At 46.3% G+C, this 72,089-nt stretch overlaps 2 protein-coding genes and 1 pseudogene across 4 annotated transcripts; 2 read left to right on the top strand and 1 right to left on the bottom strand.

Annotated features, from left to right (window-relative positions):
- Window positions 1-20,992: 20,992 nt before the first annotated feature.
- LOC101027207 (inositol polyphosphate 5-phosphatase - Squamosa promoter-binding pseudogene) lies at window positions 20,993-25,326 on the top strand (annotated as a pseudogene). 2 transcript variants are annotated; one of them, NR_159651.1, is made up of 5 exons: window positions 21,101-21,420; window positions 23,819-24,182; window positions 24,266-24,676; window positions 24,755-24,897; window positions 24,997-25,326. The product of NR_159651.1 is annotated as an inositol polyphosphate 5-phosphatase - Squamosa promoter-binding pseudogene, transcript variant 1 (transcript). The 2 variants fall into 2 exon arrangements; NR_159652.1 differs by lacking the exons at window positions 23,819-24,182; window positions 24,755-24,897; window positions 24,997-25,326 and having other exon boundaries at window positions 20,993-21,420; window positions 24,266-24,552.
- A 28,304-nt stretch (window positions 25,327-53,630) lies between these two features.
- LOC100384841 (uncharacterized) lies at window positions 53,631-59,850 on the bottom strand. Its single transcript, NM_001362559.1, has 10 exons — window positions 59,609-59,850; window positions 58,557-59,507; window positions 57,932-58,406; window positions 57,790-57,843; window positions 57,373-57,633; window positions 57,212-57,264; window positions 55,671-55,794; window positions 55,327-55,581; window positions 54,790-55,196; window positions 53,631-54,652 (listed from the first exon to the last, which is right to left on the bottom strand). The coding sequence occupies exons 2-10, from the start codon at window positions 58,599-58,601 to the stop codon at window positions 54,017-54,019; spliced, it is 2,310 nt and encodes a 769-aa protein (NP_001349488.1). The 5' UTR covers window positions 58,602-59,507; window positions 59,609-59,850; the 3' UTR covers window positions 53,631-54,016.
- Window positions 59,851-60,209: 359 nt separating this feature from the next.
- Window positions 60,210-63,173, top strand: LOC103629969 (zinc finger MYM-type protein 1). The gene is made up of 2 exons (XM_020540188.3): window positions 60,210-60,544; window positions 60,681-63,173. The coding sequence occupies exon 2, from the start codon at window positions 60,689-60,691 to the stop codon at window positions 63,023-63,025; it is 2,337 nt and encodes a 778-aa protein (XP_020395777.1). The 5' UTR covers window positions 60,210-60,544; window positions 60,681-60,688; the 3' UTR covers window positions 63,026-63,173.
- Window positions 63,174-72,089: the final 8,916 nt, after the last annotated feature.

Here is a 72,089-nt window from a genome sequence, read left to right as displayed (position 1 = left end):
AAGACAAACGACTTGGCGCGCCGCGCCAACCGCCGAGCTTCGGCTCGGTCGAGGGGTTGCTCTCCTAGGTGGAGATATTGCAGGTACAGGGTCTGCCAGTTTCGATTAGGCGTGACCCCGCTTCGCTCCTCCTCGATGCGTAGTGCCTCGCCCTCGAGGGCCGAGGGTACCTCGGGCCGAACTGAGGGTGTCTCGGACCGAGCCGAGGGTACCTCGGACTGAGCCGAGGGTACCTCAGGTTGGGCCGAGGGTGCCTCGGGCCGAGCCGAGGGTACCTCGGACTGAGCCGAGGGTGCCTCAGGCTCGGCCGAGGCCTTCTCGGGCTCGGGCGTGTCGTCGGTCTTGACGGAGGGTTGATGCAGGTCTCGGGAGAAGACGTCCGGGGGAACCATTGTTCGCCCCGAGGCTATTTTAGCCAGCTTGTCCGAAGTCTCGTTGTAGCGTCGGGCGATGTGGTTGTGCTTGAGCCCGTAGAACTTGTCTTCCAGGCGCCGAACCTCATCGCAGTAGGCTTCCATCTTCGGGTCGCGGCAGTGGGAGTTCTTCATGACTTGGTCGATGACGAGCTGCGAGTCGCCGCGAGCGTCGAGGCGTCGGACCCCTAGCTCGATGGCGATGCGCAACCCGTTGACCAGAGCCTCGTACTCAGCCACATTGTTGGACGCCGGGAAATGGAGGCGTAGCACGTAGCGTAGGTGCTTTCCGAGGGGCGAGATGAAGAGCAGGCCTGCGCCTGCTCCTGTCTTCATCAGTGACCCATCGAAGAACATGGTCCAGAGTTCCGGTTGGATCGGAGCTGTTGGGAGCTGGGTGTCAACCCATTCAGCCACGAAGTCCGCCAAGACCTGGGACTTGATGGCCTTCCGAGGGGCGAACGAGATCGCTTCGCCCATGATTTCCACCGCCCACTTTGCAATTCTACCCGAGGCCTCTCGGTACCAGATGATCTCCCCCAGGGGGAAGGATGACACCACAGTTACCGGATGAGACTCGAAGTAGTGCCGCAACTTCCGCCGCGTCAGGATCACCGCGTATAGCAGCTTATGAATTTGTGGGTAGCGGATCTTGGTCTCGGACAGTACCTCGCTGATGAAGTAGACTGGCCTCTGGACGGGCAATGCATACCCCTCTTCTCGTCTCTCAACCACAATCGCGGCGCTAACCACCTGAGTGGTCGCGGCGACGTAGATCAAGAGGGCTTCTCCGGCAGCGGGGGGCACCAAGACGGGCGCGTTTGTAAGGAGCGCCTTTAGGTTCCCGAGGGCTTCCTCGGCCTCAGGGGTCCAAGTGAAGCACTCGGCCTTCCTTAAGAGGCGGTACAGAGGCAGGCCTCTTTCGCCGAGGCGCGAGATGAAGCGGCTCAGAGCCACAAGGCATCCCATGACTCTCTGTACGCCTTTCAAGTCCTTGATGGGCCCCATGCTGGTGATGGCCGCGATCTTCTCCGGGTTGGCTTCGATGCCCCGCTCGGAGACGATGAACCCCAAGAGCATGCCTCGGGGAACCCCGAAGACACACTTCTTGGGATTGAGCTTCACGCCTTTCGCCTTGAGACATCGGAATGTCACTTCAAGGTCGGAAAGGAGGTCGGAGGCTTTCCTCGTCTTGACTACGATATCATCGACGTAGGCCTCGACCGTCCGGCCAATGTGTTCGCCGAACACATGGTTCATGCACCGTTGGTACGTCGCACCCGCATTCCTCAAGCCGAACGGCATGGTGACATAACAGTACATGCCGAAGGGTGTGATGAAAGAAGTCGCGAGCTGGTCGGACTCTTTCATCCTGATTTGGTGGTACCCTGAGTAGGCATCAAGGAAAGACAGGGTTTCGCACCCAGCAGTGGAATCCACGATTTGGTCGATGCGAGGCAGAGGGTAGGGAACCTTCGGACATGCTTTGTTTAGACCAGTGTAGTCTACACACATCCGCCATTTCCCTCCTTTCTTTCTCACAAGCACAAGGTTGGCAAGCCATTCGGGATGGACTACCTCTTTGATGAACCCTGCCGCCATTAGCTTGTGGATCTCCTCGCCTATGGCTCTGCGCTTTTCTTCGTCGAATCGGCGCAGAGGCTGCTTCACGGGTCGGGCTCTAGCTCAGATATCCAGCGAGTGCTCGGCGACATCCCTCGGTATGCCGGGCATGTCCGAGGGACTCCACGCGAAAACGTCGGCGTTCGCGCGGAGAAAGTCGACGAGCACTGCTTCCTATTTGGGATCGAGCTCGGAGCCGATCCAGATCTGCTTGGAGGCATCGCTGCTGGGGTCGAGGGGGACGGACTTAACCATCTCCGCTGGCTCGAAGTTGCCGGCGTGGCGCTTCACGTCTGGCACCTCCTTAGAGAGGCTCTCTAGGTCGGCGATGAGGGCCTCGGATTCGGCGAGGGCCTCGGCGTACTCCACGCACTCCACGTCACATTCGAACGCGTGTCGGTACGTGGGGCCGACGGTGATGACCCCGTTGGGGCCCGACATCTTGAGCTTGAGGTAGGTGTAGTTGGGGACGGCCATGAACTTCGCTTAGCATGGCCTCCCCAGTACTGCGTGGTAGGTTCCTCGGAACCCGACCACCTCGAACGTGAGGGTCTCCCTTCGGAAGTTGGAGGGCGTCCCAAAGCAGACGGGAAGATCGAGTTGTCCGAGGGGCTGGACGCGCTTCCCGGGGATGATCCCGTGGAAAGGCGCAGCGCCTGCCCGGACCGAGGACAGATCCACACGCAGGAGCCCGAGGGTCTCGGCGTAAATGATGTTGAGGCTGCTGCCTCCATCCATGAGGACCTTGGTGAGCCTGACGTCGCCGATGACGGGGTCGACAACGAGCGGATATTTCCCCGAGCTCGGCATACGGTCGGGATGGTCGGCTTGGTCGAAGGTGATGGGCTTGTCGGACCAGTCTAGGTAGACTGGCACCGCCACCTTTACCGAGCAGACCTCCCGACGCTCTTGCTTGCGGTGCCGAGCCGAGGTGTTCGCCGCTTGCCCACCGTAGATCATGAAGCAGTCGCGGACCTCGGGGAACTCTCCTGCCTGGTGATCTTCCTTCTTGTCGTCGTCGCGAGCCCTGCCACCCTCCGCGGGTGGCCCGACCCTATGGAAGTGGCGCCGAAGCATGGAACACTCCTCAAGGGTGTGCTTGATGGGCCCCTGATGATAGGGGCACGACTCCTTGAGCATCTTGTCGAAGAGGTTGGCACCTCCGGGGGGTTTCCGAGGGTTCTTGTACTCGGCGGCGGCGACAAGGTCCGCGTCGGCGGCGTCGCGTTTCGCTTGCGACTTCTTCTTGCCTTTCTTCTTGGCGCCACGCTGAGTTGATGCCTCGGGGGCATATTCCGGTGGGCGGCCCTGGGGCTGCTTGTCCTTCCGGAAGATAGCCTCAACCGCCTCCTGGCCAGAGGCGAACTTGGTGGCGATGTCCATCAGCTCGCTCGCCCTGGTGGGGGTCTTGCGACCCAGCTTGCTCACCAGGTCGCGGCAGGTGGTGCCGACAAGGAACGCGCCGATGACATTTGAATCGGTGATGTTGGGCAGCTCGGTGCGCTGCTTCGAGAATCGCCGGATGTAGTCCCGGAGAGACTCTCCCGGCTGCTGTCGGCAGCTTCGGAGATCCCAGGAGTTTCCAGGGCGCACGTACGTGCCCTGGAAATTGCCGACAAAGGCTTGGACCAGGTCGTCCCAGTTGGAGATTTGCCCCGGAGGCAGGTGCTCCAACCAGGCGCGAGCGGTGTCGGAGAGGAACAGGGGGAGGTTGCGGATGATGAGGTTGTCATCGTCCGTTCCACCCAGTTGGCAGGCCAGCCGGTAGTCCGCGAGCCATAGTTCCGGTCTCGTCTCCCCCGAGTACTTTGTGATAGTAGTCGGGGTTTGGAACCGGGTCGGGAACGGCGCCCGTCGTATGGCGCGGCTGAAAGCCTGCAGACCGGGTGGTTCGGGCGAGGGACTCCGATCCTCCCCACTGTCGTAGCGTCCCCCATGCCTGGGGTGGTAGCCTCGGCGCACCCTCTCGTCGAGGTGGGCCCGACGGTTGCGGTGATGGTGCTCGTTGCCGAGGCGACCCGGGGCCGCAGGCGCTGTGTTGCGCGTGCGCCCGGTGTGGACCGAGGCTTCCCGTATGAATCGGGAAGTCGCGGCGCGATGTTCCGAGGGGTACCCCTGCCTTCAGGAGGCGGAGCTTTCGGCCCGTCGGACCGCGGCGCCCTCCAGGAGATTCTTGAGCTCTCCTTGAATTCGTCGCCCCTCGGTGGTTGATGGCTCCGGCATCACGCGGAGGAGCATTGCCGGTGCAGCCAGGTTCTGGCCGACTCCACTGGAAGCGGGTGGCGGCCTTGCCCTGACATCGTCGGCGATGCGGTGCTGGAAACCCTGGGGTAGATGACGCACTTCCTCGGCCGGAGGTTGGCCCGCCCATTCCTGCCCGACGTCCCGGCGGATCGGCTCAAGTGTTCCTGCTCCCTCGTCGAGCCTGGCCTGCACCCCGCGGATTTGCTCGAGCTGTGGGTCATGACCCCCCGTCGGAACGGGGACCACAGCTAGCTCCCGTAGGATGTCAACGCGAGGCACAGGCCTAGGGAGATCACCGTTCTCCGGCATACCAAGATGGTTGCCTTCGGAGGGACCCCCTAGATCGACGTGGAAACATTCACGACTTGGGCCGCAGTCCTCGTCGCCGAGGCTGTGGCTACCATCAGAACAGTCGGAAAGGCAGTAGTCGCATGCGGTCATGAAGTCCCGCATGGCACTGGGGTTACCAAGTCCGGAGAAATCCCAACAGAAGTCGGGCTCATCATCTTCCTCGGACCCCGAGGGCCCGTAGGTCAAGACGTCCGTCATCCGGTCTCAGGGCGACCGCATACGATACCCCAGAGGGTTTGGACTCGCCTCTACGAGAGCGCCCACCAAAGCGAAGTCGCTCGGCGGGTCGAGGCTGAATCCAAAAGGTGTGAAATGGGAATCGGTTGGTACCTCTTGGTCGACGGGCGGTGACGAAGTCGCGTCAGGGACTGACTGCACCATCGTCTCAGGTACGAGGGTGACGCCCAGCAAGTCCTTCACGAGCGTGCTGGCGTCGTCCGTTTGCTTGGGATTGGCGCGTTGCGGGGATACGGCGCTCGTCTTCGTCTCAGACGCGAGGTCGATGCTCGACGTGCCCCCCGTTGGGGCACCGACGCCGTCGACTCGCTCGACAGCCGACGAGGTGCCGCCTCCTGCTTGGCCTTGGTTGCCCCGCCTCCTCCTCCGTCGGCGGGGGAGGGGACGGGGTGAGCTCGAATGTTGTTCTTCCACCACGCGGGGAAGACGTCGTCGATTCCGCCGCCGGCGGGCGGGCTGTCGGCTGCCATTGTCGCTGTCGCACGGCGAGGGAAGGAGTATCATGTCGTAGCTGCCGTCGAGGGACATGAACTCAAGACTCCCGAAACGGAGCACCGTCCCGGGCTGGAAAGGTTGCTGGAGACTGCCCATCTGGAGCTTGACGGGAAGCTGTTCGTCAACACGCAGCAGGCCCCTACCTGGCGCGCCAACTATCGGCGTTTCGAGACCGGGGGGTCCTGGCCCGACGAGTGAATTGTCGTCGCGTGCCCCAGCCTAGATGGGTCGGCACGAGACGGAGAGCGAAGGGGGGAAGGCAGCCGGAGGGAGACGGGCGTGAGAGGTGGAAATCCCGCGGCCTTCGTGCTTGTCCCACGCCCAGGTCGGGTGCGCTTGCAGTAGGGGGTTACAAGCGTCCACGCGGGAGGGAGCGAGCGGCCTCACGCGAGCGCCTGTCCCGTCCTTTCCCCGCGCGGCCAACCCTCTGTAAGAGGGCCCTGGTCCTTCCTTTTATAGGCGTAAGGAGAGGATCCAGGTGTACAATGGGGGGTGTAGTAGTGTGCTAACGTGTCTAGCGGAGGAGAGCTAGCGCCCTAAGTACATGCCATCGAGGCAGCCGGAGAGGTTTTGGCACCCAGTTCGTGTGGTGTCGTGGCCGTCGGAGGAGCGCTGGAGCCTGGCGGAAGGACAGCTGTCGGGGCTATCGAGTCTTTGCTGATGTCCTCTTGCTTCCGTAAGGGGACTGAGAGCCGCCGTCGTCATAGAGCGTGCGGGGCGCCATCATTACTTGTCTGGCGGAGCGAGCCAGATGGGACGCCAGTCTTGTTCCCCGTAGCATGAGTCAGCTTGGGGTAGGGTAATGATGGCGCCTCCTGTTGACGTGGTCGGTCCGTGCCCTAGGTTGGCGATGTGGAGGCTCCTCCGAGGTCGGGGTCGAGTCTGTCTTCCGAGGCCGAGGTCGAGTCCGAGCCCCTGGGTCGAGCGAGGCGGAGACCGTCGGCTGAGGCCAGAGCTGAGTCCGAGCCATGGGGTCGGGCGAAGCGGAGTTCGTCGTCTTCCGGGGCTGAGCCCGAGTCCGAGCCCTGGGTCGGGCGGAGCGGAGTTCGTCGTCTTCCGGGGCTGAGCCCGAGTCCGAGCCCTGGGGTCGGGCGGAGCGGAGTTCGTCGTCTTCCGGGGCTGAGCCCGAGTCCGAGCCCTGGGGTCAGGCGGAGCAGAGTTCGTCGTCTTCAGGGGCTGAGCCCGAGTCCGAGCCCTAGGTCGGGCGGAGCGGAGTTCGTCGTCTTCCGGGGCTGAGCCCGAGTACGAGCCCTAGGGTCGGGCGGAGCGGAGTTTCCTATGGCGCCTGAGGCCGGGCCTGGCTGCTTGTCAGCCTCACTCTGTGGAGTGGCACATCAATCGGAGCGGCGCAGGCGGCGCTGTCCTCTTGTCAGACCGCTCAGTGGAGCGGCGAAGTGACTGCGGTCACTTTGGCTCTGTCGACCGGAGGGCGCGTGTCAGGATAAAGGTGTCAGGCCACCTTTGCATTAAATGCTCCTGCGATTTGGTTGGTTGGCGTGGCGATTTGGCCTAGGTTGATTCTTGGCGAAGACTGGGCCTCAGGCGAGCCGAAGGTGTGTCCGTTGCTGGAGGGGGCCTCGGGCGAGACGTAGATCCTCCGGGGTCAGCTGCCCTTGCCCGAGGCTGGGCTCGGGCGAGGCATGATCGGGTCCCTCGAATGGACCGATCCTTGACTTAGTCGCACCCATCAGGCCTTTGCAGCTTTGTGTTGATGGGGGTTACCAGCTAAGAATTAGGAGTCTTGTTCCCCGTAGCATGAGTCAGCTTGGGGTAGGGTAATGATGGCGCCTCCTGTTGACGTGGTCGGTCCGTGCCCTAGGTTGGGCGATGTGGAGGCTCCTCCGAGGTCGGGGTCGAGTCTGTCTTCCGAGGCCGAGGTCGAGTCCGAGCCCCTGGGTCGAGCGAGGCGGAGACCGTCGGCTGAGGCCAGAGCTGAGTTCGAGCCCTGGGGTCGGGCGAAGCGGAGTTCGTCGTCTTCCGGGGCTGAGCCCGAGTCCGAGCCCTAGGTCGGGCGGAGCGGAGTTCGTCGTCTTTTGGGGCTGAGCCCGAGTCCGAGCCCTGGGGTCGGGCGGAGAGGAGTTCATCGTCTTCCGGGGCTGAGCCCGAGTCCAAGCCCTGGGTTCAGGCGGAGCGGAGTTCGTCGTCTTCAGGGGCTGAGCCCGAGTTCGAGCCCTGGGTCGGGCGGAGCGGAGTTCGTCGTCTTCCGGGGCTGAGCCCGAGTCCGAGCCCTGGGGTCGGGCGGAGCGGAGTTTCCTATGGCGCCTAAGGCCGGGCCTGGCTGCTTGTCAGCCTCACTCTGTGGAGTGGCACATCAATCGGAGCGGCGCAGGCGGCGCTGTCCTCTTGTCAGACCGGTTAGTGGAGCGGCGAAGTGGCTGCGGTCACTTCGGCTCTGTCGACCGGAGGGCGCGTGTCAGGATAAAGGTGTCAGGCCACCTTTGCATTAAATGCTCATGCGATTTGGTTGGTTGGCGTGGCGATTTGGCCTAGGTTTCTCCTTCGCGAAGACTGGGCCTCAGGCGAGCCGAAGGTGTGTCCGTTGCTGGAGGGGGCCTCGGGCGAGACGTAGATCCTCCGGGGTCGGCTGCCCTTGCCCGAGGCTGGGCTCGGGCGAGGCGTGATCGGGTCCCTCGAATGGACCGATCCTTGACTTAGTCGCACCCATCAGGCCTTTGCAGCTTTGTGCTGATGGGGGTTACCAGCTGAGAATTAGGAGTCTTGAGGGTACCACTAATTATGGTCCCCGACACTTTTCTTACCATTGCCATCAATAGGATCCAACAAGTGTAGTAGGCACGTGTGGCCTAAAAATTTGTAAACTCAAAAACTATTGCAGACATAAAAATATGTGCATTTGAAAAAATATGTCTATTTTATCAGCCTTTCATCATGCATGTAGGAAACGGTGATGCCTAAGAGAGGGGTGAATTAGGACTTCTAAAAACTTTCTCTAAACTAAGCCACAATTAAATCTCTAGAACAAAACCGATGCAAATAAACAATTTAGAATGTGTAAACTAGGTTTAGTATATGTGTTACTATCTCTACCACGAAACCTAAGTTTCAATCATAAATATTATAACTAGAGAAAATAGATTGAAACTTAAGTACTTAATGTAAATGCAGAAGGTAAAGAGCAATGGTAGAGATGCAAACTCTCGTGGACGCTGCCGGTATTTTAACCGACGTATCCGGAACCATGCAAGGTCCCGACTAATCCTCGTTGGTGACCCTATGCAAAGGGTAGCCCACGTGAGAGTCAAGCACCTCGGTTGAGTAACTCCGTAGAGAGTCGCGAGCCTTCTCCATGCGTAAGTGGTGCTTCGCTTCCGGCTCCTCTCGGATGCTCCCTGCCGTCTCCACTATCGAGCTTCCGGCCGAAACACCGCGGGCCTCGTTCCCTTTGGTACACGGTGGCGGTCGTGACACAAACTCGGTTGTCACGGTCTCGCAAGACTCTCGCCCCACTCGGTACAATTACAATGACTCGCGCAAGAGCCGAGGGGTTGTGTGGTTTTTCTAAACTCACTCAACTAACTAGGATTCACCTAGAGCAAGCGCATAAGCGGTCTAACTAACCTATGCACTTTGTAAAGCACCTACGCTAATCACCTGGTGATTCTATTAAGCACTTGGGTGTATGAGCACTTGAAATTGTCTACAATATGTCGTGGTATGTTCCTTGAGCTCCCACACCTTCAAATGGTCGGTTGGTGGGGTATTTATAATTTCCCCCACAATTCTAGACGTTGGACAGAAAGCTGAGTGCTCTGTCGTCGGGCGCACCAGACATGTCCGGTGCCCTAGCCACGTCAGCTGATCATTAAGGTCTGTAGCAGTCGACCATTGGATCCAACTGTTACCCAGGTTGTCTGGTGCACACCGGACAGACCGGTGCTACAGCCCCGAGAGCACCTGGTTGCGGGCTCTCTGCGCAGACTGTCCGATCACACATTGGACAGTCCGGTGCACACCAGACATGTATTGTTCACTGTCCGGTGTGCCACAAGAGTGTTGGCTGACTGTCCACTTCTTGGATTTCTTTGTTGTTTCCTTGGGTTTTTTCAATCTTGAGTCTTGGACTTCTATGGAACTTTTAGGTCTTCTTTTGAGGTGTTGTATCCTCAGAGTCTCAGTCCAATCCTCTTCGCATCCTGTGAACTACAAATACAAAAACTAGAAAACACATTAGTCCACAAGATTATGTTGATCATCAAACACCAAAATCCTTTAGACAAATGGGTCGGGTCCATTTTCCTTACAATCTTCCCCTTTTGGTGATTGATGACAACACAACCAAAGCACGCAAATATAACAAACATTTTGATGAAAATATACAATCTACTTGCTAGGATGCATGAATGTCCCACAAGGTGAGATTCTGGACTTAATCCTCCCACTAACTCCATAATCCACATGCTTCCTATTTTAGACCAAAGATACTTGAAGAACCAAAAGCACTTGTAAGATCAAGATTTTAAATTTTGAAATTGTGTGGTGTTTGATATATTTTGAGTTGCTTTGGTTCTCCCCCTTTAGAATCAAACACCGAAAAGGAAGACATTAAAAGCATACATGAAGCAAAAAGACTTGCCCTCTAAAGGATTTACTACTTGTAGCTCTAAAATCTTACTCCCCTAAACGAGTGTTCTCCCCTTTTGAAAGAATATTCTCCCCCTTTGTCATAGACGAAGATATACTCCCCCTGTCGGAGATCCTCTACTTAGGAAAAGCACATGAGAAAAGATAGGGACAAGACATGATTGATTAGACTAACTCCCCCTATGCATAGGTAAAAGATATATTTTGACAACATATGCATTTATAGCAATACGGGAAGCATAAGATTTGTAATATAGTATAATCAAATTCTAGAGAAGACATGTAAATGATACCAATTGTGGAATGAAACCACTTGTGGAGTCAATTGAAAATTCTTGTAGATTTGCAGTGGAGAGCTTATTGTCTTTCTCCGAGGACTCTATTTTCCTTCAATGAGACTACTACACATAATAGACTTGAAAACAAGTATTAGTCTCAAAGACTTAGATTATAGATTAACATCCCCCTGAAAGTGTGCATACAAGTTTTGAATACTTGTAGGAGACTTGCACTTTGATTTTGATATCAAGAGGGCCAAATTATCTATAATCCGAGCATTGGCACATATAAGTCAAAATGACACCATTTGGAGAATACCACTAGTAGGATATAAACTTTGAAGCATTAGTGTCATTTACTTAGGAATGTTAAATAAGCTATGTGTTGTGCTTAACTAAACATTTTAAACCATGTAGGTTTGCTCAAGAATATGAATTGAAAACAAGCATTCCTATCATATGATTGACCTAGTATGCATGCAATTATAATCAAAAGTAAATACCACATGTAAAAACTAGGCATGTAAGGTAAAAACTAGATATAAGAAAATAGATACTCATATATAAAAATAAAGAAATGCAATAAATCTAGTTACCTTAGTCATGGGTGGGGAATTTGGGCCCAAAGTATTCACTAACCCACTTGGCAATAGACTTGATCCAATATGATGCATCCCACAAGTCTCCAAATTTCCCAAAGTCCTTTGGACTTCTCACTTCCCTCTTGGGATCCAAACCTTCTTGGTGCTTTTCATGGTTGAGATAATCTCCTTTGGCACCCAGATGTGTTTGGCCCCCTTTCCTTTGTTGGCTTGCTTATTTGCCTTGATCACTATCACCTTTCCATTCTTTTTCTTCTTGATCAAATATGGTGTAGCGGTATTTTTGTCCACCTTGTTGATGTAGGTGTTGGAGATTTTGCTTGTTGATTTTTTCTTAAGCTTTTGCTTTTGCTTATCTCTGATCTCCGCCTTGTATTGGTAAGACTTGTGGCCTTCCTTGTGGCATAGCCTACAAATCACAGTTTCTTCATCCATAGGCTTGTTCACTCCCGCAGTGGTGTTATCCTGAGGAGGTTGAATTTGTTTCGCTTTGCCTTTCTTATCATACAAGGCCTTGCCATGGCGAGCCACCTCTTGCCTTAATTGCTCATTCTCCTTTGCAACCTCATTCGAACATGTTTCTATAACAACATTCTCAATAAGAACTTGGTTGCAGGGGTTAGAATCATCAACTAATCAAAGCAAGAAGTAGAAGCATCTTTCTTAATGATTTCAGGAATTTCAATTAAAGATGCTCCTGGGGTGCTACCAATGTTTTCTAGCTTAGTAGTTAGCTCGTTATTGTGTATGCTAAGAATTTCCATTTTCTCTAGCAAGTTTTCAATAGCTTCTTGAGAGCTAGCTAACTTAGCCTTAAGTTTTTCATTCTTTTTTATAAGACTATCATCGGTAGTTGAGGATGGAGCATTAGACTCTAATTGCTCAATTTTAGTTGTTAGCTCACAATTCAAATTTGCAAATGTTTCAAATTTTCTAGCAAACATTTATAAACATTTTAAGAGCTAATTAACTTATTTTTAAAGTTTTAAGTTGAGCCTTTTGTTTAGTGTAGACATCCTCAAAAAAATTTAACGACATGCAGAAGTTCATCTAAGGAGGGTTTTCCCTCATCATCATTATCGTCACTAGAGGATGGGATACTTGCTTTACCTCTTGCCATAAGGCATTTGTGTGATGACCATGAAGTGCGCGATGAAGAGCGGTGGTTGCGTGTCCTTGGAGGTTCATTTTCACTTGAAGAGTCATCCCAAGTTTTGACACTTGTAAGCATCTTGTCTTTGCTCCTCCTCTTTGTGGGTTCGGCCATATTTGGACAGTTGTCCTTGAAGTGGCCCTTCTCCCCGCATGTGAAGCATCATCTCTTTCTTTGCTTTTGATGTCAATGTTAAAGAGAAGATCCTCGACCTGCAGGGGCACACCCATTAGATTAATCTTGTGAATCATCCCCATTAACTTTGATGTCTCAGATTGTTTCTTCGTCCTTGGAGGCTGATGTTGAGGGTTGACCATCTTCATCATCATCACATTCTTCTTCCTCTTCTTCACTTTAGGAGCTTGGAGTGGGAGCCTTTTTCTTGCCTTTCTTTTAATCACATGCAAAAGCATATGGCCTTGAAGAAGTTAGCTCCTCTTGACCCATCTTTCACGACATTTCAAATGCCGCAATCTTTCCGATCACAATTGTCGGGGTCATTGTACTCAAGTTCTCCATGTTGTGAAGAATGGTGATGATGGTCCCATATCTTTGTTGTGGCAGTAGGGAGAAAATATTCCTCACAATGCCCGCATCGCCTAACTTATTAATTCGAATAGAATTGAGTTCATTGATGATTAGATTCAAACGAGAATATATGTCTCTAACAAGCTCATTATCTTTCATAGCAAAATAATTGTAATCATTTAAGACTAGGCAATGTTTTTGCTCACTGACATTGGATGTCTCGTCATGGAGCTCATGCAATTTTAGCCAAATGGGTATACATCCCCTTCCTCAAAAAAGTGTCGGCTCGATTAGCGGTGAAGCTAAAACATTTCAAACGAGACAAATCGATATTTGATACCACTTGTAGGAAACGGTGACGCCTAAGAGGGGGGTGAATTAGGACGTCTAAAAACTATCTCTAGACTAGGCCATAATTAAATTCCTAGAACAAAACCTATGCAAATAAACAATCTAGAATGTGTAAACTAGGTTTAGTCTATGTGTTGCTATCTCTACCGCAAAACCTAAGTTTTAATCCTAAATATTCTAACTAGAGAAGATAGATTGAAACTTAAGTACTTAATGTAAATGCGAAAGATAAAGAGCAAGGGTAGAGATGCAAACTCTCGTGGACGACGCCGGTATTTTAACCGAGGTATCTAAAACCACGCAAGGTTCCGACTAATCCTCGTTAGTAGTGTGACATGTCCTCTATGCCTACATAGTGGCAGTGCTTCAATAATTGCTTCTACAACTTATTGTACTTTGTGTAGAGGATTTGTAGGGGCTAAAACCATTTCAATTGTTTCTTGAATCTTCAAAGTTGCACCTTGCTCTCACTAGCTCCTTTTGAGAGAAACTATTTCTCCAAAAGACACCATTCTAAGCAACAAACACTTTGCCTTCTTTCTGGCTATAGAATAAATATCCTTTGATTCCCCTAAGATGCCCTGCAAAGAAGCACTTATCAAATTTAGGATGGAGTTTATCAGATGTCAAATGTTTCACATAAGCCTCATAACACCATATCTTAAGCAAAGATAGTCTAGGATGTTTCTTGGTCCTTATCTCATATGGTGTATTATCCACTAATTTAGATGAAACTATGTTTGATGAAAACACAATAGTTTCTAGAGCATATCCTAGAAGCATAATGGAAGATCAACTTGGCTCATCATTGATCAAAGCATATTTAGCAAAGTCTAGCTCCTTTGTTGAGAGACCCCATTCTATTGAGGCATATCAGGTGGAGTCAACTATGGAACAATTCCATATTGTTTTAGATTATCATCAAACTCATGGCTTAAATATTTGCCTCCATGATCCGATCATACAAACTTAATAGTTTTCCCCAACTAATTATGTAACTCATTTTGAAATTCTTTTAACATTTCAAATGATTTATATTTATGCCTCATTAAGTAGACATACCCATATCTACTGAGATCATCAATAAAAATGATGAAATACTAAAACTCACCTCTATCTATTGAACTCGTTAGTTCACATACATCAGTATGTACAAGACCACCCAAGTCACTTGCTCTCTCACTTTTACTAGAAAATGTGCCTTAGTAATTTTGTCAAGTAAGTATGACCTCAAGTATAAAATTATACAAAATAAAAATGTAAGGAAAATGGACCTCGACTCATTTAACTAAATGATTTTGGTGGTTGATGATCAACATAATCTATGGACTAATATGTTTGCTAGTGTTTGTATTTGTAATTCACAAGATGCTAAAGTGACTTGGACTAAGGCACTGAGGAAGCAACATCTCAAAAGAAGACATTATGAAGACCATAAGTGAAGATCAACAGTATCAAGCAAAGTCCAAGACTTGAAGAAAGTGTAGCCACTCGCGGATTGTCCGGTTGAGAACGGCATACTGTCTGGTGCCACCCGGTGGACTATCCGGTGCACTGGGGAACAGAAGTCCAACGACTAGTTTCTTGGTGACAAAGTGGAGGAGAGTCACCGGACTGTCCGGTGCACCACCGGACTGTCTAGTGCAAGGCTGACACGTGGAAACGGTCGAATGCAACACTCATATCCAATGGCTAGTGGGGCATCAGACACAGCATCGAACTGTCCGATGCCTACTATCGGACTGTCTGGTGTGCTGCAGAGAGCAACAACTTTTCTCCAACGACTATATTTAAGTTGGGGCCTATATATACTTCACCCAACCTGCCATTTGAAGGTGTGGGAGCCCAAGCAACATACCAACACATGTTATAGACATTTCCAAGTACTCATACACCCAAGTGCTTAATAGACACTCGATGATTAGCATAGGTGCTTTCTGAAGTGCTTAGGTTAGTTAGACCGCTTATGTGCTTGCTTTAGGTGATTCCTAGTTAGTTGAGTGAGTTTAGAAAACACCACAAAACCCCTCGGCTCTTGTGCGAGCCATTGTAATTGTACCGAGTGGGGCGAGAGTCTTGCGAGACTGTGACAACCGCGTTTGTGTCACGACCGCCACCGTGTATCGAAGGGAACGAGGCCCGTGATGTTTTGGCCAGAAGCTCGATAGTGGAGACGACGGGGAACATCCATGAGTAGCTGGAAGCGGAGCACCATTTGCGCGTAGAGAAGTCCCGCGCCTCTCTACGAAGTTATTCGTCTGTGGTGCTCGACCCTTGCATAAGCTACCCTTTGTGTAGAAGCACCAACGAGGATTAGTTGGGACCTTGTGTGGTTCTAGATACCTCGGAAAAAATATCGGCGTTATCCACGAGAGTTTGCTTTCTCTACCTTTGCTCTTTACCTTTCGCATTTACAATAAGTACTTAAGTTTCAATCTCTCCATTTTAGTTAGAATATTTATGATTGGAACTTAGGTAGCAAAACTCCTTTTGCAGTAGAGATAGCAACACTTAGACAAAACCTTGTTTGCACATTCTAGATTGCTTATTTGCATAGGTTTTGTTCTAGGGATTTATTTGTGGTTTGGTTTATAGGCAAATTTTTTGAAGTCCTATATCACCCCCTCTTAGGCGTCACCGTTTCCTACACAAAAGACTTGAGAAGACTATATTTATGGAGCATCTCTATGCATTTCCCATTTATATGACCAAATAGACAACACCGGATAAAAGTGGGGTCGAAATCATTAGGTTATAGAGCCTTTTCATATTAATGTTATCGTCAAGATCTAGGATATACAACACATTCACTAATGGAAATCATGCATAAAATAGATTATTCAAATGAATGGAACAACATATGTTCTCATTTATTATCTTATAGCCACCATCTTCCTCTAAACATGAAGAAGATATAATGTTCTTAGACAAAGTTGGAATATAATAACAATTATTTAATTCCAAAACTAACCCTAAGGGTAACAACAAATGATAAGTGTCGATGGCTAGTGCAATGCCTTTGCTCTATTACTGATGCACATATTAAACTCACCTCTTGCAAATTTTCTAGTCTTTTTAGTCCCTCAACAATTTGCATGTATGAACCATTGATATGGTATCAAATGCATATGATTCTCTAGAAGAAACAAGAAGATTAATTTCAATAACATATATACCCAAAGTAGAAGTCTCACTTTCTTTCTTTTTCTTGTCCTCCAAGTACTTGTTGTTCCTAGACCAATGCCCATGGTCACCACAATGGAAGCATTTGTCTTCAGGAGAAGGGCAGACTTGGGCTTTGCATTTGGATTTGAGATATCATCTTTAGCCTTTCCCTTGCCCTTCATAAAGATTTTCTGATTCTTACTATCCTTATGAACTGTCATCACATGATTACACTTCTTTATATTGCTCTCCTTGGTCGTCTTAAGCATCCCATACAACTTATCAAGAAGATACTAGAGGATCATAACCGTAGCCAACTCATCAAGAAGAGCGAAAACAAGCGTGGCAAGGCTCTCAATGTAAAACACCATCTTGATTACATTAGGACTAATTGGACTTCCTTTAGTTAGCTTGCATGAAAATAGGGACATGAAGATCTCATATCTCTCAACTCTTGCTTGGTTCATAAGCATACCATGGAGTCCCACAATCATAGTTTGGGCATCCACATACTCATATTGCTTTTGAAGCTAAGAGGATATGATGGCAAGTATAATGCAACTAACGTACATGGAGTCATTTGTGTGCTTCTCATAAGTACTCTGGTTAGCATCACTTGCATTCTCATCAAATTGATCAAATTAAGTTGATTCCGAGATATTCCAAATGCCGCTATTTTCAGTGTTAGACATATTGGAAATCACGTGAGATAGAATAATAGCAATACATTCAACTCAGATTTGTTGTCTTTCCCAGCCTAAAAGATAGATAACATGTTAGTCCTAATGGTGATTCCAACCAGTGGAGGCAAGTTGTGCGAGTGGCCGGAATCAGTGGCGGAGGAGCCATTATGGCTTAGTATGGCATCAGACATACCTAAATTTATAAAACCCTATATCTTCCATTATAATCACATAAGGAGATGTGGTGTAATGGATAGATTGCTACATTTTTAGCTATAGGTCGTAGGATCGATTCTTGTTGCCTACCTTTTTTATTTTTCCAGCCATACCTATATTTTCTTTTATCCTCCTCTACTGGCCGGAATGGAATGCAACTGATCTTATATTGCGATGGTGATTCTAGCAGGTAGGGGAAAACAAGTTATGTGATTATACCACAACTATCTCAGTCTATTTTACAACCAAAGCAAAACTATATCCGATTTACTAGACATATCACCTATATGCAAACCATCTAGATAAAAAACAACACATAACCTAGCTCCAATACCACTATAGAAAATGTGTATGCTACATACTTGCATATCTACCTTGTTCAACTAAGATAGCATGTGAGTAAAGGATCATGGATTGTTATCACTATACATGCAGCGCAACTGTAAAAGAACATGTCTTTATAGTTGAAGTAGCAAAACGTCCTTGCGTACCAACAACAACAACAAAACGTTCACATGTACTCCTCAAGTTTGTTGTTGATCAATACCTCAACAATAGTCGTGACGTTTCCATGGTACCCACACATGCAGGGATAAAATACCACATGAACATTGTGCTTGCAACGCGCACGCAGCGAGGGAAACAACGATGGGTTATTAGACTAGACGTCCACAACCCTAGGAGAGAGGAGGCGGCAGTAGCGGACCCAGCTACTACGCTTAGGGTGTGCCAGAAAAAATATAAAAAAAGAAACAAAAAACAGAAATCAACAAGACTCAAACCTTGACTGCCAAGTTCAAAAGATAATACTTACACCACTATGCTAACTAACCTTATATGATCTTAGGGTGCGTCGTGGCCTATATGGACCACCCATTGGGTCCGCTCCTTGGAGGCGGTGACGGCTAATAGAATTCTCTCTAGTAAGTAAGTCTTTTCATATATAGATCTTTGTTAATCGGCTTTTAACATGAGGATCATTAACATTTTTATGGATCATAATCTCTACTACTCCTTAAGAAAGGAGTGTAGGCGTGCACACCCACGGTTCTGCCTCCCACCCTGACATCCTCCGCTCCGCTTGCGCCTCCGCCTCCCAAGATTTCCGCGCCGCACCTCCACCATTTTCGCCGCCGCGCATGCCGCACCCTTCCATCCTTGCCTCTGTCGTCCTCGCCGACCACACCCGCGGCCACGAATCTCGCCTACGACAAAGCAAGGATCGAGCCCCCGCCTTCCAACCTCGGCGGCTCCTTCCATCCTCACGTATACATCGACGTCGCCTTCCATCCACGGCAAAAGAGTCGACCTTCAATCCCGTGACCACTGCCCCTGCTCCCGCCCTCCATCTCGTGCTGCTCCTTCGGACTTCGGTTCCCATCGCCCCGCTCGCCTCCTCCCTCCCTCCTCCCGTCGCTACAGCACAAATCTCTGCCGGCTGCCGTGACATCCTATCGTCGGCTCCCAGCGCACCTTCTCAATTTTGTGCCGCCTCCGTGGTGCCGCCACAACGGTTGTCTCCTCTGCACCAGATCGACACAATCGCGCGCGGGACCCCAACATCGCCCCAGATCGACGAGAATCTGGGAGCCTAAAAGCCCGCAAACCTACCACCGACGAGAATCATGCTGCCCAAAACCTCACCCCAAATCGATGCAGACCTACCATCGACGCCGATTTGGGTCGTCCTTAAAAACCATGCCACCCCAGGCCACAAACACGGCAGCCCCAATCTCTCGAAGGAATAGTTCTGCTTTGGCGTCAACTTTGCAAGGTAATGTCTCCTCTGTTTAGTTCGAATTACTTTGATTCTAGCACTACCAAATGTCTCTACTGTTTGAAGCCAGTGTCTTTATTGTTTAGTTCAAATAGAATGAATGGGTAGGTCTGCGAGTACTTGTGTAGCGTCCATAGAATGAATGGGTAGGTCTGCCCAAAATTTTGTTCAGCCAGTGTCTTTACTGTTTAGGGATGCAAGAACCAGATGTCTCTATTGTTTAGTTCAAACAGAATGAATTGGTAAGCTAGATAGGGATGCAAGTACCAGATGTCTCTACTGTTTAGTTCGATAAAATTTGTGGACGCTACACAAGTAGAGACCTTTTTTAGCTGTGTTTAATCTTGGTTATTATTTGTGGTTGGATCTATTCATTGATTGATTCAAGTCTGCAACTATAGGATGTCTCTATATGCTTGATAGCAGATTATGTTATATTCTTGCACAAGAAAATTTTGTGGACGCACAAGTAGGTGTGTAGTGTTTATTTCATCCCGTGATGTTTTAATCCATAAATTTTGTGGACGCACAAGTGGGATTACACTGTTGTAGATTGGTTAGATATTTTATATGATCAAAGAGGAGTTGTTTTCAACCCAATCCATTTTTAGACAATAACATAACTGGAGCAAAATAATATAGAGTTTCAAATACATAGCTTAGAAGTATTGTTGTAGTTATAGAGTTTCAATTACCTTTGAAGTTGGATCTAAAATTTAATCTCTTTCTCGATGATACCGTCGAGGTCTCTAAAGGGATGGATCATCAGTTCCTCCATCATCGTCTATCTTGTGATTTCTTTTCAGTTTCACTTTCATGGTATTGTTGTTCTGTCTCATGCCAGTCCAACAAACACGGCAACACCAATCTCTCCAAGGAATAGCTCTGTGCTTTGGCGTCAACTTTGCAAGGTAATGTCTCTACTGTTTAGTTCGAATTATTTCGATTCTGGCACTGCCAAATGTCTCTACTATTTGAAGCCAGTGTCTTTACTGTTTAGTTCAAACAGAATGAATGGGTAGGTCTGCCCAAAATTTAGTTCAGCCAGTGTCTTTACTGTTTAGGGATGCAAGAACCAGATGTCTCTACTGTTTAGTTCAAACAGCATGAATGAGTAAGCTAGACAGGGATGCAAGTACCAGATTTAATGGTACTGATGTTCTATCTCATCAGTCACCACTTAAAGCTACATGCCGAAATAATCTCAAAATGGAATAAAACATGGATTGGTATTTTAGGTTTAGACAGATAAAATTTGTGGACGCTACACAAGTAGAGACCTTTTTTATCTGTGTTTAATCCTGGTTATTATTTGTGGTTGGATCTATTCATTGATTGATTCAAGTCTGCAACTATAGGATGTCTCTGTATGCTTGATAGCAGATTATGTTATATTCTTAGCAACTTGGATCTGAAAACAATCATGTCAATGCGATGAAGAGATATGTGTGACACTATTGTTTTCTAAGCTGCAAGGATCGATGGGACGAAGAGGTCGAGGAAGGGTGTAAGAAAGAACCCCATAATAGATTGTGGGACATATACCAAGAACATCGTCTACAAGGAGGTTCTAACAAACTAGACCCACAGTATTTCTATTAAAACTGAATTGTTTGTTAACGACATAGAATCTCATGGAATAAATTTCTGTAAGCATGATCGTTCATTGTTTAGTCTTTATTATTAACAATTATATTCTATGCTTTATATTCTTTGGCAGCTAACTCTCGAGTGATGATGAGAAGGCCGAAAGTTCATATGTATATTATGGTAGTATCAGTTTTTGAACTTACATTCTGCTACATTTATGTTGGGAGATTTCCCAACAAATACTTGCTGGAGGTCGCTACAGTGATGAGATCACCCACATGTACAAGGGAAGATCGCCATGACCGTAGACGAGCACTATGAATCGCTTCAGCATTGCAAGTAAGCTTACACCTCCCCATTTTTCAGGGTTTCAGTCGCGCCACCGCCATAGGAGCTGATGGAGATCCTCTCTGACTATTTTAGCTCCATGGGTGATTCAACAAGTTTGGGCAAATGATCAAAGCAGAGGTATCTAACACAATCTGACTGTTTCAGAAATGCTGACACGAGTGGACCTGCCAATGATGTCTACGAGTTAGTTAGGACCTCTGAACCAAAGCGCACAAAGGGCATCTCGACATCGGACATCATCACTACGATCTTGAAGGACTACAACCAATACATTATGTGGAATCTGACTTGGGGGTACAATCATAAAGACCTTGGCATCAGCTATGTTAAGGTGATATTTCGTCCACAATAATTTCTCCCAAAGACAGGACAATGAGAATAACCTCTCAATTGTGTCATTTTGTTGTATTTTCATCAGGAGAATCAATTGATGGTCAACATGGGGATTAGTCCGAGGCGGAGTGCTCCGTCGACCTCAAGCTCGGCGGGCTAGGCGAGATCGGGGCGGCGGACGGCACAACCACGAAGGAGCCGGTGGCTGCAACCGCAGCTCCGTCCGCCACCCCGATGAAGCGCCCGCGCTTGCGGCCCGGCGGCGCCGGCGGGGCGCAGTGCCCGTCGTGCGCGGTGGACGGCTGCAAGGCCGACCTGAGCAAGTGCCGCGACTACCACCGCCGCCACAAGGTCTGTGAGACGCACTCCAAGACGCCCATCGTTGTCGTCACCGGCCGCGAGATGCGCTTCTGCCAGCAGTGCAGCAGGTATTCCTTCCAGCCCCAAACAATCCCATCCCTCCTCTCAATTCGCTTCACTTGGGAACGTCGTTGTAATTATTGCATGAACCGGGTAGCGTCGAGAGGGGTCGATTGCTTGAATTGATGCCATGGAAATTGGTAGTGCTACGAATCAACAAACCGACGTCAGTCATTTTGTTTCTTTTTTCCCACAGCTTTTCCTTTTTACTGCTGATTATTCCTTGCCTTTCCCTTTGCTCAAAGTAAAAATGCCAAACCAGTTCTTTCTTTGGCCCTGCCTCTCTCCTTCTTTGCTTCAGAATTCAGATGCACACTGCCAATCTCCACAACGCAATGCAGCCACAGCGAACAGGCTAGCGATAGGAAAACAGAATAGTATTGTTTTAACGCAAGAACATGACAGCATTTCATTCACAATAATGTACCAGCTGGTGCTTCTTGATGTATTTTGCAGAAGTCCCATTGTCATTTGCAAGAAGACCAAGGGCATGTCCAGTTATGAACTTAATATATTTAGCAACTATTGATTCAGCAGAGAAACATGACCCTCCAAAACGTAATGTTAGATAGTTTCAAATTACCTGCATTGCATGGCGATGGAGCTGAATTGTGTGAAGGGGAACAATACCAGCCCTGAACTGTGAGAACGCAGATAGTGAACCATTTGCAACCATGTGGAAAATAACTTGTAAGGCATCATCTTCAATTAAACTTGGTGCAGCAGATTGATGGCTCGCCACTCGCCAGTGCTTTCATAATATGTATTACACTTCCATAGAACATAACAAAGAATAAAAATCAAACATACGACTAAATAGCTAAGTAATTTCTTATTCATGAACCACCCGACAGCCCCAATACACTTGGATAATAATTGTGTCAGAATTCAGAAAACAGATGTCTCTTAATCCTTTGTACTATTAATAGCATGAAAAAAATTGCGACACCCAAATCTCTCTTGAGCACACAATTTTCATCCATACATGTTTTGAGTTCAGTTCCCATATCAACCTTCACCAAGCACTGTTTTTCATATAATCATAAAATATTTAACCTCAAGCACTGTTTTTGTTACATTTAACTGATCATGCAGCACAGTTAATTTTTCTCTTGCCTTCTTCAAATCTCGGATGGCCTACACATTTCAAGGAACACATTAAATTCACTAATCTGAGTTTTGACCATAAGTTTTGACCATTTTCCTGCTGTTTCTGTCCTATAGTTTTTATGACCATATATTTTACCTGGTAATGCAGTTTCAGTGACCCATGTTATTTAAACCCAAATGATTTCCCCATGTTAAGTTAATTCTCTGCTGATCTGAATCTCGTTTGGTTATCTGCTTCAATGTGCATCCCCATTCTGATCTTTTTCTTAGGTTGCTCATCATCATTTTCATCCACTATTAAACGGCCTCTCTTCTGGCCAAGACACCCAAATCTCTCTTCAGCACACAATTTTGATCCATACATGTTTTGAGTTCAGTTCCCATATCAACCTTCACCAAGCACTGTTTTTCATATAATCATAAAATATTTAACCTCAAGCACTGTTTTTGTTACATTTAACTGATCATGCAACACAATTAATATTTCTCTTGCCTTCTCCAAATCTCGGATGGCCTACACATTTCAAGGAACACATTAAATTCACTAATCCGAGTTTTGACCGTAAGTTTTGACCATTGTCCTGCAGTTTCTGTCTTATAGTTTTTATGACCATATATTTTACCTGGTAATGCAGTTTCAGTGACCCATGTTATTTAAACCCAAATGATTTCCCCATGTTAAGTTAATTCTCTGCTGATCTGAATCTCGTTTGGTTATCTGCTTCAATGTGCATCCCCATTCTGATCTTTTTCTTAGGTTGCTCATCATCATTTTCATCCACTATTAAACGGCCTCTCTTCTGGCCAAGACACCCAAATCTCTCTTCAGCACACAATTTTGATCCATACATGTTTTGAGTTCAGTTCCCATATCAACCTTCACCAAGCACTGTTTTTCATATAATCATAAAATATTTAACCTCAAGCACTGTTTTTGTTACATTTAACTGATCATGCAACACAATTAATATTTCTCTTGCCTTCTCCAAATCTCAGATGGCCTACACATTTCAAGGAACACATTAAATTCACTAATCCGAGTTTTGACCGTAAGTTTTGACCATTGTCCTGCAGTTTCTGTCCTATAGTTTTTATGACCATATATTTTACCTGGTAATGCAGTTTTAGTGACCCATGTTATTTAAACCCAAATGATTTCCCCATGTTAAATTAATTCTCTGCTGATCTAAATCTCATTTGTTTATCTGCTTCAATGTGCATCCCCATTCTGATCTTTTTCTTAGGCTGCTCATCATCATTTTCATCCACTATTAACTGACCTCTCTTCTGGCCAAGACACCCAAATCTCTCTTCAGCACACAATAAAGCAGGAGCTGTTCAAGAACGCTGGCTATGTCGAAGGCTGTTTGTAGAGGGCCATGGCATCATGGCATGGGAGGAAGAAGAAGAGGATGCAACAATAAATTAATCTTAAGTAGCGGTGGAAGCAACAACAGTAGTATCAGTTCAGGTCCAGTAGCGGAAAAGGCAGGCAGGGCAAAGATTTGGGAGGCCTTTTCAATCCATCTCCCCCATCATAACCCACTTTGATCTATCCATGTTAGCAGTACATGTTCGTCCATCCTATAGCATCATGCAGGATGCAAAGGTTTCCCTGTGCTGCTGAATCTTTCTCCTATATCTCTACTATTCTATAAGAGTATATACTACTGAGCATGCTTTAATTTTTCTCCATTGTTACTACAATATAGACTACTGAACATGCTTTCATTTTTTCTGCAGGGTTCTATATTCATAAGCATGTTGTTGCACCACACAACCTTTTTGTTTTATATGTTGTCATCTGATCTCTGGTGAAAAGGAGGGAGATGAGCTACGGAGGAAATCTGATGTTATGGAACTCTAAGAAAAGTCTAGATTTCCACAGGTCCAGTGGTGCCACTGATGTCAAGTCAGCAGAAACGATTCTTGAGCATGAGTATGCGTCGATGCTCTTTTTCCCTGAGGCAATGCTACTCCTATGCACAGTGATGTAGTAGCAACGGAGAACTGTCATTAATTGGATACTTCTTATCCTAATTGCAGTCGTATCATTTAGCTTGGGGTTTGAATTATCGGATTGCCCTACCATACTGCTTAGCTAAAGCCCTTGTCAAAATGCATAATTAGAAGCAACTATTAAAGAAAGATCAGGTAGTTTGCTACTGCTCTTTTACACTACATCAGTGTGGGTGTGTGGGGACCATGTTTGAAATTACTTGTTTTAAACAGCTTCAGATAGAGTGAAGACGCGAGTGCATTTTCCAGGGATGGAAAGAAGGCATGATTTATTTTCCTCCGACATATAAATACTCATTCAACTCGGATCGTTACTCTGGTGTGCGGCCCAAAGAAAATCGGAGGACACATGCTTGGTGATTTCTTCTGCCCCTGTCATCCACAAGAACTGCATCCTCCATCGAGTTACTCTCTAAGGAACTCCCTAACGTGTCGTTTGTTCTATCTTATTGAAGGTGCGATCACATTCCGTGGCCTCTTGCAGTCGTCCTACATCCGCGGAGAGTCTCGCTTCTTTGACCACGGACCAGTGTACAATCTTTTCATGGCTAAGGTTGGGAGTGTCCACCACAGAAGATCGAACTTAACCTTGATCATGATCTCTAGCGCTGAGGGAACAGTGATAGATTGATATGAGGTTTGTAGGTGTAATTATGTGTATAATAACCTTTTTTTATTTTCCTTGCCCCTATGGTGTAGTACCTGAAAAGCAAAATGATGTATGTATTTGTTGTTAAATACTTTTCTAATTCTAACAGTAAGAAATTAAGGTTGTGCCGATGCACACTGCCAATCTCCACAACGCAATGCAGCCGACCACCACCCGGGTGATCCTTTCTATTAATTAAGGGCTTTGATTCGGAAGCGACATAAGGTGTGGTGACCATTGGTTTCTGGGGCAAGTGATGAATTTAGGATGAGGCTCGCCATCTTGGGGATGAGACATGAGTGACGATGTAACTGTGGATTTTTTTAGCCTAATGTCGGTTTTCTCTCTAACCCTGTGGTGAATAGAATCTATGTTGCGTGTTAAACAACAATATAATGGTGAATGTTGATGTGATAGTTAACATCAAATTTAGTTCCTGTTGGTCAGAGATGATGCATAGGGAGATGAATTCATTAGCATGCAGCAATGATTGTGACTGTCAGGCAGGAAAACTGGATGGCCATGGGTAGACCGTCTTCTATTCAAATGAACTTTGTTAGCTCTAGGAACCCAAAATTAACAGCACACTAAAATTAATGATTGGTTTGCCATATGAATTTTGCATATTATAATAATGTTCGTTGTTTTGTATCTATGTTTTATACTATTTTTTACTCCCGCGACCGTTAAAATGTTTCATTCTCTTTTCACACTGTATGCTACTTGTACCGTGCGCTTGCATGTCTCACTCGCTTTTTTCATGCTTCTCGCCTTCTTCAAGTGTACTATTGAACACAAAGACAGACAAACACAAGGACACTCCCATTTTATCGAATATTTTGTATATCGTGGCAACGCACGGGCACCTACCTAGTTGCCTCTTAAACATATATTAAACTCCTCTCTCTCACGCATGCTGGCATGTGTGACACGCAATCGACGTTCTTCTCTTACTAGGATCCATGGACATCTTTTCTTGTGTCTTCACCATCACACCAACTAAAGACTAGTTCCGGAGATCAGTAAAGAAGAAAGATCGAAGGTCCATTGATGTACCCATGCGCTTCTACTGCTATATATATATATATATATATATATATATATATATATATATATATATATATATATATATATATATATATATATATATATATATATATATATATAGTTATAGTATTAGGAGCCCTGGGCTTCCATTAATGCAGGGAGCCCCTGCCAGTTTAGTTGTGCCGGGCGCGGGTCGACGTGGCAGGTGGTCCGAGTACCGCGCACATGCACCGATTGAAGGTGGGGCGTACGTGCGCACCCCCTATTACCATGTATGCATCCGTTTCATTCAAATTACGTATGCATAAACAAGTAACTGACACGGTGTGTGCGCATGCTCCGCGCGGGTATTCCGGCTTCGTGGTCACGACCCGCGATGTAGTTGGCCGCGTTTATACTTGCATATTATGACTCCAACCGTTTCATAAATTTACACGTCGATGCGGCTTGGTCGGGTGTGGTGTAGTATTTGGGATTTATGATTGTATACTTCGATGTTAACAACTACATATCATTTTGGGATTTATTATATTACGCACTTTGGCGTGGGTCTTGATTAATTATTTTTTTGTAAACTGTTTACGATACTTTGCACAGCTATTTATGCTTCTTATGATCACGCAGTTACCAAACCTTCACCCTGACTGTGCGCTGACTAGTGGACCCACAGTCCCTCGCCGCTCCCCCGCGGGCCGACCGAGCTAATAATTCAGCTCGGGTCCACCCACAACAGACAACAGACACAAACCCTAAAAAAATCAGTTCCTCCCCGTCGCCGTCATTCGCTCCTGCGATCGCCATCGACGACCCCGCCCCCCACCTCTTCCACCGCCGTAATCTCCGCTGTTCATCGATTCACCGCCGTCGTCCTCCTTCCCTGGTTCGTTTCCCCTCTCATTCTTTCGAGTTCCCCCATTCTTTTACATAGTTCAGTCGCTAATGTCCATCAGCTTCGCCCCGCCCCTTCTACATCCCTTCAATTGAATCGAAATTAATTGAATCGCCTCATTATATGTAGTATCCGATAATGCCTTCCAATTTTTTCAATTGCATATTTGTTACAATCTGTTCATTTTTATATAGGTACTGAGTGTTGTTTATAAACACAATATATTTTTTTTACAATAGCAATCAATAGATTAGTGATGTTATTGTACTGTGTTATTATTGTTGTTTCTGATACTTATACTACACATATTTTTATTAATTATATTGCATAATGTATTTATGCACACTATGTACTGTTTTATTTAAATATGAGTTTTCACATATCTGTTGTTATGCATTCCTTCTTCTCAGTTACGTTGTCTACATATGTTGTTATGCACAATACACACACTATACATACCCCATCAGTTTCATAATGTTATTTTTTATTCCATTATTATGTATGGTATAGTATTATTTCCTGATGTTCTTTTTCATTTACTTAGTTTGTTCTACCCAAAAAATGAAGTCAGTTGATCGTCCTCCCGCTAATCCCAAACGCATAACAATTGAGTCAAGCCAAGAATTCTTTAGTGTTGAGATACCACGGCCGGCCTCTATTGGAGTTCCTCCAAACACAAAGCATTCTGATCAGTGTCCTGCACCTGTCGAGAAACCATCTGTTATTTATGAAGCCAATGAACAAACTGGATCTGGCAATGACGACGATGACTTCATGACACCTACAAAGAAGCGTAATGCTGCTGGAAGTCATATGAATATCTTACGGAAGACATGCACAAAGAGGCCGAAAGTATTAGAAACTCCACGGCAGGTTATATGTTATACTTATGAGTTCATATATATTAAATACTAATTAGTATTCAATAATTATGACCTGATACAACATATTATATATTATTTAGTAGTATACAGTAAGGATGAATCTAGTCGAATTTTCACGTTATGTTCCAAGTTCTGAATTGCATTTACAATTTCATATTTATTTTACAACACTTGGACACTTTTTTATTGTCTACAGATAATGCAGTTTAGTTTATTTAACTAGGTATTATGTTATTTTAGTTGCATCCCTTACATTATGAGTTATAATTTTATAGCTCATGCCACATTTATTTCATTGTTTTCATAACATTTATCATACATTATTTTCAGAAACTCAATGTTAGATACAACCCTCAGGATGTGATTATAACTATTAAGATATTGAATGAGAGGCAACGACAAGCCGTTGCTAGAAAAGGATTTTCCAATATTCTTGACATGACACTTGATGCACTGGGTAGCCGTTCTCATCTTCGTTGGTTGATGGATAAGTTGGACCACAAGGATATGACTATTCGCCCTGGAGTTGGCAAGGAACTAAAAATTACGAAAGAAACTGTCCACCTTATACTAGGCCTTCCGAATGCTGGCGGTGGTAAGCCACTAGGAATCGATGAAGCAGTGGCGGGCAATAACTTGAGGGCTGAACTTGGATTGTCCAAGGATGAGTTTGTTGTTGCATCTCTTCAGGACCGATTGAGAAAAGGAAATGATGATGACCTCTCTATCAGATGCTTCTTTTTGATATTGTTCAATAGATTGTTGTTCCCCACTTCCAGCTGGGGCATATCCAACCATGAAGTGTTATTGACGGAAGAAATGGACCGTTTCCACGAAATAGACTGGTGCCACTTAATTTTTAACGACCTATGTGAAGCTGCACAAAAGTGGCATACAAGAAGCACTTCTAATGTGTCCACGACGATTTATGGATGCTCAGTTGTCATACTAGTAAGTAAATAACATTGGACTGTTCATTTTTTACATATCGAATTGAATCTATTTTACTTGCTCAATTACCATCCATGATAGTATTAATTAGTTATTGTTTTTTTGTAGTTGTACTATTTGGACCACTTGCATGATGCTGCAGCCCCCCCCAATAAACGTGGCACACCCCGCATAAAATTCTTTGATAAAAACATTATCCAAGCTCTGACAAAAGCTGATAAGAGGAAGCCACGCCAAAGTGGTGAACCTTTTGGCCATTGTGAGGTATGTCATCTGTACATAAAATAAGAGGAATGCATTACCCTGCATAAATATGCAGTTGCTGTTTTTAGGTGAATGTTTATGCATGTAGTATCTCTATTAGTTGTCGTACCATTATGAATAAACTCGTAGTAGACACCATATACTTCATTTCTCAGTGGGTGACACACTTTATTTATGGTTATCTTTCATGTATTTAATTATATTACAAATGTTTTTTTCAGTTCCGAAGCTTTTCTGAAACTTGCTATTCTGCTGTCCCTAGTGTGCAGTTTCAATCAGAGGTCAGTTTATGTCAAAACATACATCCCATATGTGTCCATAAATTCCATATGTACATTACAGATGTTTTATGTAATATTATATCCTTATGTTTCTAATAATTAATTATGATGCATTATCATTCATTACATCACAGCATAGGGACAGGACAAACATTTTTGATGTCCCTCGTCCCGATCCTTGTGGTCATCATACTATTCATATCCAGCTCCCTTTGATCAAGGATATGCTTTCAAGTAAGATAAAGCAGCTCCAACCACGTGACCGACCAAAATTCATTGAAAAGTTTGTTGAGTATGATTCTGAAGTTGGCAAAGCGTGTTCCGTCATAAAAAGTACTCTTACCAAGATGGTTGTGAAGCAGTATGAACTAGCGGACACATTTGCTGAGTTAATTGATGATGTCCTTCGCGCGGAGTCTGGCGACCCAGACAATGTTGTGGAAGCGCCTCAAACAGATAAACCTCCAGATATATCTCAGCATATGTCGTCAGGTTACCTTCACTCATTGTCATTTATTCAATTCATGTACTTAACTCTATGCATTTACCAGTTCTTGCTGTTTGAATACTACAACTTTTTAATTACAGAGGAACATACCCATGAGGGTACCCAGAATACCCAGGACATGACTATGCCTTCACAACCCAATACGGAGTTGACAGGTACCCAGTTTGAAGAAATACATGAAAAGCAACAACAAATGCGTCGTGCATTTGAGGGCTGCCCTGACGATTTGGAGACGAACATAACCGCAAATGCCGAAAACCAGGTATTTTATGCAGTCTGATTATGGTTACATTACATGTTAATTTCCCATTTTCATCCAAAATATTAGAGAAAACCATAATAATGTATACATGATTTCTGTTTTAATGTTGGCAATAATATGCCGAGCGACACAAACATGTCTCATCGACATGTACCAGACTGCAATCCTATGAGCTCATTTCCGTCTTCCCACTTGCCGATGTTTGACGCCACACCGCAAAAACATGTATATGTTTCAGCTTTGTTTTATCCATTGTTATCTCAATTATGGATTATATTTAATTGACACATGATTGAGGCTTAAAACATAGTATCATTGTTTCTTTGGGTCAGGGAGGAGACATTGGTCCATCTCATGACACTCCTACTTTCACGGGCCCCCTTTTCGATCAGACACCTAGTGGTCATGTAAGTAATCTAGTTATACATTTATTGCATGCTTGCTTCTCATAACTTATTCATAATTTACTATACTCTATACCTGCATTGTGTTTCAGGTTGCAGATGGTGAGGAAACACATAGCTTGCACACTACACATGACCACTCTGTGCCACGTTTAACAGAATTGGACTGTGCTCGGTCGCTTCGTGATTTTTTGTGCTCCTCAAAAGTTGACCCAAACAGGTTTTTCTTTAACTATTAAGTCAAAATAACATGTAGGTTGTTGCTTACATATATAATGAATAACATATCCTTTTTCATTATTATATAGGAATATCATAGAATTCGATGAATGTATTGGAAATTGTCTCGATATACAACAATCATTTGCAGATGGGATGTGTCTGGATAATGTTTTCATGCAGTGTTTCATCATGGGTTTTCGCCATGACAAAAACAATATTTGCTCGTCCATCAACAAAGACAGACTTGTACTGGATGTCAATGTTGGTGTATGTACAATTCACTAATACCTATTTATTTTTCCAATTGTTTACATACAGTTTTATATGACACAGTAATTATGATTATGCAGATTCTCCTCAACTTTGAGGAGCATGAACGGTACAGTAAGTCTCCTCAGATTTTTGATCAAACTGTCCTTGATGCTTATCTGGACAAGACCCTGCCCCAACTTGACAATTTTGGTGACTACAAAACGGTATACTTATTTATCTTTGTATCAACGCTCTCCTGTTATGCAATTATATTCATCGCTCTGCCTCACAATAATGTTATCATTCTGTTTATATAACTCCTGATATTTGACAGATTATGGTCCCTATTCTTCATATGGGACATTGGACATTGTATGTCATAAATATCCAGTTACGATGTATTCACATATTAGATTCAAATCCATATGGTCCGGAGTTGGGTGGTACTTCATGGAAGATGTTTCATTACACCCTAAAGGACATAGGTACCAGGAAACTACCATGGGCTAGGGTTATAATGAACAGATTGAACAAATCTTTGCAACAAGTCCGGCCCAATTCACGCATCCCAAAATTTGGAAATTTCCCAATTGACATGCCACCTATGTGTCCCACCATGATAGCTGGCTCTAATGACTGTGGCTTTTTTGTCATGAGATACATCCAGTACTATGACCATACAGATGGTTCTATCAAGCAATTTATAAAACGAGTGAGTCATTTTATGATTATGCTGTTTGTATTTATACGTTCAACATTTCAGATACAACTTATTCACCTCGGGATAATCTGTATTATGCAGGAAAACTCTGGTGACCTACGATCTCTGGCTCTACATTACCTCACCTTCCATAGCAAGAACAAGTGCCTCCCGTTGCCTCTAGAAATTCAAAAATTCAAGTTTGGACGCTAGTTGTGTCGCTGGATCAACTTTCTGTGAATCGCAGTTGTTTGATATGGAACAAACATTTTGTGGCTTCCTTGTTATGGAACAAGATGTTGTGAAGCCAAACCTCCTTGTTGCATGTCTATGTAACCGTATTGAAACTTTTTATGCTTTTCACCCAACCTATCAAGACACTCATGTCTAATGCAGTTTTTAGATATAAATTGGGTCTATGTGTGTTAAACAAGTTATGAAACATCTTCAGTTCAAACTTCGACTGTTTGGTCATATTTATATCAGTGATGTACTCACTAGTTATTGTTATTCTCTGATTTCTTCACAAATCTATTATTTACCAGTATGTGTCCCAAATTATTATGTCTAATACGAATTACGCTGTTTTGTTAGTTCATTTACGCAAACTTGTACCCAGTTTACAATAATTTTAATTACATACGAATTACGCTGTTTTGTTAGCTCAATTATGCAAATCTGTACAGCCTTATTGTTTTGTCAATACCTACTGGTATCATTTGTCTACTCGCACACATGTGTCATAAAAATTATGTTACTACATTAAATCACAATTTATTGTGTCGTTTCTTTTCTTCACCAAGACATTTTTAGCCAGTTTTTGCCACCAAAATTTGTATAGCGTCGAATTACGCTGTTTTCATAACACATTTACGCATATTTCGTATACAGTTTACACAACATATCAATACATGCAGTAAATCATTATTACTTATACTTTGTGAATATCGACTGGTTCAAGCATTTATAAATTCACACACAATTGTAATAACAAGTATGGCACTACATTACATTTGTCATAAAATATGAAATCATCTACTCCCCACTAGATGAATCATTGTCTGTGACACCTCCTTGATGTTTTTTTGAAGTGCATGCCTCATTCCAGTTTGGAGCGCTAGATGAACCTTTGTTCCTAGAACCTATGGGCCGCCCTCTCTTTCGACCAGTAAGGCTGGCCAACCGAAGCCTATTCTCCTCCACAGATAGACAAGTGCGACTATTGTGACCATCTGCAATTCCACACCTTTGACACTTTCTGTTCTTTTTTTTGTCTCCTTTTGCCCCCAACTTAATAACTCTTTTTTCGGTATCACTGATTGTTCTGCCCTTTGGCTTCGCGTTATCCGGTCTTCTCAAGCTTACTCCACTCACATTAAAATCTAGCTTCTACAATTAAGAAAAAATATGATATTTTTAAATATAAGTACTTACATCCAATTATTTGTATGTAATTTTAAATAATATACATGCACATGCGTTTTTAATAGCACCATTACCTTTTTAATCGTCAAATCTGTACCACTCACATCAATCAGTGCTGTGCTAGTGGTCAATTGTCCATAATCGTGCTGCACACATATACCATTATTAATCATTCATAATCAGCAACAAGGAGGTTTCGTTACTATTTTGTATTACAACAACATTTTCCTCTTTTATAATCTTGTATTACCTGTTCCAATATTTGTTGTGGCATAACACATTGGGTATCGCTCACACCACCTTCTTGTAAAGTAGGCACCAATTGAATTACCTGTCAAATAATACGATTGACAGTAAATATGTTTGTTTATGACAAACAGTACACACCATTATGCATAGTAAACATCATATAACATATTACACATACACCAGCCTGCGCCATTCTTGTCGTTGTATTATCTCCCATCATGTCTCTTACATCATTCCTGTCGCCCTGTATCAGGCAAGTTTCTCATACTTTCCATTCACGAAAACTTATAACTCAGTATTTCATTTAAAATACACGGCTATTACAATTAATATATTAATTACCTGTATTCCTTCGCCATCACTAGTACTATCATCACCTTCAATATCTGGCTCCAACCGTGAAAGTAGCAAAAGCAGTTCATCCATCATCTCCAGGGCTCTATAATATCCAGCCTTTGAAAGACTTGCATGATGTACTACTTTCATTGACTTTTTAAGCAACATCTTCTGCCTATATGATTTAGTCTCACCGTCTTTACCCTTCAAATTCTTATCATCCCTTGAAAAAGTCACATCTTGTATAGCAGAGTAGGTGTATCTCTGAAGGATGTATTCCGAAGGTATTCGATCAATTTGAAGATGCATAAATGTTCGTAAAAGATGCACACAAAGCAGACCTACAACAAAGCATGTAAAAAATGTCTTACTTTATGTTCACTCATTATAATTGAACATTTTGATTCACCAATTACGCAATATTACATACCTGTATGCTCCCAATGCTTGCATTCACATTCATACTTTCCAGCATCTACATCAGCAATTACTTTGAATTGGTGTTGCCCCCACACAATCTTATTTGACCTTGAAGTATGCTGAACCACCCATTCATTCACACCACCATCTGGATCATGTGATATCTTGTATGCAGTAGCATATTTTAAAGACTCGTGAAACTTATTCATTACAGCCCTTGTGTATGTCCTCGCTACACGTATCTCAAACATATACAATGTATTTGTTTCTTTTTGACCCTACAGTAGACAAAATTATACGTTATAACACCGTTCATTAAATATTATGATATAATAATATTCTATGTACTCACCATGCATCCTAGTGCCTCTTTTGCCTCTTTCATCTTCCTACTGTGTAGAAGCTTCAACATTTGCTTGGCGAATTGATGTAGTGGCGTGTTTGCATCGACATGAGCACTTTTGACGAGTTTGTTCATGCTCTCGCTACGCTGTGTAGAGACCATCAACCCACAATAATCATGTTTAAAAAAAGCTGGTATCCAATCTTTACGAATTTCATACATTCTGGAAAGACTGATGTTATCATGTAGATGGAAATCATCAATCAGCATTGCCCAGGCAGTCTCAAACTCAGTTACAGTTAAAGGATGATGCATATCGGCTATAAAATTTGTACGCCTCGTCCACATTACTAAATGTCATACCCACCTTCGGTACCAATCGTTGATCTATACTATCATCCTATTCAATTAATGGAGTCGTCATGCAGTGCTCAAATATAAAAAAAAGCTTCTAGCATGGCGAATTTCTAGGACTTCATAAATTGCACGGACTGTATCAATAATACATGTGTATTCGGTGTAATCATAACTTGCACAGAAATTGTATAACATAATACATGGGCATTCCTTTGAACTTACATGGCTTTGGAGAATGTGTGGTGTGTCCTGCTCATGTTCACCAATTGTCCGCATGGGTATCCGCTGACTTGTTCCCATCAAACTTTGATGAACTGTGTTGCCTTCTTCAACAATTCCTGGCGCCGGTAACGCAGCCGGTGGCGTTACAGCATTCCGGCCATCGCTCGTACAGGGTGTCGTCATCGCCGTCTCCTTTGTGTATGCCCTAACTCTTCGATAGCTATGAACAAAAGCTGCGGCGGCTGTGTGTAGGTCGTTTTTTTTTCACCTTCTATACTCGCCTAAACCGTCCTGTCCTATATTCATGGCATGACCCAATCTCCTGCGCGATTTGCTACGCAGTTTGCATGTCGCGAGATTTACGTGAGCTATCCGTTACGATTACATGACCATTGTGTTACATTTCCATAAACATGCATCACCCCATCGTGCGACCGCCCCACGTTCGCGATCGACGCGCGCGTCACCCCACTACCCGATCTGACCACTCTCGTCCCGTTAGATGCGAATTTACGCATCCAATAACGGCAAAATACGCAACCATAACGCGCGTCCCACGTTTGCACACCCGACCCCCGTACCCTCGTTACCATTTATGCATCTTTTTCATTCAAATTCCGTATGCATAATCGCGCCACCTAGAATCGATGCATGCGTGGGTAGTCCCACCAACTGCCACGTCGACCCGCGCCGAATTTACGCAGCCAATCACGGCAAAATACGCAAGCATAACGCGCGGCTCACGTCTCCCCACCCGAGCCCCGGCCCCACGCTACCATTTATGAAGCTTTTTCATTCATATTACGTATGCATAAACGCCGGTACCGGCGCGCGGTATACCCACCACCTGCCACGTCGACCCGCGCCCCGCACACCTAGCCACGCCGGGGGCCGGGGCTCTCTCTAGTAATGGAAGCCCTGGGCTTCCATTACCTCGTCCCTATATATATATATATATATATATATATATATATATATATATATATATATATATATATATATATATATATATATATATATATATATATATATATATAATTCCAAGTGTGCTTGATTTATGCTTGGCACAAGTTTTCTTTACTGAAAGTGTTCGGGATGCCCTAACCTTGCATTGTTCAGATCTTGACCAACTAACCAATCGCGCCTTCAAAGATCCAAAGATCCATGGGCATCTTTTCCTTTTAACAAAGCCATGCACTGCTGTCAAGTCCGGATGCAATTTGACTGTCCCGATAGCTTAATTCTTACTGTGCATGCTGCTAGTATGTACTCCGTACTAGTTTACTAGATTGTTCAATCTCCATGTCCTAAAACGGATAAGTTCAATGACAGATTAAATTCGAATAATGTTCTTTGGAAACCTTCTTTACTGTGAAACTTTTGAATCATTGGTCACTATCGTCGTAGGAGTTGTTAGCACCGATCTGGACGCCAAACACTAGAAAGTACCGCCTGGAGGGGCTCTCTGCGGAGGCGCGGACGGTCCGCGGCACAGGGCCGGACGGTTCCACGACCTGGCGCAGGAGCGACTCCTCCTCTACGTACGTCCGGACGGTCCGCACCTGGGGCTCGGACGGTTGATGGCGCAGAGAGTCTTCTTCTTCGCAGCTGACCTAGATCTCGCCTCCCGGGAAGGACCCCATCGGGGAGGAGAGATCCTAGGGTGTGTCTTGGCGTCGGCACGCCACCCAAGGTGCCTCTAGTCGATGTAGAGCCGAAGAGAGGTGATGATTTGAGGTAGAGGGAGACTGAACTAGGGCTAAACTAGAACTACTCCTAATCACTACACCAAAATAGTTAACTTCCTAGAGCCTAAACTCTAGGAAGTTGGCGAAACCCTCAGAAGTAAAGCTATCCCGTCGGAAGTTTGGCTCTCGGAATTTTTTTATCGATTGTGGGGGTTCAATCGGCCGTAGCCCTTCATCTATATAAAGGGGAGGTATGGACTCGTCACTAGTCGTTTCCCGAGTTAATCCCGCAGATTTAACTAACAAATCCCACAATAAACTCAGAATCCTAACTGATTCTGCGCACGCGCGAACCGTCCGCGCCACCACCACGGACCGTCCGGCGCTGGACCGTCCGCGTGCCAAAAGTGAGCTCAACATATGCCCTCCTCTCTTTTGGTGAAGGTTGATAAACAAAAGCATATGTACTACTAACAATCTTCGGAAAACACTAGATCTCACAAGTCATCTTGTTCCAAAGTAAGAACCAAGCTTGGTGCAAGTCACCGGCTTTTTAATCCAATAGGGTGACCATTCAATAGAGCTTGTATGCATAAGAGCCGTTTCAGATTGCATCTTTCTCGGCCATATGACCATTTGATCAATGGATCAAAAGGTGTAGAATGGAGGTGCCCCCAGCCTGAATAGACAAAGAGATTATGCATGTACCATGGGTCAACGTCATACCATTCCATATCTGAACAGGACAATACATCAACAATGAGTAGGTGGGTGGAAACCATCCTGACATCACATGATGAATAGATGATGCTTGTTGCGTTGCCTTTCGGGCTGTTTTGTTTTAGCGGGTGACCGAGGTTTCTTTGTTGGCGGATCACATAGAACGACCTTCTTGCTAGCATATTTGGACAGCAACTGATCAAAAGTAGGGTCGGCTTTGACCAGCCGACCATGTGTGCTTTGCCCTTGTGTTTCTTTCCTTGCTTTCTTTGGAGGCTGACGCCTCTTGCCATGGGCGGACTGTCCAGCTGAGTTAGCCAGACCGTTCGTATGAGCACCGGACCGTCCGCGAGCAAGTGCCAGACCGTCCACGATTGTCGAGTCAGGGAGTTTTGCTCGGCTGCTCGATTGAGCCTGCCCTCTGGCGCCTCCGGACTTGTTAGTCTTTCTGTCCAGAGCTTTCCGAGCAATCTCTTCTTGTGATATATTTGACGTGCGAGGATCGCCAATGATGATGTTTTTGCCTTTGCCTTTATCGGCCACTTCGGGCTGAACCATGACCTTTTTGCATGTGGGTTCTATTGTATTGACAGGAAATGGTTGTTTGTCCACTTGCATCTTCTGAAAAGCCAACCGACCCTCATTTATGGCTGATTGTATTTGTCGACGAAAAACATTACAATCATTAGTGGCATGGGAAAAAGAATTATGCCACTTACAATAAGCATGTCTCTTTAATTCATCCATAGGAGGAATAGTATGAGTTAATTTAATGTTGCCATTTTTTAGTAGCTCGTCAAATATTCTATCGCATTTGGCAACATTAAAGGTAAATTTAATCTCTTCTTGCCGATTCTTTTGAACCGGCTGTAAAGAAGAACATGCAGAAGATTTGGCCTTTGTTGGCCAAACAAACTCAACGGTATATACATCTACGGTTTATCATCTGAACTATTACGCTCTACTAGATGTATATTACGGGCGGCCGATTTTGATGTCTCTTTATATCGACTTTCACAGCCAAAGCCCGCTGATGTAGATGAGCTATTGAGAAGAACTAGGTCCCATCTAATTTGTCTCTTAAGTAGGATAGCAACCCATTAAAAGCCAGCCATGCTAGCTCTTTGTCTACGACATGGATCCGAAAGCATCGGTTTCTAGTGTCCTGGAATCTCCAGATATAATCATTAACTGATTCTTCATGTCCTTGTCGGACTGAAGCTAACAGCTAGTCCGAATTCATATTCCCTGAAAAAGAAATGTTCATGAAATTTACTCTCAACATCATTCCAGGAATTAATGGAATTAGGAGGCAGGGCGGCGTACCATGCAAAAGCGGTACCAGTAAGGGATAAAGAAAATAAACGAACATGAAATGCTTCCCCATCGGCCATTTCCCCTAGGTGTGCTAGGAACTGGCCTATATGTTCGTGTGTGCTTCTCCCATTTTTACTAGAAAACTTAGAAAACTTTGGTATGCTTGCCCCTTGTGGATATGGGATAGTGTCAAACTGGTGATCATATGGCTTTTGATATGATTGCCCCACTCTGGCTACACTAACTCTGAGCTTATCTCGAAATAATTCAGCCATCTCTTCCCTAATTTTCTCCATTGTGTTCAGTGGCAGACCACCAGACCTTAGGCTATGGGGGCACATTTGGTCGGGCGTTGCTATGCCGACCTTCTTGCCGTGACCGATCGATTATATTGATCGGCCTATGATCATATGGTGTGCTGTGGTTTAAATATGTCGGGGGCGGAACGTACTGCTATCGTGGTGTGTAATAATTCGGTGCAAAGTGTGCAACAGTGGGCTCTACATATGTGTATCCGGTCTGTCCGGTGGTAAATCTGAATTGCCCGATCGTGTTCACTGCTATTGGGGTGCCACGTGGTGGTCCTAGTGCAGCCCTGGACTGTCCGATAGGAAAAGCTGGATGGTCCGTGTAAGGGTGGGACGGTCCGCGTAAGGGCCGGACGGTCCGGGCAAAAGCTCGGATGATCTAACCATGTCTAGGGGCGCCGATTCGCCAAGCAGGGACGACGATGGAGGTATTTGCCCTAGATATGAGTTCATCGGCATACCATATAATGGTTGGGGCTGTGAATCCCCATTTGTTGCCGATGTATTAGACATAGATATCCTATTACTAGTTTCATATGATGGGAAACTAGGAGCAATAGACTTTTCCAACTGAAAGTCGCCGAGAGGGGGGGTGAATAGGGCGAATCTGAAATTTATAAACTTAAGCACAACTAGAAGTCGGGTTAGCGTTAGAAATATGAACGATTCCGAGAGAGAGGATGAAAAACAAATCGCGAGCAAATAAAGAGGGAGACACAATGATTTGTTTTACCGAGGTTCGGTTTTTGCAAACCTACTCCCCGTTGAGGTGGTCACAAAGACCGGGTCTCTTTCAACCCTTTCCCTCTCTCAAACGGTCACTTAGACCGAGTGAGCTTCTCTTCTCAATCAAACGGGACACAAAGTCCCCGCAAAGACCACCACACAATTGGTGTCTCTTGCCTCAGTTACAATTGAGTTGTTCTCAAGAAAGAATGAAGAAAGAAAAGAAGCAATCCAAGCGCAAGAGCTCAAATGAACACAAGTCACTCTCTCACTAGTCACTATTTGATTGGGAATGATCTTTGGACTTGGGAGAGGATTTGATCTCTTTGGTGTGTCTTGTATTGAATGCTATAGCTCTTGTAAGGTGTGGGAAGTCTGAAAACTTGGATGCAATGAATGGTGGGTGGTTGGGGGTATTTATAGTCCCAACCACCAAACTAGCCGTTTGGTGGAGGCTGCTGTCGCATGGTGCACCGGACAGTCCGGTGCGCCTGCCACGTCACCAAACCGTTAGATTCCGACCGTTGGAGCTTCTGTCTTCTAAGCCACCGGACAGTCTGGTGGTGCACTGGACAGACACTATTCATTGTCCGGTGTGTCGTCTGGCTCTGCTCTGACTCTGGCGCGCATTGTAGCGCATTTAATGCCTTCTGCAGACGACCGTTGGCGCGAAGTAGCCGTTGCTCCGCTGGCACACCGGACAGTCCGGTGCGCCACCAGACAGTCCGGTGAATTATAGCGGTGCAGCCTCCAGAATTCCCGAAGGTGAGCAGTTCGGAGTTGGAGTCCCTGGTGCACCAGACACTGTCCGGTGGCACACCGGACAGTCTGGTGCGCCAGACCAGGGCACACTTCGGCTGACTTTAGCTCTCTATATTTGAATCCTTTCTCGGTCTTTTTATTGGTTTGTTGTGAACCTTTGGCACCTATAGAACTCATAATCTAGAGCAAACTAGTTAGTCCAATTATTTGTGTTGGGCATTTCAACCACCAAAATCAATTTGGGAAAAGGTGTAAGCCTATTTCCCTTTCAATCTCCCTCTTTTTGGTGATTGATGCCAACACAAACCAAAGCAAATATAGAAGTGCATAATTGAACTAGTTTGCAGAATGTAAGTGCAAAGGTTACTTAGAATTGAACCAATAAATTCTTATAAGATGCGCATGGATTGATTTCTTTATTTTTATCATTTTGGACCACGCTTGCACCACATATTTTGTTTTTTCAAATTCTTTTGTAAAATCTTTTTCAAAGTCCTTTTGCAAATAGTCAAAGGTAAATGAATAAGATTTTGAGAAGCATTTTCAAGATTTGAAATTTTCTCCCCCTATTTCAAATGCTTTTCCTTTGACTAAACAAAACTCCCCCTCAATCAAATCCTCCTCTTAGTGTTCAAGGGGGTTTTAGATATTAGTTTTGAAAGGGTTGTACCAATTTGAAATTCTATCAAAAATAAGATACCAAATTGAAAAATCTTTTCTTAACTCACAATTTTTTGAAATTGGTGGTGGTGCGGTCCTTTTGCTTTGGGCTAATACTTTCTCCCCCTTTGGCATGAATCGCCAAAAACGGATACTTGAGTGAAATATAAGCCCTTTTATTTTCTCTCCCTATGGTAAATAACATAAGAGTGAAGATTATACCAAAGTTGGAGAGTTGCATAGAGCGACGTCGAAGGATTAGTAATGGAGTGGAGTGGAAGCCTTTGTCTTTGCCGAAGACTCCAATTCCCTTTCAATCTATGACTTGGTTTGAAATACACTTGAAAACACATTAGTCATAGTATATAAAAGATACATGATCAAAGGTATATTAATGAGCTATGTGTGCAAAACATCAAAAGAAATTCCGAGAATCAAGAATATTTAGCTCATGCCTAAGTTTGTTAAATGTTTGTTCATCTAGTGGCTTGGTAAAGATATCGGCTAATTGTTCTTTGGTGTTAATATATGCAATCTCGATATCCCCCTTTTGTTGGTGATCCCTTAGAAAATGATACCGAATGACTATGTGTTTAGTGCGGCTATGCTCAACGGGATTATCCGCCATGCGGATTGCACTCTCATTATCACATAGAAGAGGAACTTTGGTTAATTTGTAACCATAGTCCCTAAGGGTTTGCCTCATCCAGAGCAATTGCGCGCAACAATGGCCTGCGGCAATATATTCAGCTTCGGCGGTAGAAAGAGCCACAAAATTTTGCATCTTTGAAGCCCAAGACACCAGAGACCTTCCCAAGAACTGGCAAGTCCCCGATGTGCTCTTTCTATTAATTTTACACCCTGTCCAATCAGCATCGGAATAACCAATTAAATCAAATGTGGATCCCCTAGGGTACCAAAGGCCAAACTTAGGAGTATAAACTAAATATCTCAAGATTCGTTTTACGGCCCTAAGGTGAGCTTCCTTAGGATCGGCTTGGAATCTTGCACACATGCATACGGAAAGCATAATGTCTGGTCGAGATGCGCATAAATAAAGCAAAGAACCTATCATCGACCGATATACCTTTTGATCTACGGATTTACCTCCCGTGTCGAGGTCGAGATGCCCATTGGTTCCCATGGGTGTCTTGATAGGCTTGGCATCCTTCATCCCAAACTTGTTTAGAATGTCTTGAATGTACTTCGTTTGGCTAATGAAGGTGCCCTCTTGAAGTTGCTTCACTTGAAATCCTAAGAAGTACTTCAACTCCCCCATCATAGACATCTCGAATTTTTGTGTCATGATCCTACTAAACTCTTCACATGTAGATTCGTTAGTAGACCCAAATATGATATCATCAACATAGATTTGGCATACAAACAAATCATTAGCAAGTGTTTTAGTAAAGAGTGTAGGATCGGCCTTTCCGACTTTGAAGCCATTAGTGATAAGGAAATCTCTTAGGCATTCATACCATGCTCTTGGGACTTGCTTGAGCCCATAAAGCGCCTTAGAGAGTTTATATACATAGTTAGGATACTCACTATCTTCAAAGTCGGGAGGTTGCTCAACATAGACCTCCTCCTTGATTGGTCCATTGAGGAAGGCACTTTTCACGTCCATTTGATAAAGCTTAAAGCCATGGTAAGTAGCATAGGCAAGTAAAATGCGAATTGACTCAAGCCTAGCTACGGGTGCATAGGTTTCACCGAAATCTAAACCTTCGACTTGTGAATATCCCTTGGCCACAAGTCGGGCTTTGTTCCTTGTCACCACACCATGCTCATCTTGCTTGTTGTGGAAAACCCACTTGGTTCCTACAACATTTTGGTTAGGACGTGGAACTAAATGCCATACCTCATTCCTAGTGAAGTTGTTGAGCTCCTCTTGCATGGCCATCACCCAATCCGAATCTTGAAGTGCTTCCTCTATCCTGTGTGGCTCAATAGAGGAAACAAAAGAGTAATGTTCACAAAAATGAGCAACACGAGATCGAGTAGTTACCCCCTTTTGAATGTCACCGAGGATGGTGTTCATGGGGTGATCTCGTTGAATTGCTTGGTGGACTCTTGGGTGTGGCGGTCTTGGAGCTTGTTCATCTTCCTTGTCTTGATCATGGGCATCTCCCCCTTGATCATTGCCCTCCTCTTGAGGTGACTCATCTTCTTGTTCTTCTCCTTCATCATCTTGAGCCTCATCCTCATCTTGGGTTGGTGGAGATGCTTGTATGGAGGAAGATGGTTGATCTTGTGCTTGTGGAGGCTCTTCGGATTCCTTAGGACACACATCCCCAATGGACATGTTCCTTAGCGCGACGCATGGAACCTCTTCATCATCTAGCTTATCAAGATCAACTTGCTCTACTTGAGAGCCGTTAGTCTCATCAAACACAATGTCACAAGAAACTTCAACTAGTCCAGAGGACTTGTTAAAGACTCTATATGCCCTCGTGTTTGAATCATATCCTAGTAAAAAGCCTTCTACAACCTTAGGAGCAAATTTAGATTTTCTACCTCTTTTAACAAGAATAAAGCATTTGCTACCAAAGACTCTAAAATATGAAACATTTGGCTTTTTACCGGTTAGGAGTTCGTATGATGTCTTCTTGAGGATTCGGCGTAGATATAATCGGTTGATGGCGTAGCAGGCGGTGTTGACCGCCTCGGCCCAAAACCGATCCGAAGTCTTGTATTCATCAAGCATGGTTCTTGCCATGTCCAATAGAGTTCGATTCTTCCTCTCCACTACACCATTTTGTTGTGGCGTGTAGGGAGAAGAGAACTCATGTTTGATGCCCTCCTCTTCAAGGAAGCCTTCGATTTGTGAGTTCTTGAACTCTGTCCCGTTATCGCTTCTAATCTTTTTGATCCTTAAGCCGAACTCATTTTGAGCCCGTCTCAAGAATCCCTTTAAGGTCTCTTGGGTATGAGATTTTTCCTGCAAAAAGAACACCCAAGTGAAGCGAGAATAATCATCCACAATAACTAGACAGTACTTACTCCCGCCGATGCTTATGTAAGCTATTGGGCCGAATAGGTCCATGTGTAGGAGCTCGAGTGGCCTGTCCGTCGTCATGATGTTCTTGTGTGGATGATGAACACCAACTTGCTTTCCTGCCTGACATGCGCTACAGATCCTGTCTTTCTCAAAATAAACATTTGTTAGTCCCAAAATGTGTTCTCCCTTTAAAAGTTTGTGAAGATTCTTCATTCCAACATGTGCTAGTCGGCGATGCCAGAGCCAACCCATGTTAGTCTTAGCAATTAAGCAAGTGTCGAGTTCAGCTCTATCAAAATCTACTAATTATAGCTGACCCTCTAACACTCCCTTAAATGCTACTGAATCATCACTTCTTCTAAGGACAGTAACACCTATATCCGTAAAAAGACAGTTGTAACCCATTTTACATAATTGCGAAACTGAAAGCAAGTTATAATCTAAAGAATCTACAAGAAAAACATTAGAAATGGAATGGTCAGGAGATATAGCAATTTTACCCAATCCTTTAACCAAACCTTGATTTCCATCCCCGAATGTGATAGCTCGTTGGGGATCTTGGTTTTTCTCATAGGAGGAGAACATCTTATTCTCCCCTGTCATATGGTTTGTGCACCCGCTATCAATGATCCAACTTGAGCCCCCGGATGCATAAACCTACAAAATAATTTTAGTTCTTGATTTTAGGTACCCAAACGGTTTTGGGTTCTTTGACATTAGATACAAGAACTTTGGGTACCCAAACACAAGTCTTTGATCCCTTGTGCTTGCCCCCAACATACTTGGCAACTACTTTGCCGGATTTGTTAGTCAAAACATAAGATGCATCAAAAGTCTTAAATCAAATGCCAGGTTCATTTGATGCACTAGGAATTTTCTTCTTAGGCAATTTAGCACGGGTTGATTGCCTAGAACTAGATGCCTCACTCTTATACATAAAAGCATGGTTAGAACCAGAGTGAGACTTCCTAGAGTGAATTTTCCTAATTTTATGCTCGGGATAACCGACAGGGTACAAAATGTAACCTTCGTTATCCTGAGGCATGGGAGCCTTGCCCTTAACAAAGTTAGACAATCTTTTAGGAGGGGCATTAAGTTTGACATTGTCTCCCTTTTGGAATCCAATGTCATCCTTGATGCCAGGGCGTCTCCCACTATAAAGCATACTACGAGCAAATTTAAATTTTTCATTTTCTAATTCATGCTCGGCAATTTTAGCATCTAATTTTGCTATATGATCATTTTGTTGTTTAATCATAGTCATGTGATCATGAATAGCATCAATGTCAACATCTCTACATCTAGTGCAAATAGTAACATGCTCAATGGTAGATGTAGAGGGTTTGCAAGAATTAAGTTCAACAATCTTAGCACGTAAAATGTCATTCTTATCTCTAAGATCGGATATGGAAGCATTGCAAACATCTAATTCTTTAGACTTAGCAATTAATTTTTCATTTTCAATCCTAAGGCTAGCAAGAGTAGCATTCAATTTTTCAATCTTAGTAAGTAAACTAGCATTATCATCTCTAAGATTGGAAATAGAATCATCACATCCATTTGAATCAACCTTAGCAATTAATCTAGCATTTTCATTTCTAAGGTTGACAATAACATCATGGCAAGTGCTTAGCTCACTAGATAATTTCTCACATTTTTCTACTTCTAGAGCATAAGCATTCTTAACCTTAACATGCTTTTTGTTCTCCTTAATTAGGAAGTCCTCTTGGGTGTCCAAGAGTTCATCCTTCTCATGAATAGCACTAATTAGTTCATTTAATTTTTCTTTTTGTTGCATGTTTAGGTTGGCAAAAAGGGTGAGCAAGTTTTCCTCCTCATCACTAGAATTATCTTCATCACTAGAGGATGTGTATTTAGTGAAGGATCTTGATTTTACCTTCTTCCTTTTGCCGTCCTTTGCCATGAGGCACTTGTGGCCGACGTTGGGGAAGAGGAGCCCTTTGGTGACGGCGATGTTTGCGGCGTCCTCGTCGGAGGAGGAGTCGATGGAGCTCTCGTCGGAGTTCCACTCGCGACACACATGGGCATCGCCGCCCTTCTTCTTGTAGTACCTCTTCTTTTTCCTCCTCTTTTCCTTCTTGTCATTGCCCCTGTCACTGTCACTTGATAATGGTCGTTTTGCAATAAAATGACCGGGCTTACCACACTTGTAGCACACTTTCTTGGAGCGGGATTTGTAGTCCTTTCCCCTCCTTTGCTTGAGGATTTGGCGGAAGCTCTTGATGACGAGCGCCATTTCCTCATTGTCGAGCTTGGAGGCGTCGATGGGAAGTCTACTTGATGTAGACTCTTGCTTCTTCTCCTCCGTCGCTTTGAATGCGACCGGTTGTGCCTCAGGCGTGGAGGAGTCGCCTTGCTCGATGATTTTCTTTGAGCCTTTGATCATTAGCTCAAAGCTCACGAATTTACCTATAACTTCCTCGGGAGACATTAACTTATATCTAGGATCACCACGAATTAATTGTACTTGCGTAGGATTAAGAAATACTAGTGATCTTAGAATAACCTTGACCATTTCATGGTCATCCCATTTGGAGCTCCCGAGGTTGCGCACTTGATTGACCAAGGTCTTTAGTCGGTTGTACATGGCTTGAGGGTCCTCGCCTTGGTTGAGTCGGAACCGACCGAGCTCCCCCTCGATCGTCTCCCGCTTGGTGATTTTGGTCACCTCATCTCCTTCGTGCGCGGTCTTGAGTACGTCCCAAACCTTCTTGGCGCTCTTCAACCCTTGCACCTTATTATACTCCTCTCGACTTAGAGAGGTGAGGAGTATAGTGGTGGCTTGTGAGTTGAAGTGCTCGATTTGGGCCACCTCGTCCTCATCGTAATCTTCATCCCCTACGGATGGTACCTGTACACCAAACTCAACAACATCCCATATACTTTTGTGGAGTGAGGTTAGGTGATATCTCATCATATCACTCCACCTAGAATAATCTTCACCATCAAACGTCGGTGGTTTGCCTAATGGGACGGAAAGTAATGGAGTATGTTTAGGAATGTGAGGATAGCGTAGGAAAATCTTACTATACTTCTTGCGCTCTTGGCGCTTAGAAGTGACGGACGCGGCGTCGGATCCGGATGTAGAGGGCGAGGAAGAGTCGGTCTCGTAGTAGACCACTTTCTTCATTTTCTTCTTCTTCTCGCCACTCTTGTGCGATCGAATGCGTGAAGGGGATCCATCCTTCTTGTTGTTGGCGGACTCCCTTGATGGAGCCTTCCCGTGGCTTGTAGCGGTCTTCTCACCGCCGATCACCATCTTCTTGGCGTGATCTCCCGACATCACTTCGAGCGGTTAAGCTCTAATGAAGCACCGGGCTCCGATACCAATTGAAAGTTGCCTAGAGGGGGGGTGAATAGGGCGAATCTGAAATTTATAAACTTAAGCACAACCACAAGCCGGGTTAGCGTTAGAAATATGAACGAGTCCGAGAGAGAGGGTGAAAAACAAATCGTGAGCAAATAAAGAGTGAGATACAATGATTTGTTTTACCGAGGTTCGGTTTTTGCAAACCTACTCCCTGTTGAGGTGGTCACAAAGACCGGGTATCTTTTAACCCTTTCCCTCTCTCAAACGGTCACTTAGACCGAGTGAGCTTCTCTTCTCAATCAAACGGGACACAAAGTCACCGCAAGGACCACCACACAATTGGTGTCTCTTGCCTCGGTTACAATTGAGTTGTTCTCAAGAAAGAATGAAGAAAGAAAAGAAGCAATCCAAGCGCAAGAGCTCAAATGAACACAAGTCACTCTCTCACTAGTCACTATTTGATTGGGAATGATCTTTGGACTTGGGAGAGGATTTGATCTCTTTGGTGTGTCTTGTATTGAATGCTATAGCTCTTGTAAGGTGTGGGAAGTCTGAAAACTTGGATGTAATGAATGGTGGGTGGTTGGGGGTATTTATAGCCCCAACCACCAAACTAGTTGTTTGGTGGAGGCTGTTGTCGCATGGCGCACTAGACAGTCCGGTGCGCCTGCCACGTCACCAAACCGTTGGATTCCGACCGTTGGAGCTTCTGTCTTCTGGGCCACCGGATAGTCCGGTGGTGCACCGGACAGACACTGTTCATTGTCCGGTGCGCCGTCTGGCTCTGGTCTGACTCTGGCGCGCACTGTAGCGCATTTAATGCCTTCTGCAGATGACCGTTGGCGCGAAGTAGCCGTTGCTCCGCTGGCACACCGGACAGTCCGGTGCGCCACCAGACACTGTCCGGTGCTACACCGGACAGTCCGGTGAATTATAGTGGAGCGACCTCCAGAATTCCCGAAGGTGAGCAGTTCGGAGTTGGAGTCCCTGGTGCACCGGACACTGTCCGGTGCGCCAGACCAGGGCACACTTCGGCTGACTTTAGCTCTCTATATTTGAATCCTTTCTCGGTCTTTTTATTGGTTTGTTGTGAACCTTTGGCACCTGTAGAACTCATAATCTAGAGCAAACTAGTTAGTCCAATTATTTGTGTTGGGCATTTCAACCACCAAAATTAATTTGGGAAAAGGCGTAAGCCTATTTCCCTTTCACCAACGAACGTGTTAATTTTCTAATTGATTCTTCTAACCCTCTAATCTGTTGTTTCATTTAAATTTGCTGCTGATCTACATATTGTTTAATAGATTGGATGTCGTCGGGTTTACTTATGTTGGGGACTTGAAGCGAAGACAGAAGAGATACGACGTCGGTCTCTCCATGTTGACAACCTTCTGGTGGCGATCCACCGTGTATTATGACAAGCGGACTGCAGACCCCACTTGTTACAGTCTCGTCTTCATCTTCTTTCTTGCCACGCCACATATAGATTTCTCGATCGGTAATTGGTGAAATTTCCCATTTTCGTTGTAGTCCGAGATGCAAAAACGGTCTAGTTTTTGGTGTATTTCAATTTCAAATTTCAAAAGTATACAAGTCAAATTTTGGTCAACAAAACGGTTTTCAAAAATTATAAAACGAAATTGTAATCCATGTGGTACGCTGGGTCAGATGCCTTGCCGGAGCTGCTCACCCGCACCAGAGCTACCCAGAGAAGCACCTACCCAGCGTGCATTTTACTAGTATATGCACCTACTAGTTTTCTTATTTCTGTTTGCCTTTTGGCCGCCTATATATGCAGCAACGGTAGGAGGAGCACGGCTGAGAAGATCAGATCACACTCACATCAGTCATCAGCCCCACCGGACAAAAGCTTTGCGAATGGAAAAGGGCGCCAACCAAGTCCAAGTACCGAGCCAACAACAGCGAGGGCTCCAGCTGTGGATCACTCTGTACGTGCGGGCTCCTTCGGATTGCACGCAATCTGTGGCGTGGCAATTTGGCATAAGATTAAATTGAAGAAAAATTAACCGGCTTGGATGCCATAACAATTTGGCATTCAACACTTCTGCAGGTATGTAAAGTTAACAGATAAACAAACACAGCCATCATCATTTAATTCTCAGCAGGTTTATGTACTATTTTGTAATGCTAACAGATACTCTATCCGTTACAAAATATATTTCTTTTTAACCTACTTTTTCTCTGTTCACATTCATTCAAATGATAATAAATAAAGACATACATATAAACTACATGTATATGTTACTTAATAACTATATATGATTACTCTAAAACGAATTATATTTTGGAATGGAGGGAGTACAAGCAATGTAGTAAACCAATTCCCAATCAGATCCCTCCTCTCACAAAAAAAAGATCTATCCATCATACAATTCTATTAACTAAACTATATATAGTGCACCTACACAATATTTTCAAAAACAACCGGAACTAGTTCCCAATGATGAGCACCCCTATTTACCATCGGAGTTTGCTTCGACCAACATAATTAACTCTATCTATCACATATTTTAGGTCTTGCTTGGAACAGGAAAAGCGTTAATAGAGGAATGGGAAAAGGTTGATAAAAAGGTATAGGAGAGAGATGGTAAATGTTACGCCTAATTTTTATGATCAAAACTGAATGCATTCTAATACATGACCAATATAGTTTTGACTTTTGACACACCATATTGTATCCGAGACTGTTAATATTTCGAGACTAGGGTTTGTGAGTTTTAAGATGATTTGCCATAGTTCCATCACTATATGTATAGTGTATACAAGAATTATGCTACTAAGTATGGTTTTAGTGCTACGCAACATGTATACCAATATATGTCATAGATTGTAGGATTGATATCTTAGAATCATTTATGATTATCACATGAGATGGATCAAGCTATCTTCCTAGTGTCATGTTCTATAGTTTAACCCATTTTATTGTTTTTGAAATATCACTTTGTGGGTTTTCGATCATTATCAATGTGCTTTCAATCATGTAGCCATTTGATTAAGTGTTTTAATGTTTGATGATCAACGTAAACATTTAGACTAGTGATGTTTGCTAGTGTTTATGGATATAGTTTAAAAGGTGTAGCTTGGACTTGGACGAAGGCAATGATGTGATTGAGAAGACAAACACCTTAAAGTAAGATATTAGAATACTTATTAAAGACCTATCGAGAGCACGCAAGAGTCAAAGACATAGATTAAAGAAGATCAAACGAGGAAATACGAAGAAAACAAAGAAATGGGCTATAGAGGAGCACCAGACGTGTTCGATGGTACACCAGATAAGTCATCAAACAGGTGCAATGCCTGTACTAAAGAAAGAGCTAAAGATTAGAGCACACTAGACAAATAAATGTGCACTACATAAAACACTATGAATATGGCACCCAGAAAGGTCTGTAACATGTATGCAGAGGTTTATAACGCACCTGACATGTCTATTGTCACATTGGACTCCGCACCAAACAGGGTAGTCAGAGAGGTTGTTAATGCAACCGAGCCAGGATACATGCACTAGATACATGCAATGGATACTCTGACCTCAATGGTTGGCAATGACTACTCCAATGACTAGTACACATGGAAACACACCAAACATGTTCAGTGACCATATCAGAATATCTGGTGAGTGCACAAAGATTCTATGTCATTTTCAATGACTAGTTTGGACTTGGAGGCTATATATCTGACCCTAATTAGCCATTTGAGATGTGTGAGAGTTGAGAAATGATACTAGAGAGTTGAGACTATATTCCTATAGCTATAGGCACTGAAGTGCTCAAAGAATCACTCAATGGTAAGATTAGCTACTTTGCAAAGTGATTAGGTTAGTTAGACCGTTGTTATAGTGTTTGCTCTAGGTTAACTCCTAGTTGATAAAGATGAGGTTAGACACCCTCAACCCCTTAGTGCTTGCGCTCACCATTGTAATAGTTGTACCAAGAGGGGTGTTAGTATTGGCGATATCATACCAACTGTGTTTGTGGTATGGCCGTCACCGTGTATTTGAGGGAATAAGGCCCACGATGTTTTAGCCGAAAGCTTGATAGTGGAGACGGTGGAGAGTAGGGATGAAAACTATTTTGGATTTTTTTGGTATTTTGAAAATCGATAGTGATTTTTTTACCGGATTCACCGGTAATGGCATTTTCAGAAACGAAATCGGTTTTCATAATTTTCTATCAGAATCAGTTTCAAAATCGATGTGGTGTTTTACCAACCGATTCCTTCGATTACTGTTTTTTTTCCAGAAATTACCGGATTTGAATCTCAGAATTTTCTAGAATTGTCTCAAACTTTTCCAGGACACCAGCAACTTGGTCACAGCCCACAAACGGTCTAGCCAGGTCCTCCTCCTCCCACATGTGAACTTGTTATATTGTGAACGTGTTATATTATGAACTAGTAATCTTTGTGAACTTATTATATTATGAATTTGTGATCTTTAATTTGTGAACTTATTATATTGTGAATTGTGAACTTGTGGTCTTTGTGATCTTTGTTAACTTTGTTATATTGCAAACTTGTTATACTAAGATATTTTTATATTGATATCTTTACTGATCATATTTTAGGTTTCGATCGTTACCGGTGTATTTTTCGTATCGAACTTTTGTTTCGATGCTGATGATGAACTTGCTTGGGACTAAAAGGCTATGTTGATGACGATGATGATAACCTTTTGTTTTCGATGTTTCTAAAATACCGATTTCATTTCAGTTTCCGGAGTTATCATTTTCGATTTTGTTTCTGATAAAAAATATGAAAATGGTTTTAGTATTTACCGACCGTTTTCATTCCTAGTGCCTAGTGGAGAGCATCCGAGAGATGCTGGATCCAGTGCACCACTTACGCACAACAGATTGAGGGAATAGTCAAGTTTCGAAGTCAGCACACAATAGATTGTTAAACTCAAAACAAGCAAGACCTAAAGGGTGGTATTTGGTTAATATGAGAGAGTATTATTCATATTTGCAATTAGAGGAAGCGAAGTTGGCATCGTCCCTTAGCAAAGGTTTGTGGCCTTAACTCAGGGGGTTCAGGCATGGTCGTCTTTTATATAGTCATATGTGTAATAGTCCCTTAGTAAACTTTATAACCACCTTTATTTAGTGGTCATTGGCCAGGTTTATTTTGAATCTTTTTCTTCTTTTTAATATAATGATACGTAACTCTCCTGCACGTTCGAGAAAAAAAAGGAAGCGAAGTTCTAGAAGATAAGATAATGCATCTTAAAGATCTACCTTTGAACGGATATGGTATAAGCCTGCCAGCAACAATTTTATGCTGCATAAAAAAGAAGGAAACGATGAAATAAATGTAGGCACAAAACTTACTTATCTCTGTTAGTAACTTTTTCGTTCTTTAAAAAAAATGAAAGGACTTCTAGCCGAGTTGATTAGATGGTTTAAGTACTTCGGTCCTAGATTCTACTCTCCGTGAGAGCGAATTTCCAGACCATGGTTAAAAAAATTCTTTCGTCTATTTCACACCTGTTCCACACTAAAGCACAGATCCAAGGTCGGGTCATTCTCACATGGACTATGGTGCCACTGTATATGAGTGGGATAGGAATTTTGGAAGAAGGTCTTAATATAATAATCTAGTGGCGGTCTTACACCGCAGATCGAGTTTTTTTCTCTTGAAAAAGAATAGAAACGTGTTATTTGTACAGCAAAATACAATGTTCAACTGTAACCATGAATTTGTTATACTACAGCAAAATAGATCATTCATCTCTCATCACTGTTACAGTTACTGTCATGACTCATGATCACTGTAACAGTGTCATCTCTGTAGACCACTTCACTGAGCTTGCCAGAGTTCCCACCCTGCATATCTGTTATCTGGTAAATCACTGCCATGGTAACAAGTAGCAATTTTCAGCCCCCTCTCAGAACTTGGATGAAACAATTTCAGCATAAACTTATTCAGATTCTGATACAGTACATACAATTAATTGGCAACAAGCCAATTTATGCACACAAAAATGGCCTCCCTCCTACTCTGTAACTATAGCACATAGCAACAGTGGCATTGGTATATTGACAAAGCAGAGCAAGGAAGAGCCTAACACAAAAGAATATATTATAGAGAAAACACAAAACTATGCACACTTTGTCTATCCAACATCTGCACTCGCAGGCCACAATGATGCATGCCCCGCTTCATCAACACAATCTAACTCTTTTGTTAGTTAGGATATATATGTGTGAGTGTACAGGCATAAGAACTATTTTTACCTCTATACAACGTGACATGGCCACAGTGATATCATATCTATCAGACTTGGCAGACCATTCCTACCTCAAGGGTGGAAACATGTGGCACGTTAGCCGCGTAGGCGGGACCTCGGCTATTCCTCGTCAGGAACTCATAGATGAAGTTTATGGCAATCCGCTTCATCAGGCTAGACCCACTTTTCGCCTTCATATACGAGCGCCCCATGATGAAGGACATGCCTGCCTCTCTTGCCTCAGTCAGCTCTTGCAGCTCGTTGCGCACTTGGCTGTTGATCTGCGCATTTTCTGGGAGCACAAACCTCACTCTCCTCGACTTGGAGGATACTAAGATTGGGTTTGTATCCTTCCGAGCAGATGATTCAGGTGATGGTGATCCGTCACCGTCAGCCTCTTGAAATGGCAGGCCTTTGCTGATAATAGACAACCTCTCATACGGACTCTCTGAGCCATCCGGATAACCGTTTTGATCCGAGTCCCCCGAGCGGATGAACTCGGCAATGCTGCTCACTAGGGCCTTCTCAAACTGCAGGCTGTCCTGTTGAACATCCCGGTACCCGTATCGGACAACTACCCGGTATAGCCTGTATTGTTTCAGGCCAATGCGTCCGACCAAAAATCGCTCCTCAGGTTGGACATGTGGTACAGAAACGGATTTGATGCATAGGAAGACCAGAACCTGACGAAAAGAACATCCATGCACTGGTCAGATAAACATCCTTTAGCAGTATGTTCCGAATGATGTAAGCATAAAAGAACATTAACATAAAAACATTTACATCAAGTGACTGTCAAAAAGGTTGTACGACAAGATACCTGATGAAATGCAGGGAGGTTGGTGACAAAGTGGGAGAAAATGGCAGGAATCCCAGACACAAGCTCTGTATGTATCAGGCCAATGCCTCTGACCCGAACAATACCCAACGAAGAGCCTAAATTCAGAAGCCAACTTATTGAGACCTTGTTTTCCACATCGAATTCGTACTTCTTTGCTGTTCCATAGTGCCAAACGCACATCACAGTCAAGAAAATGAAGGAAACAATTATAGGCACCCAAGCTCCTTCATGGAACTTCATCAGGGAAGCTGAGAAGTAGACAGCTTCGATTGCACCGAAGAAAAGAAGGAAGGCAAGAGCAAATACAACATTCTTGTTCCAACAAAGGACAATGACGAGTGACATAAAGCAAGTTGTGACAATCATAACTGTTATAACCGCCAACCCTGAAACCAAAAAAAAAAATAGTGGAGTTAACCTCCAACCCATGTGAAGTTGAAGTTACATAACCAACTGCAAATGTTCATCTCTCTTGACTTACTTATTTTGATAAAAAGCGAATCTTTGTACTATTACCTTGTGCATTTGCCATCTGTTTCGTGTTTCTGAAGCCTATAGTAACAGCCAAGCACAGTATCATTAAGATCCAGTTGATCTCTGGTATGTATATTTGGCCATGTACTGTGGAGGATGTATGCACAATCTTCACCCTTGGAAAGCAATTCAAGGAGCAACACTGTTTGATAACTGAGAATGTGCCAGTGATAACTGCTTGGCTCCCAACTACAGCTGCAAGGATTGCAATCCCCAGAATAGGCCATCTGATCTTTTCTATAAAGAGATTATCGCATCAGTAAGCACCAAAGACTGTTAGTTACTGAATATTTGCCTACGAGCATATAAAGGCAAAGAAAGTATACCAGGTACTGATATGTAAAATCCAATATGGTGGTTCCTCTCAAAATTGTGATGCCGTGAAATATAAGCAGCTTGTCCCATATAGGCAAGTACGAGTGACGGATAAACTACCGCTGTGAAAGCAATCTGTTGAAAGCAAAAAGGAGTGGTACAGAGTTTTAGACTTACACAAGCTTCACATAGAATGATCAGAATGAGTAGATGACATATTGACATGTGTCACATCCTGAGATTATAATATTGGAACAAATAATATATTGTTATGCAATTTTTGGAGCACTCCCAATTAGAAGATCATACAAGTGGTAAAAAATCTTAGCGCAATGATGATAACCAAGAAAAATCAAATCAAACATGGTTGAAAATCCAACTTTCAGTGCAACCGAGTAATCACATTTCTTTTTAGTGCAAATGCGTAACAGAGTAATCAGTCGAATACACTTCATGGACATTTCATCTAATATGTTCATCAATGAGCTTACTGTTCCTTTTCTAACATAGGAGAGAAACTGTAGCCAGCATGCACAATTTGTACCTGGCACAGTTCCATCCTTAGTATCAGTCTTCTTAAGAATATAATTAAGCAATTCTTTCTTAATGAGAAGATTAGCAGATAATACTTTCATCAGTTATTACAACCAATAAACAAAAACTTGTGTACTTTAACCAATAGGGAAGTTTCAGATCCAACCTTCCCATCTAGATTTTGAGTATTCGCGAAAGGGTTTCTAGCTGAGTTGGTTAGGTGGTCTTAGTAGCACTCCTCAGGACCTGGGTTCGATTTCCCGTGGGAGCGAATTACAGGTTGTGGTTAAAAAAAATCCTCTCGTCTGCCACACGCCAAAACACAGGTCTAAGGCTCGGCTTCAGTCGCGGTCGTTCTCATATGGGCTTCGATGCCGCTTTGTATGGGTGGGACAGGGGTTCGAGTGTTTTCTCGACCTGTGTGAGAAGATCTTCTTCTTAATACAATACTCGGGGGGCTGTCTTACCCTGCATGTCGAGTTTTTAGATTTGAGTATTCCAGATATATTTGCCCCTCTATATTTGTAAACCACTTACAAGCAATTAATATTAACTACAACTGATGTTACAAAATGCAATATGGTAGGGCATGTTTCTGATTTCATCGCTTATCCGCATGCCATCCTTTGCTCTACAACCTTCTATACATATACTGCAGACTATGCTCATAAGCCATTTTTTTGTGCTTGTAAGTCAGAATTACAGAGGAATGTTCTGAAGGCTGTCCTTCAGAGACAGGCGCAGAAGCTCTAGACTCTGCCTCCCTCTGAATAGGCCATATGGGTAGTAACTCTGTAACTTTTCTATTCACACTGTCTCAGATACAATCCAATATCCACTATTTTTTAAATTCCATCGGTTCTCTAAATCAATTCCTATGGATTTACTTCCCCTAAACTATGACACTAGATTATTTGTGTAGCGAGAGTAAGTATGTGAGAATATAGCTGGTGCATTTATATGGTCGATATTGTACATGATTATTAATTTTTGCACATGAACCCATTCCATTGCATACCTTGATTGAAGACTGAGAGAAATGTCCAAGGTCCGCATACATAGCTTCAGAACCTAAAGTGTTTCGACAGTTTTGAAGTGTCAATGCATCTTCATCATTTATGCAAAGTGGCAGAGTCGAAGTGTGGCATGCAATCGCCTAGGAGTATCTTGTTTCCTTACCGGTTACACATAAAAGGATCCCACCCAGTGACATCCAGCCTCCAACTTGTGTCTTCTGGAGAAATCGGTACATGTAGTATGGTGACAGGGCTTTATAGATATGGGGATTCCAAATGAAGATGTTGTAGACCCCTATGGTGCTTATGCAGAGAAGCCACAAGCAAACAATAGGCGCGAAGAGGAATCCGACCCTGTGCGTGCCGAAGTGTTGCAAGGCGAACAAGCCTACCAGGATCACACATGTTACTGGAAGCAAAACATCTGCAAATCAACATGTCAAAAACAGAAATCCACTTTTCAGACACGAAACAGAAAGGTCACAATCCAAGCAGCAATCAGACCAGAACCAGCAGGTACCACATCGTCATCAAGCAACAGTAAACGAAACATGATCAAGAAGAAATAAAATCGACCTACATTGGTGCTGTTCATTGACCATTGACAGCTTGAGCCCCGAAACCGCTGAGAACACTGAAAAGAGAAACAGAAGCACATGTCAGATTCTTGGTACCAACCAATGGATATTGACGACAGTTAAGGCAAGGAGGGGAGGTGCGACCGGAGACAGCAGGGGTGAGCACGCCGTCGCCGATGACCATGGACGTCCCGAGCAGAGCGAACAGCAGCAGCAGCCACTGCAGCTCCCTGCGCTGCTGCAGCGCCGCGCGCACGCTCGACGCTGGCGGCGGCAGCGCGCCGTCGGGCTGGTCCTTGAGCTCGTCGACAGCGCTGTCGCCGACGCCAGGGAGGAGCCCCGCGCGGACCCGGCGGCATATGAGGGAGTAGAGCGCGAAGGTGCCGCCCTCGCCGTCATCGGCGGCGCGCAGGACGACGAGCACGTACTTGAGGAGCGTAATGAGGGTGAGCGTCCAGAACACGAGCGACAGCACGCCGTAGATCTCTTCGTTGCCCTCAGAGTGCTCGATGTCGCCGCCGGCGAAGGCGCTCTTGTACACGTAGAGCGGCGACGTCGCCAAATCGCCGTACACGACGCCGAGGCTCTGGTAGGCTAGCACCAGCTCTGACCGCCATGACTGCAACCCCACCAAGAAAACAAAAGAAACTCCCATCACCATGCCGCTCAAACCACCACACAAAACAAAAAGGAAAGAACAAAAAAGAAAATCGAATCTTTCAGACGGAACCCGAGAGAAAAAAAGGCGACCGGCCGGGCTCACTCCCACCTTCTTGCGCGCACCCGCGGCGCCGCGGCCGCTCTCTGCATCCATTCGCCCCCCCTGACGCAGCAGCAGCTCAAGGCGCCGCCTTTCCTGCGCCCATGCACGCTAATTGAGAGCGGGGGAGCGAGAATTTGGGCGAAGATTTCTCGGCTTGGAGTCGTCTTGTGAGAGGACAAGCAGGACAGTCCGCAAGCGGCACCTCCTTTCCTTCCTGTGGCAAGCCTCCTGCAACAACCAACAGATCTTGCCGTGCTCGCTTCAACCCTCGCAGCTTTTTACTTGGCAATTGCCACTCATGGTCAGGAAGAAATCGAAATCCAAGTCCAAGGAGCGGGGCCAGGACAAGCAAGAACAGGGATTGGAAAAAAGGCAAAAACTGGCTTCTACTGTAACCCTGTTCCTCCCAAACTTCTCTGCAGCAATCTTTTACAATCGCGAGACCTGCGTAGGTACTTTTTATAGCTGCGGTTGCAAGGGTCAGCAGGTGGAGACAGACAAGGATGTTCTTGGGGAAAAAAGTTTTAGAACCTTGGTCGTGGGAGGGGGGAGTGTGTGGGTGGTGAGGTAGTATCAGCAGGTACGAGTATTCGGCAGGGACTACGGACGTATCACTGGCAAAGTTGATCTGCGGTTGCTCCTTTTAGACCTGTGCCGCCGCGGGTGGGATCTCCGGCTGTGACTATCGCTGCCAAAGATAAGCTGCTTTCTGCAGCCAATTCCATTCCGCCATCGTCTCATTCCGAAGCTTTCACCTTTCTGGTTTTCCAATTGGAAAGGCGATGACACACCGTCATCAGCAAGTCGTCGCGCGGTAACTCGCAGGCAGTTTCTAATCGACGCGACGCGATCAAAAGTCCAAGAAAGTAGGAAGAACCGAGCCGGGAACGGATCGACACCTCTGGTCTGGTCTGACGTCTGGTCTGATCGTAACGGCCGTCGCTCTCCGGAGATTGCCTGTTACAGTACCACATAACAGCTGGTGAGAACCCGTCAATCCAGCGGCTGGCCGGCCGGCATGAGAAAAAAACAGAAAAAAAAAGAAATAGCATGTGCACCGGCGTGCGTGGAGCGTCGGAGGGCGAGACGGCGACGGAACCTTGAGGGAAAATACGCCTGGACGCCAGGCAGCCCGGCGTGCGCTGCGCTGCGCTGGTGCCGGAGCCGTACGCGCGGCCGGTGGCTCGCGAAAGCGACGCCCTCCGCCCCGCGGGCCCGATGCCGTGGTGGGCCGCGCCGCCGCGTCACCGGTATCGGCTTTGGGATTTTGTTAGGTCTTAGGTATGTGTCCGCCTGTCTGCTGCGGCGACCTGCGTTGCATTGCGTCCGGTCCGATGGCCGATGCGGTTCCGTTCCGGGGCTAAAAAAATAAATGCGGGCGGGGGGCGTGGATGCCGGTGAGGATCGCTCCTTTCCTTTTCAGGGATTTCCTCGCATGTCGTCGTCACTGCCAGTGACGTGCCAATCTGTCGGAGTCAGTGAGCAAATAAAGTAAACGGTGATTTTGTTGCGTGCTAGGACTGGGAAATGCCGGCTAGGCGATTGTTGCTTAGGCTATCCGCCAGTTGGCGAAGCCACGTATTGGCATGTGGATGCGGATGCACCCCCCCAAAATCCAAAAACAAGTTATTAAAATCAGATTTTGACCCCGTATGCACCCTCTTGGGCCAATATGCTGCACCCCCCACAGCCCAGCTCAAGCAGCAAGCCCAGTTAACTTGAGCCCATCACAGGAAGCCAGGAAGATGGAAAGTGCAGCGCGTATACGTGTTTTCCCTCGAGGCTCGCTGCTCGCATCCGTCGCGGCGGCGGCCGACGGTCTCTCTTCCCATCCGTGCCTGTGCACTGTGCCTCTGCTTTCTGTGATCCGGCGATCGGCGAGTCGGCGACTCCTGTGCCTCAGCCAGCGGAGCTGTGGAGCACCTCTGCAATCCGGTCGGCGGCAGCTAGCTGCATGCCTGCATCTTGTACGAGCGCTGCTTGAAGTTGCAGAGGTACATAAAGCTGCTATCTATTTATTTCTTGTAGATATTTGCCTCTTTCTTTCTCAAGTTATTTAATCTCTATTTATTTCTTGTAGATATTTGCCTCTTTCTTTCTAAAGTTATTTACTAGACAGTGTATATACAGATTAATCGATGGAAAGATTTTTCAAAAGAAAAGCGCCAGAGCCAGATAGTGCCAACATTGCTAGCAATCTGTGTTTGGATGATATCAACTGGGAAGAGGAGATTAAATATGATCCAGGTTTGCGGAAACAAATAGATGACTACCATCCTAATCTCAGAGAAATGGTGAGAAGAAAGTACTTGGAAAAAGGGCCTTGTCAACCTCGCACATGTAGTTTTCCTGTAACAAATATTGGAGGAGGGCCAAGAAGGTTTATTCCAGATTGGTTTGATGAGTTTGGAAGTTGGCTTGAATACAGTGAATCTAAAGATAGAGCGTATTGTTTTTCCTGTTTCCTATTCAGAGGAAAGAAAGATGGTGGATATGAAGCTTTTGTGAAAAATGGTTGGAATGGTTTTCACAGAAAACAAAGGCTGAGAGAACATGTGGGTGATGTTGGTCGCTCGCACTATCTAGCAATGAAGAAGTGTGATGATTTGTTGCAAACAAGACAACACATTAATGTGGCTTTCCGTGGTGTAAGTGAAAGTGCTAAGAGGGACTATATGATTCGACTGAATGGGTCTATTGATGTCGCTAGAATGTTAGCAAAGCAAGGCTTGCCTTTCCGAGGCCATGATGAGTCAAAGGATTCCCTAAATAGAGGGAATTTCAGGGAATTTCGTGATTTTGCAGCGGAGCAAAATCCAGTATTAAGGAAGGCAACAAGTAAAGGAAAATCAGAAAATAGTCTTTTGGTTTCTCCTGAAATACAAAGGGACATTGTGCATTGTTTTGCAAAGGAGGTGTTACAGGCTATTCTAGAAGAAATTCGGAATGATGTTTTTTGCTTGCTAGTTGATGAGTCAAGAGATGTTTCTTGGAAAGAACAAATGGCTGTGGTCTTGAGATATGTAGATAAATGTGGAATTGTGAAAGAAAGATTTGTTGGACTTGTTCATGTAAGTGAAACAACTTCAGCCCATCTTAAGTCTTCCATTGATGCACTATTTGCTGAGCTTAACTTAAGTTTGAAGCAAGTTAGAGGCCAAGGATATGATGGTGCTAGCAATATGAGAGGTGAGTTCAATGGCTTGCAATCATTGATCATGAGAGAAAATAGTTCAGCTTATTATGTGCATTGTTTTGCTCACCAACTCCAATTAGTCCTTGTGGCTATTGTGAGAAAGCATAAAGGGGTTAGTGATTTTTTTACCAAGGTTTCCATATTATTAAATGTTGTTGGTGGATCAGCTAAGAGAAGGGAAATGATTAGAGATATTAACCTTAAAGAAATGAGTAAGGCACTTGGGTGTGGGCAACTTCAAACTGGTACAGGGTTAAATCAAGAGCAAAGTGTTCAAAGACCTAGAGATACTCGTTGGAGTTCTCATTATAAATCTCTGAAGAGTATAGTTGACATGTTTTCTACAATAATGAAGGTACTAGAAATTGTGGAAAAGGATAAGGACTGGAAAATTAGAGATCAAGCATCAAATCTTCGGGAGTATTTCCAGTCTTTTGACTCCATCTTCTATTTGCATCTCATGTTGACTATATTAGGAATCACAAATACCTTGTGCTTAGCACTGCAGCGCAAGGATCAAGACATAGTGAATGCTATTAACTGTGTGAGAGCCACTAGATGCCAATTAGATGAGCTTAGAAGAGAAAAGTGGGAAAAACTAATAGATGATGTGTATGAATTTTGTGAGAAGAATGATATTGCCAAATTGGAAATGGAAGATGAATATATTGATCCAAAGAAGAGGAGGCACAAATCTGGAATCACAAACAAGCATTACTATCAAGTAGATTGTTTCAATGATATTATTGATTGGGTACTCCAAGAGCTTGACAGCCGCTTTAACGAGACAAGCTCTCAATTGCTTGTATGCTCGGCCTCTTTTAGTCCAAGAGACTCGTTTTGTGATTTTAATGTGGACAAGTTGTTGAGCCTAGCAAAGCTTTATCCACATGATTTTGATTCTGGGAATCTGAGGGACCTTAGCAATGAACTTGGCCTCTACATATTTGATGTGAGAAATGATGATAGATTCTCCAACATACAAACTATTGCTGAGCTTTCTCAGAAAATGGTGGAGACTAGAAAACATGATCGTTACCCACTAGTTTATCGACTTCTGAAGCTTGTACTAGTACTGCCAGTTGCTACTGCTACAGTTGAGAGGATTTTCTCTGGCATGAAGATTGTGAAAACAAATTTGCGCAACCGCATCGGTGATCAATTTATGAGCGATTGTCTTATTTGCTATGTGGAGAAAGAAGAAATGATGAAAGTCACGAATGAGTCTGTGATTCGTCGCTTCATGAAAATGCAAGAACGCAGATTTGATGATAATTAAAGGTAACAATTAACATATAATGTATTTTGCCTATTTTGATAGTTTTGACCATGCTAGTAGTATTTATATTGCCATTTTCTTTTGTTACTCTTTTATAGTCGCACCCCCCTCTGTTACGCTCTAGCTTCGCCACTGCTATCCGCACTCATACAACTCTAAATTTCTACTCTAAAAAGAATATTTTGTCCTTGTCAGCAAGGTTCTCTACTCTATACCATAATTCTCCGCAGTCATATTTACTCCATATCTCAACCCTATACCAACTACCATATATTATATCATTTTTTTATTTCACTTTCATACACGTCACGCTTTTACATTGGGCGGCCTTTTCAGTTGCGCTGCCCCTGCAGGCTACACGTCGCAGCGGCTGGCTTGTGGCTGCATAGAGTTAAATCCGTACCACGCTAGTTTTGCCGTTCCTGAGCATCTACGCTAAAATGGAGTCGCCCATACAGCTCTCCACTGCGGCAGATTTTGTACTCTATGTCAGATCGAGTAGCAAATGGAGCTCTCCACTGCGGGCAGCCTTAGACTGTCACGCACTAAAATAAAGGAAACGTTGACATTATTTAACATTGTTTACACATTTAAGTTTAAAATAAAGATAAGATAGAAGATGTAATAGAGGATCTGCTGAATCATACAATAAGAGCAACCTACATATGTCATATTGAGCCCATTTAATTACTTTTAAAGTTGAGACTCAAATAATACAAAATATAATGAAAATAGAGAAGATGCTTCGATATTATAAATAAGAAACAAAAGTCAACTGTCCGCGTTTCGACCTCGGAGGGTCCCTGGACCGACGAGTAAATTGTCGATGCGTGTCCTAGCCCAGATGGGTCGGCGCGAGACGGAACACAAGGGGGAAATAATAAGGGGAACCGCGGCTTCGTGTTATCCTGCGACCAGGGCGGATGCGCTTGCAGTAGGGGTTACAAGCGTTCGCGAGGGAGAGGGAGAGAAAGAGACCGTCAGTCAGCCCGTCCTCCCGCGCGGCCACCTTCTCGTACGAGGGCCCTGGACCTTCCTTTTATAGACGTAAGGAGAGGGCCCAGATGTACAATAGGGGGTGTAGCAGTGTGCTAACGTGTCCGACAGAGAGGAGCCAGAGTCCTATGTACATGCTGACGTGGCTGTCGGAGAGGTGTTGGAGCCCTGTTCATGTGGCGTCGTGGTCGTCGGAGGAGCGCTTGAGCCCTGTAGAAGCACAGCTGTTGGGGCTGACGGGACCTTGTTGACGTCCCCTTGCTTCCGTAGGGGGCTGAGAACCGCCGTCGTCATGGAGCATGCAGGGTGCCATCATTACTTGTTTTACCGGGGCGAGCCAGATGGGACGCTGGTCTTGTTCCCCGTAGCCTGAGCTAGCTAGGGGTAGGGTAATGATGTACCCCCCCCTGCGACGTGGTCGGTCCGAGCCCAAGGTCGGGCGAGGCGGAGACTCCTCCGAGGTCGGGGCTGAGTCCGAGCCCGGGGGTCGGGCGAGGCGGAGACCGTCGTCCGAGGTCGAGATTGAGTCCGAGCCCGGGGGTCGGGCGAAGCGGAGGCCGTCGTCCGAGGTCGAGGTTGAGTCCGAGCCCGAGGGTCGGGCGAGGCAGAGGCCGTTGTCTGAGGTCGAGGTGGAGTCCGAGCCCTGGGGTCGGGCGAGGCGGAGACCGACTTCTGAGGTCGAGGCGGGGGCCGAGCCCTAGGGTCGGGCGAGGCGGAGCTTCCTATGGCGCCCGAGGCTGGACTTGGCTGCTGTCAGCCTCACCCTGGCGGGTGGCACAGCAGTCGGAGCAGCGCAGGCGACGCTGTTTTCCTGACAGGTCAGTTAGTGGAGGGGCGAAGTGACTGCGGTCACTTTGGCCTTGTTGACTGAAGAGCGCGCGTCAGGATAAGGTGTCAGGCGATCCTTGCATTGAATGCTCCTGCGATCCGGTCGGCTGGCGAGGCGATCTGGCCAAGGTTGCTTCTCCGCGAAGCCTGCCCGAGCTGGGCCTCGGGCGAGTCGAAGGTGCGCCCGTTGCTTGAGGAGGCCCTCGGGCGAGGCGTGAATCTGTCTGGGTCTGTTGTTCCTGCCCGAGGTTGGGCTCGGGCGAGGGGAGATCGTGTCCCTTGAGCGGACAGAGCTTTGTCCTGTATTGCGCCCATCAGGCCTTCGCAGCTTTGTGCTGATGGTGTTTACCAGCCGAGTTTAGGAGTCTTGGGGGTACCCCTAATTATGGTCCCCGACAGTAGCCCCCGAGCCTCAAAGGGAGTGTGGGTACTCGCTTGGAGGCTTTGTCACACTTTTTTGCAAGGGGACCGGCCTTTCTCGATTGCATTTTGTTCCGGTGGGTGCGCGCGAGCGCACCCGCCGGGTGTAGCCCCCGAGGCCTCGAAGGAGTGGTTTGACTCCTTCAAGGTCTTAATGCCTTTCGTGATGCCTCGGCCGGTCTGATTGTTCCCTCATGCGAACTGGTCGTAGCCCGGGTGCATAGTCAGGTTCCGAGTTCTCAGGCTGGTATGTTGACGCTGTCAACGGTTTGGCCAGAGCCGGGTTTGCGAGAGCAGCCCCCGAGCCTCCGCACAGAGCGAGAGGACGGCCAAGGACTGACTCGGCTTTTATCATACGCCCCTTCGTCGCCTTTCCGCAAGGAGGAGGGGGGAAGCGCCATGTTGCCCTCGGAGGGCGCCGAACATGGTGTCTCCAGTGAGTTGCTAACGGGTGATCCGAGTGGACGCCCGTGCCCCATTTGATAAGGGTCGGCTAGTGGCCCATAGGCGCGCTCCAAAAGTACCTACAGGTGATTTGCCGGACCCGGTCCCGTTTGATAGGGTCCGAGGGCTCGATGCCTCCCTCTGATGGGATTCCGTTACAGAATCGCTCCTGCTGGTCTCAGAAATGTCCTAGGGTACCTCGAGAGCGTAGCCCGAGCCTTGGCCATGTATCGGATGTACCCAGAGTCATCCCTCGCTCTGCGTGTTCTGAGGCGGCTGTCGAACCCTTCGGGGGCCAGCCTTCGAACCCCTGATCAGTAGTGGGCACGGAGCCCGAGTGGCCTGAGGCGGCTGTCGAACCCTTCCGAGGGGCCAGCCTTCGAACCCCTGACCAGTAGTGGGCACGGAGCCCGAGTGCTCTGAGGCGGCTGTCGAACCTTTCCGAGGGGCCAGCCTTCGAACCTCTGATCAGTAGGAGGGCTCGGGGCCCGCTTCCTTCGTAGAGAAGGATCCCTTTCGGAGTATCCCCTTTCCCGGTCCCTGTAGCAAGAGAGAGAAAGGGGAAGAGGAAAAGGATATGAAATTGAACGATGTGGCACACCTTTTTTGACGCGGTCATTATGGCGGAGGTGAAGCGTTGCCCGCTTCGCCTGCCAAAGGTGTCGCCTACCCTGCCGCGGAGTTAATGCGACGGGACGAGTGGTTCGCGGGGCAGCCGTTGCGCGAGCCGTTAGAGGAACGGAACACGGGTGTGTCGTCTTCACGTCGTGGGAGAGGGCTCTCCTGCTGCCCTAGGAGGGGACGTGAGCCTGCAGACGATTTGACCGCCACTTCCGCTCGCTTGCTGCCGCCATTACTGGCGGCCCACTTTTGGCCATATCGACCGTCGCGCCTTCTTCCGTGGCTGACTGACCTGTGACCGATGCGCCTGGTTGGCACTGTTGGGCTATGCGCAGGGTTGCCTTGAGTCACGGCACTGATTCCGCAGTCGAGAAGGCGCGGCATTGGTGCAAGTGGCGGTGCAGTTTTTCACACGTAGTAACCGGCGCGCCGGTTACATGACGTGTGGGCCCAGGACTCCATGCTGGATGCGTCGAAGTCGAAAGGGTGCATCCCCGTGGTGCGGTTGCATGCCATCTGCATGGCGGTCCGCCCTTTCACCCGCTGGTTTAGGCGAAGACGGAGGAGTGCTTGTAACCGTTGGGCAGTTACACGCTCCGCGCGCGGCGGTTTGGCTTCTTCTGTCCTGGGCCAGCTTGCACGTCGTGCGGGTCCCAGCCCCCGTGTCGTAGGGGGAGGACCCTTGAGCGCGTCGGTGAAGACTTAGCCCACGACGCCTTAGGACGCGAGTGGGGTGAGTCGCCTTTAAAAAGGGATTGGCCCCCTGGGTGACAGCCATGCCTTCGCACTTTCCTCATGCATCACGCCCTTCCGCCTTCCGAGCCCCCGGATGGGGAGCACCCGCGTCGTCTTCGTCTCGTTGTGGGAGGAGCGCAAGCTCATGGAGGTTGGTACCTTTCAGCCATCGCTCGGCTTCAAGGATTTTCATCAGGCAGCCCGGTTGCATCCCCTTACTAATGGTCACCCAAGATGGTGACCACCAGTTCGATGGTGGGGAGAAGCAAGCCGGGCTGCAGCCTCTGCCCCGCCCTCAGCTTCAAGGATCTTCATCATCCTTGCTGGGGCGGAGGGCGAGCTGAGCCGGAGCTCTACCTCCCGCACGGGTCGGTGGGCCACCTTCTCCTTCAGCATTCAGGGGAGAGGGCGCTCACCGGCCTAGCAGAGGGGGCGGACTTCGACAACGCGGGGCCGGTCGGCCGCGAGCATCGTCAGCTCCAGCGCGTTGGGCTCGCTGGCTCTGGCTCAGCTTCCGGTGCCCCCTCCCGCCGCTGGGCGGAGTGTGGCTATCTGGCCGCTGTACGGGCGGCTGTCGCGCCGCGCGTACCGGGGGACCGCCCAAGACGTCGCGCGCTGCTAGGGCGGCGTTCGTGTTCTTGGGCTGTCCTGCCCGTGCTCCGGCACGACGCCTCCATGCGGAGGTCGATGCTCGCCCATCCGGGAGGACTTGAGTGGGGATCTGCCGGTGGGCAGGTGGCTGTCGTCGTCGTGCTGAGGTGGTGGCAGCTGGAGAAGTCCTCGTCGCCGACGAGATCGTCGGCGCCACCTGCGCTCCGGGCCTCTGGCTCTTTGGCTTTGATAGCTTGTCCTCGCCCCTTGAGTGGGGGCGTGGGCAAGAACCTTGTCGCAGCAGCGTCTGCCCTGAGGTCATCGCTGCTGCTGTTTGGCCGCCTAGAGCGGAGGTCGTTGTCGCTGCTGCCGGAGTGGGCGGCGGCGAGCCATCTGGAAGTTGTCGTCCCGCAGGCCCTCCGATGTGGGGGGTTGTTCGTACCTGCGGGAGTGGAACCGGAGTTCCGTTTGTAATGGCATCTTGAGTGCCGGTGTCTGTTCATTGTGGCTGTCGGGGCCTGAACATCTGGGTATTTTTGGTGCAATACCGTGTTTCTTCCTTATTTCGAGCACCAGGACTCGCCTGTCGGCTAGCTAGACCGCTTAACCAAGTGTGAGTTGCCCTGCGCGGAAGGTGACGAGTGAGGTATCCGTATCCCGGAGGCATAGGAGTCCCTCGGCTCGGTCGACCTTGCCACTCAAGGCTTCTCTTGCTCAGTTAAAGAGAACCCTCGGCCGCTCTGCGATGAGCCGGAGCCGAAGGCAGCGATGTGAGCGTGGACAGAGGCGGAATCGGCTGGAGAAGAAACTTCGTCGGCCTAGGAGCGGGGGACTTCCCAGGCCGAGGAGGCGTAGCAGCGGCGGCTGGAAACTGGCCGGGTTGTCCACTGGCGGGACCGGCCCTGGGGTCGGGCTGCCGAGGCCATGAGCCGGGCTGTTGTCCCTGGGGGACAGCTGGCTGAGGCTACGGAGCGGCCAGTTAAGCCGTCTGCTCGGGCCGGGTTCCTGGAGGAGACCCTGGCAGCGATGGCCCAGGCGCGGTGCTGACATTTTCCTTCGAGGTGGAGATCCTCCAACCGTGTTGCCGTCCGAGGCCGGGTCGGATACCACCGAAGGTGGAGTCGATGCCGAGGGTGCTGCTGCTCCCCCTATTGACGTCTGAACCTGCAGGAACAGTTTATCTGTAGTGTGCGTATGTTTTTTGCGGCCGCCGAGGCCCAAACATATCATCGTCGTGTTGTAAAGCTGCATTTCTTTTCCCCTTGTTTCGAGTATCAGGACTTGTTTGTCGGTAGCAGAATCGCTCATCGAGCGAGAGTTACTTATCGCGGAAGGTGATGAGTGAGGTATCCGTATCCCGGAGGCGTAGGAGTCCCTCGGCTCGGTCGGCCTTCGCCGCTTACATGTACTCTTGCCCATCCGTGGGATTCTGTTATCGATATAGTCGAGAAGGCACGAAAAATCGTTTCGGCAGAGAAGTTTTCGAGCGTTAAGACTTGTTCGGTTAGCAGAATCGCTTATCCGAGCGTGAGTTACTTATCGCAGAAGGTGATGAGTGAGGTATTCGTATCTCGGAGGCGTAGGAGTCCCTCGGCTCGGTCGTCCTTGCCGCTTACATGTACTCCATCGTTTTCAGGATCCCACTATCGAAGTAGTCGAAAAGCGCGAAAGATGTCCTGGCCGAAAGACTTTTTCCGAGGAAAATTTTGACGCAGAGGGGGTTCCCCCCTTCTAGCCCTCGAGGGAGTGTCGGGCTTTGCCGAGGCAAGGCTGACCCTTCCTTGATGGTTAGACTTTACTTGTGTATGTAAACGAGGTATATGAACGACTTGAAAACATCTTAAGGGTAAAAGCGACATAGCTGTCGGATGTTCCAAGCGTTGTTGTAGACCTCGCCTTGACTGTTAGCCAACTTGTATGTTCCGGGCTTCAAGATCTTGGCGATGATGAATGGCCCTTCCCAGGGAGGAGTGAGCTTGTGGCGCCCTCGGGCGTCTTGTCGTAGCCGAAGCACCAAGTCGCCCACCTGGAGGTTTCAGGACCGAACCCCTCGGGCGTGGTAGCGTCGCAGGGACTGCTGATACCGCGCCGAGTGTAGTAAGGCCATGTCCCGAGCCTCCTCCAGCTGGTCCAGTGAGTCTTCTCGGCTGGTCCGGTTGCTTTGTTCGTTGTATCCCCTCGTCCTCGGGGAGCCATATTCTAAGTCCGTGGGCAAGATAGCCTCGGCCCCATAGACTAGAAAAAACGGCGTGAAGCCCGTGGCTCGGCTTGGCGTCGTCCTCAGACTCCAGACCACCGAGGGGAGTTCCTTCATCCATCGCCTGCCGAACTTGTTGAGGTCGTTGCAGATCCTCGGCTTGAGTCCCTGTAGAATCATGCCGTTGGCACGCTCTACCTGCCCATTCGTCATGGGGTGAGCTACGGCGGCCCAGTCCACCCGGATGTGGTAGTCCTCGCAGAAGTCCAGGAACTTCCTGCCAGTGAACTGGGTGCCGTTGTCGGTGATGATGGAGTTCGGGACCCCAAAGCGATGGATGATGTTGGTGAAGAACGCCACCGCCTGTTCGGACCTGATGGTGCTTAGGGGTCGGACCTCAATCCACTTGGAGAATTTGTCGATAGCGACCAGCAGGTGCATGAAGCCCCCGGGTGCCTTCTGCAAGGGACCGACGAGGTCTAGACCCCACACAGCAAATGGCCAGGTGATGGGTATTGTTTGCAGAGCCTGAGCGGGCAGGTGGGTCTGCCTTGCGTAGAATTGACACCCTTGGCAGGTGCGTACAATCCTAGTGGCATCGGCCACCGCTGTTGGCCAGTAGAAACCTTGTTGGAAGGCGTTTCCAACAAGGGCTCGAGGCGCTGCGTGATGACCGCAAGCCCTCGAGTGTATTTCTTGCAATAGCTCCTGACCTTCGGCGATGGATATGCATGCTGGAGGATGCCTGAGGGGCTGCGGTGGTAGAGCTCCTTCTCGTCACCCAGCAAGACGAACGACTTGGCGCGCCGCGCCAATCGCCGAGCTTCGACTCTGTCGAGGGGTAGCTCTCCTCGGTGGAGATATTGCAGGTACGGGGTCTGCCAGTTTTGATTAGACGGGACCCCATTCCGCTCTTCCTCGACGCGCAAAGCCTCACCCTCGGGGCCAAGGGTGCCTCGGGCTGAGCCGAGGGTGCCTCGGGCAGGGTCGAGGCCTTCTCGGGCTCGGGCGTGTCGTCGGTCTTGACAGAGGGTTGATGGAGGTCTCGGGAGAAGACGTCCGGGGGGACCGTTGTCCGCCCCGAGGCTATTTTAGCCAGCTCGTCCGCAGTCTCGTTGTACCGTGGGCGACGTGGTTGAGCTCGAGCCCGTAGAATTTGTCTTCCAGGCGCCGAACCTCGTCACAGTAGGCTTCCATCTTCGGGTCGCGGCAGAGTGAGTTCTTCATGACTTGGTCAATGACAAGCTGCGAGTCGCCACGAGCGTCGAGGCGCCGAACCCCTAGCTCGATGGCGATGCGCAACCCGTTAACGAGAGCCTCGTACTCGGCCACGTTGTTGGACACCGGGAAATGGAGGCGCAACACGTAGCGGAGGTGCTTCCCGAGGGGTGAGATGAAGAGCAGGCCCGCACCCGCTCCTGTTTTCATCAACGACCCATCGAAAAACATGGTCCAGAGTTCCGGTTGTATCGGAGCTGCTGGAAGCTGGGTGTCGACCCATTCAGCCACAAAGTTCGCCAAAACTTGGGACTTGATAGCCTTTCGAGGGGCGAACGAGATTGTCTCGCCCATGATCTCCACCGCCCACTTTGCAATCCTACCCGAGGCCTCTCGGCACTGGATGATCTCTCCCAGGGGGAAGGATGATACCATAGTCACCGGATGAGACTCGAAGTAGTGTCGCAACTTTCGCCGCGTCAGAATCACCGCATACAGTAGCTTCTGAATTTGCGGGCAACAGATTTTTGGTCTCGGACAGTACCTCACCGATGAAGTAGACCGGCCTCTGGACGAGCAATGCATGCCCTTCTTCTCGTCTCTCGACTACGATCGCGACGCTGACCACCAGAGTGGTTGTGGCTACGTAGATCAAGAGGGCTTCTTCGGCAGCGGAGGGCACCAGGATGGGCGCGCTTGTAAGGAGCGCCTTTAAGTTCCCAAGGGCTTCCTCAGCCTCGGGGGTCCAAGTGAAGTGCTCGGTCTTCCTTAAGAGGCGGTACAGAGGCAGGCCTCTTTTGCCGAGGCGCGAGATGAAGCGGCTCAGAGCCTCAAGGAATCCCATGACCCTCTGTACTCCTTTCAAGTCCTTGATGGGCCCCATGTTGGTGATGGCCGCGATTTTCTCCGGGTTGGCCTCGATGCCCTGCTCGGAGACGATGAACCTCAGGAGCATGCCTCGGGGGACTCCGAAGACACACTTCTCAGGATTAAGTTTTACGCCTTTCGCCTTGA

This window comes from Zea mays, chromosome 6 (genome assembly GCF_902167145.1).
Source record: "Zea mays cultivar B73 chromosome 6, Zm-B73-REFERENCE-NAM-5.0, whole genome shotgun sequence".
NCBI classification, from domain to species: Eukaryota; Viridiplantae; Streptophyta; class Magnoliopsida; order Poales; family Poaceae; genus Zea; species Zea mays.
The sequence above is the reverse complement of the archived record's forward strand: the minus strand, read 5'-3'. Positions and strand labels throughout refer to the sequence as shown.

Coding starts and splice junctions, on each gene's coding strand:
- LOC100384841 (NM_001362559.1), bottom strand. CDS start 58,601: ATGGATGCAGAGAGCGGCCGCGGCGCCGCGGGTGCGCGCAAGAAG. Junction 55,795..57,211: donor TCTCTCAGTCTTCAATCAAG/GTATGCAATGGA, acceptor TGCTTTCAACAG/ATTGCTTTCACAGCGGTAGT. Junction 55,582..55,670: donor ATTTTACATATCAGTACCTG/GTATACTTTCTT, acceptor ATCTCTTTATAG/AAAAGATCAGATGGCCTATT.
- LOC103629969 (XM_020540188.3), top strand. CDS start 60,689: ATGGAAAGATTTTTCAAAAGAAAAGCGCCAGAGCCAGATAGTGCCAAC.